This window comes from Pleurodeles waltl, chromosome 6 (genome assembly GCF_031143425.1).
Source record: "Pleurodeles waltl isolate 20211129_DDA chromosome 6, aPleWal1.hap1.20221129, whole genome shotgun sequence".
NCBI lineage: Eukaryota > Metazoa > Chordata > Amphibia > Caudata > Salamandridae > Pleurodeles > Pleurodeles waltl.
Window position 1 is genome coordinate 623554436 of NC_090445.1, and position 72089 is coordinate 623626524.

Below are 72089 nucleotides of genomic sequence, written 5' to 3' on the forward strand. Positions count from 1 at the left end.
TTATGGTATGTTATGTTGTGTAATTTTATACTACTTTGTGTTATGTTGTGTTATGTTATGCTCTGCGGAGTTATATCATGCTATGTTGTGTTATATTGTGTTATGTTATGCTATGTTCTGTTATGTTGTGGTATATTATGCTAAGCTATGTTGTATGTTATGTTATGTTATTGTATGCTATGTTGTGTTATGCTATGCTATGCTATGTTGTTGTGTGGTATTCGTTATGTTTTACTATGCTGTGTTATACTGAGTTATTTTAGGCTATGTTTTGTCATATTGTGTTAGTTATGTTACACCATGCTATGTTGTGTTATATTAGGCTATGCTATGTTGTGATATATTGTATGTTCTGCTATGTTATGTTGTGTTGTGTTATGCAATGTGTTATTTTGTGCTATGTAATGCTATGTTGTGTTATGTTATGCTATGCTAAGATGTGTTACGCTATGCTTTGTTATGTTATGCTATACTATGTTGTGCTATGTTGTACTATGCTATGTTGTGTTTTATTGTGTTATGTTATGCTATGCTATGTTGTGTTATGTTATGTTATGCTATGTTATGCTATGCTGTGTTATGCTATGTTGTGGTATTTTATGCTATGTTGTGTTATATTATGCTATGTTATGTTATCTTATGCTAGGCTATGTTGTGGTATACTGTGTTATATTGCGTTATGCTATGCTATCTTGTGTCCTGTTATATGTTGTGTTATGTTATGCTATATTATGTTGTGTTATGTTAGGTTGTGTTGTGCATTGCTATGCTATGTTGTGTTATGTTATGCTATATTGTGTTATGTTATGTTATGCTATGCTATGTTGTGTTATGTTACAGTGTGTTATGTTAAGTAATGCTATGTTGTATTATGTTATGCTATGCTTTGTAGTGTTATGTTATGGTGTTATGTTATGCTATCCTATATTGTGTTATGTTATGATATGTTGCGTTACGTTGTGTTATATTATGCTATCCTATGTTCTATTATGTTGTGTTATGCTATATTGTGTTATGTTGTGTTATGTTATGCTATGTTATGCTATGCTATGTTGTGTTATATTGTGTTATGTTATGCTTTGTAATGTTATGTTGTGTTATGTTACACTATGCTATGTTGTGTTATATTGTGCTCTGTTATTGTTGGAAATGGTCTTTTGCAAGGTCACCCCCAAACCTTTTTGACTTCCTCCTTATCTGTTTCTGACCTAATTTTTGCTGGCTTTAGTACCCTGCACATTTTACCACTGCAAAACAGTGCTAAAGTGCATATGCTCTCTTCCTAAATCATGGTGACATTGGCTCATACCCAATTGGCATATTTAATTTACTTTGTAAGTCCTTAGCAAAGTGCACTACATGTGCCTAGGGCATGTAAATTAAATACTACTAGTGGGCCTGCAGCACTGGTGGTGCCACCCACCTAAGTAGCTCTTAACCATGTCTCAGGCCTGCCACTGCAAGACCTGTGTGTGCAGTTTCACTGCCACTTCGGCTTGGCGTTTAAAAGTAGTTGCCAAGCCTTAAACCCCACTTTTTCTACATGTAAGCCACCCCCAAGGTAGTCCCTAGGTAACCCATTGGGTGGGGTGTTATGTTGTTATAAGGCAGGACATGTACCTGTGTAGTTTATATGTCCTGAGAGTGTAAAACTCATAAATTTGTTTTTCACTACTGTGAGGCCTCCTCCTTTGATAGGATAGCATTAGGCCTACCCTCAATAGACTGAGTGGTAGATTCTGATCTGAAAGGGGTAACCAGGTCATATTTATTATGGCCAGAATGGTAATAGAAAATCCTGCTTATTGGTGAAGTTGGATTTAATATTGCTATTCTAGAAATGCCACTTTTAGAAAGTGAGCATTTCTCTACACTCAAATCCTTCTGTGCCTTGCAGCCTGTCTCCAATCCACGTCTGGGTAGGTTAGTTGACAGCTCCCTTGTGCATTTCACTCAGACAACCCCAAACACAGGATGCTCAGTCAAACCTGCACACATCTGTATACTGAATAGGTCTTCCTGGGCTGGGACAGTGGAGGGCCTGACACTTACTTGTCAAAGGACAGTGGCCTTCCCTCACACAATGGACTGTCAAACCCCCTAATGGGACCCTGGCAGACCGGGTGGAATTGAAAAGGGACCTTGTGCACTTCTAAGCCACTCTTTGACGTCTCCTCCACTTCAAAGGTACATTTGGGTATATAAACTGGGTCCCTGACCCTACCAACTCAGACACTTCTTGACAAGATACATACTGGGAAAGGAACCTTGAACCAGAACCGCAACCTGCTAAGAGAAGCTGCCAGGCTGTCCAAAGGACACACCTGACTGCTTTGCTGTAAAGGACTGCTGCCTTGCTGTTGCCCTGCTGCCTTGTTGCCCTCTGGCTCTGCTGAGAAGTGCTCTCCAAGGGCTTGGATTGAGCTTGCCACCCATTTCCTGAAGTCTCAGAATCAAAAAGACTTAGGGCCTGATTACAACTTTGGAGGAGGTATTAATCCGCCCCAAAAGTGACGGTAAAGTGACGGATATACCACCAGCCGTATTACAAGTCCATTATATCCTATGGAACTCGTAATACGGCTGGTGGTATATCCGTCACATTTGGGATGGATTAACACCTCCTCCAAAGTTGTAATCAGGCCCTTAATCTTTGCAAAGAACTCCTTGTGTGGCAAAAATCGACACACAGCATGCCAGAATCGACGCAAGGCCTGCCCTGCGATAAGAAAATCACTGCATCGCTGAACCGGAACAATGCAGCCCAGCATGTGGAGATCGACGCAGTGCCAGCATTGCGACCGGAAATTCGACGCACGGGCCACCGAATCAACGCATCACCGAGCCACAATGACGCAACCCAACTTTCTGCAAGAAGAATTGACCCAGCACCTGCTGTGCGGCAGAAATTTCACCGCATCACCCACCGGATCTACACAGCTCCTGTGACTTCATCCTGCTTGCCCAGGATTTCTCCCAATCATCCTCGGGGCATCCAAATACCACACTACATGAAGAGGATTAAAGCCTGCGTGCTGGAAATCGACGCAAAGCCCTTGCTGCGTGGAAAAGCACTGACGCATCATCTGTGTGCCCTGAGAAACCAATGCACAGCTCTCCATTTTCCACGCATCTCCTCCTCTACGGTCCCGTGTGGATAATTTAGACGCAAACCAGGTACTTTGTGCTTGCAAGAGACACTTAGGGGGTGATTCTGACCCCGGCGGTTCCTTACCGCCGGGGCCAGGGTCGGCGGGAGCACCGCCAACAGGCTGGCGGTGCCCCGCAGGGCATTCTGACCGCGGCGGTTTTGCCGCGGTCAGAAGTGGAAAACCGGCGGTCTCCCGCCGGTTTTCCGCTGCCCTGGGAATCGCCATGGGGGATTCTGACAGCCCATACCGCCATCCTGTTCCTGGCGGTTCTCCCGCCAGGAACAGGATGGCGGTATGGGTAGTCATGGGGCCCCCGTAAGAGGGCCCCACTTTGTATTTCAGTGTCTGCATTGCAGACACTGAAATACGCGACGGGTGCCACTGCACCCGTCGCACCTTCCCACTCCGCCGGCTCAATTCTGAGCCGGCGTCCTAGTGGGAAGGGTTTTTGCACTGGGCTGGCGGGCGGCCTTTTGGCGGTCGCCCGCCAGCCCAGTGCAAAAGCCAAAATACCCTCAGCGGTCTTGCGACCGCGGAGCGGTATTTTGGAGGGGGGATGTCTGGCGGGCGGCCTCCGCCGCCCGCCAGACTTAGAATGACCCCCTTATTGTTTTTTGAGAACTAAAGACTATTTATCATTACCAAAGTGATATTCCAACTTGTATTTATTAAATCTTGATTGTTTTGACCTTATTCTATTCAGATAAATATTCTATATTTTTCTAAACCTGTGTGGTATATTTTTGTGGTGTTCATAATGTGTTATTGCATGATTTATTGCACAAGTACTTTACACATTGCCTTCTACGTTAAGCCTGACTGCTCAGTGCCAATCTACCAGAGGGTGGGCACAGGATAATTTGGAATGTGTGTGACTTACCCTGATTAGAGTGAGGGTCCTTGCTTAGACAGGGGGTAGCATGACTGCTAACCAAAGACTCCATTTACAACATTGGTGATCAGTGGTGAGAATAGGACTTGTATTTGTGTAATGACATACAATAGCTACATGTACACTACCTACCCACAGTTGAAGGTCAAGTTGATTTTTTAAATAATTTTCTGCAATTTCGTTTTCTGCCTGACATTTTAACTGAATCCTCATTCAACCTGTTTCTTGCCGGGTCTCAAAAGGAGCTGAAGAGTTTGACATAGCCAAGCTGGAGACATACACAGTTAACCAGCTGAAGGGGTTCTACAAGGGGATGGGAGTACCTACCAGTGGTGCCGCCAAAAATGAGGAATACCAAAAGGCGCTGAAGACCTGGACAGAAGCTCGTACACAGGAGAATGTTGAGGAGGAGGAGGCAGAGGATGGCCCCTTAGAGGATTTGTCAACAGCAGTGGGGGATGTCACCCTTGGAATTATGCCCCCTGCTAAACCAGGGAGCAGTGTCTCTAGCCATGGTCTGACCGCAGAGGAAAGGAGGGAGGAGTGAGAATTCAAATTGCAAATGGCAAGGTTAAACATGGAGGCAGAGGAAAGGAAAGCTCAAAGAGAGGCAGAGGGAGGAGAGCTGCTGCTGAGACAGCAGCCAAGCAAGCTGAGGCTGAAATGGCCTTGGCTGAAAATAAACTTCTTCTGGCTCATGAACTGAGTCTAAAGGAGATGGATCTGAAGTCTAGGCAGTCTGAGTCCAGCAGTGATGGTGGCAGCATACATGCAGGACCTGCTGGGGAAAAGAAGGTTTGGAAACCCAAAAATGTGGTGCCATGTTATGTGGTGGGAGATGACATTAATAAGTGGTTGGCTGCTTATGAAGTTGAGCCACGGGCTAATGGGGTTTTTGAAGAGCAATGGGGAGTAGCCGTGTGGTGGTATGTACCAGTAGTGGGGAGGGACACACTCCTTGCATTGGATCCAAGGGATCAAAACACATATGCACCTGTGAAAACTACTTTACTTGCCAAGTTTGGGCTGACCCCTGAGAAGTACCATCAGAGGTTCAGGGACAGCACCAAACCTTCCATACAAAACTGGGTAGGCTTTTTTAATTTCTCCAGTAAGGCACTTAATTGATGGGTGTGAAGCAGCAAAGTAAATGACTGCTTGGGGTTATAAAATGTGATCCTAAAAGGGCATATGTTCAGTGTTTGCCTTACAGAGTTGCGCCAGCACATAGTTGACAGTAAGCTGACTGCTCCTAGGAAACTTGCTGAGGAGGCGGACCTCTAGGTTATCACCATAGTGTCCAAGAAGTACCTGGGAGTGACTCCAAGAAGGGTGGTTCTGGTTCCCCCCAGCAGAGTGAGGGGGAGGATAAAGATGACCCCTGACAATTCCCAGAGTAATGGGAGAGGAAAGGAATCCCATGCCCCATCTGAGAAACAGGGTGGTGGCTCTGGTGGGCAGTGGCCCAAAGCATCCCATTCTTAACCCCACTGCTAAGAGCGCTCCCAGCTAGGGCACAGGAAGGGGGACTTTGTCTGTCCAAAGAAATCACCCACTGGTGGGACCTCTACAGGAGTGGCCAATGTGGCTTTAGGGGAAAGTAGTCCCCAGGGGCAGGTCGTAGTCCTTGCCTTCATCTCCTTCAGTTGTAGTCCCCGTTGTCAACATTTTCTATACACTGATCTTCACACATATGATTAATTCTCTTTTTATGTGTGTGCGATGTAATGTGTTAAAACACCCTATGCTGGTTAGAGAGGAGCTATAAAACAAGTGAAATACATGTGAGAGAGGGGCTATGGAGAGAAGAGAGACCTGATAGGTGCCATCTTAAAGAGAGTGTTCTCCATTTTTTCACTTATTTTGTGATTTATTTAGTGTTTCTCATCATGTGTTTTAATGAATATTTGCTTTACCAGTAGCACATGAGTGGAGCTTGTGTTACCTGCAGGGGCTGCCAGACCCGAGTTCTGTGCACGTTGTATTTGCCCATCTGTTTTAACCCTTGCGCCTCTCAAGACTGGAAAGCAGCCATGCCCCCCCTAGGGAGGATCATCTGAATGGACGAATGGGGCATTGAAGCAGCTCCACCTGAGCACACCAGTACAGCCTGCATTTCTCTCCTTGTAGTGCACCTTCATCTAACTGCACCCATTTGGATTTCTCATCTCATCTCTTACCAGCATCCATGTGCTTTAACTGGTTTAACTGCGGTTCCCATTTCTCTAACCCCAACAGCTTCCAACCTCCTAATGCGCAACATAACCCCTCGTCCTTCTATCCAATTCGCGCCATTCAGAAAAACTCCCAAAATATGTTGCGCCCTCATTTTGCGCGCTCCTTCCCTAAGCACGAGATAGAAATTGGCAACCTTATCAACAACCACTATTTATTACCAAAACATGGGCAGACTTAGCATCATGCCCAGACTTTGTCACTGTAGTGCCGGAAGGCTTCTTAGTACACAGACAAGACCGGACAACCAAAAAAGGAGGAGGCCTAGCTGTGATTTTTTGCAATAAGTTAATGGCCAGTTTTGAACCTATACCATCACAGTACTGCCAAGCATTCTTTTCAATTTTAAACTCAATAATCAACAATCCTTTCATGCTATCCTACTCTATCTCCCACCAGACCCAAGGCCTAAATATATAATTCGCCTGGGCTCAATTCTCAAATCCACAGCATTCGTGCAAAACATTTCACAGTACTCAGAGATTTTAAGTTCTATTTGGAATCCTCTTCTGACAGGGACTCCACAGCTGTTATCGAACTCATAATAACTTAGATCTGATTCAATGGATTGATAAACAGACCCACTCAGCAGGTCACACTTTAGATGGATTGTTTACAAACAATCCGGGCATTACTATCAGAAAAGTTCTTCCCTTAGTTTGGAATGACAATTTGGTAGTTCTATTCAATCTTGCTATCTTACAAAAACTTCGTTCTGACTCTCACTAAATGGCCTTCTACTGACCGGGCTTGGAGTGACACCAACCCAGATCTTTTAAATGCCCAATTGCTTCAGTCACAACCCAACTACCAATCTGGCATGGAGTTGGCCTCACTGAACTATACTAACTGACTCAACACATTCTTTAACACATTGGTTCCTCCTAAAATGTCCTTGAGACCCAGAAAAAAAACGTCAGCTCCTTCCTTTACTGAAAGTGTCAGACTCGGAAAACAAAATTGGTGAAGACTGGAAAGGTGCTGGCGTGCACACTATGATGAGGCAAATAAAATGGCATGTGAACAAGCACTGGCCATCTATAAAACACTTTTATACAAAGAGAAAAGCATCTAGTTCTCTCTGCAAATTTAATCTGCTAAAAACTCCACAAAGGAGCTTTTCCAAGTGTTTTCCAAGCTTACTACTTTACTTAGCCAAGAAAGTAACCACAGCCAATCCTTCTGTGATGATCTGGCCCAGGGCTTTAGAGAAAAGGTCAACTAAATCTATTTCAAATTTGAGACATCTAACAATACTGTAACAAGCAATTTATCTTTTCAAACTAACCCAGATCAAACCTTTCTGGAATTTCAGCCGGTTTTGTTAGATATAGGCCCTGATTTATACTTTTTGACTCAAACCCATGTTAGCGTAGGTTTGCGTCAAAAAGTATACCTCCGGTGATAACGCGTCCAGCCCTTATAAATTACCTGTACCTGGACAATTTGGAGGTCGGTGAATCTTTTAACCGAGTCGGGCTCTCCTCATCCTAAAATAGTCGAGTCACTCAGATCAATAATCAATAAGTATTGTAATCAGTAATCAATACTCAATTAATACATCAATATAGCAAATCAGAAATCAATAACAGTTGGTATTTCGGCGCACCATGACCTTTCAGTCATGAATAACCACACCGGTTTATTAAAAGTTAGTGAATTTATTTCCCTATATTAACAAAGCTAGCACGATATATATATGTCTCAAAACCAATTGATATATGTATATGAACATTACTAGCTGTCCATGACGGCGAAAGAAACGCAATCTACGTAAAATCTGAATAATGATACACTCTGTTATCGCAATACAAATCACCAATGTGACTAACTGTATTTGACTAATTGCATACATTCGGTCAGCATAACAAGATTTCAATTCGGCATGGTACATTGGATGTATACCTCGACTAACCTCTAATTAGTATCGGCATGTGGGACTTCGTGCAAAACGAATTTAGTCAACACAAATTTGGAAAACTTCTAGCTAAGGCCCTGTCAAAATAGCAGTTGGTACCTAAAAGGAAAAACACAATGCATAATACATTTATCCTTTCATATTTACCAAATACAATCAGCATTCAAGAAAAGTCTTCGTCCTCCAGGTACCGGTTGATCAGCATGGGGCAAGTTTCACAGGGGCAAAGTTAAGGGCAAGCTTCCTTGCAGCGGCAAGGAGAATGGGGCAAAGTTACTGCATGGGCAAGACGGGGCAAATCAAAGTTAAAGTCTCTTTCTCTCAGATAGAGAAAAGGGCATCAGGGTGTCGTCCAAAATGGAGTCTGGCATCAGGCTTCAAACTGGCATCGAAGAAAATGGCTGACTTCTCTTTGTCCGGTGAGTTTAAGTAAGAAACATTCCAAATTCTGCAGGGTCTTCCATTGGAGGGTTCATAGGTTGGCTTCCAATTGTCCAATCAAAAATTGTCTTTTACTAGCGCTCATTTATGCATAAACTGTCCTTGGAGCCTTGGAACACAAATTGTATCATGGTTTGCCAATTATTTTACTATCTGTACCTTCATTGTCCGCACCTGCAGAGACTGGCCTTGTATCAAAGGGGATGAAACCGGCCTAGCACGAAACCTTGAAGATAAGTGTACCAGTCAGCTCTACTGGAAAAATACAACTTCAAGCAAGAATATATGTTTCATTAGTTTAAAAAAAAAAAAAAAAACAAGCAGTTAGAATTTGAAACCAGGCAACTAGGCCAAAGCCTGTACTAAATTTAAGCTAAGCAAAACAGTTTTCAAACAAGAAATCATAGCATACATTTGCGATTATGACGGATTACTACATTTTCAATACTTCATGATTAATAAAGCTTGTTTACAATGATGGCGAACTACCCCGAGGGCACAATTTCCCTCGTACATATTTTTCTTTACTAAAATCACTCTTTATTATATGTATTGATTGCATGGTATGTATGAAAATATGTCAGACCTTCTTTTTCTGCGTCATCAATCTCTCCTCTGATGACTATTTATGTCATCACATCGAATCTACCCACAAATTTTATTCCATTAAAATTCTGTATAGTAATTTGGCACTTCAGTCAATTCCCTTTTTCTTTTAGTCCCTTTTGACTTTTCTCTATATATTTCCACCATTTTGTTCTCTATTTTCTCTTCTCTCTTCCTTTTGTTCGTTGCTTTTAATATTTTAATAGCTTTCCATATTCCCCAAGGGCCTAATAAACAAATTAATACTATTAATGTTCCCTTTACTATTTTTAATAACAATCCGTTCCAAACGTTGCTGAGCCAATTTCCCACAGAAGCAAATCCTTTTCCAACTTTCTCCCAAACTCCAGGTTCCTTCAATTCCTTTAAATCTACACTTTCTTTAGTTAAATTTGTAAGCATCGTTCTAATCTTTCCACTGCTGTCTGGTATATATGTACAACAGTGACGTGTACCAAGCATTTTGCAAGTAAGCCGATTTTGAAGAGTCATAGCTCTTTCTGCGGCAAGTTCAGCATCCATCAGGATTATAGCCCCTGAAAACTTTGTCAACATGTTATCCACAATAGTTGACTCCTACTGAAGGAATCAGTGCTCCAAATATATCTCCTACCACACCAGAAGCTGTCTCTCTTTTCAGACAGCTTTGGAAATTTCTTTAAGTCGTCTAGTTGGTAAACCTTTGGGAACACTATTCCCAAATAACACCTCCCATACCATCCTTTAGGAAGACGATAATAGGCGTTGAGTCCACAAATATAATATGCTCCAGGAATAACTGGGTCTTGTCCATTCAGCATGAACGTCCACTTTGATTGAAATGCATACGTATGTTTGCATTCACTCGTTCCCACAAAAACTGTGTCATAATATGATTGAAATCTATGTATACAAAATCTTCCCACATGCAATGTATCTAAAGCTATTTTCCCTTGTGTCTTTATTGCAGCAAAAGCATAATTATCTACAGACGTTCTTTCGTGTAATTCCCTCTCTAATTTCTCCTTCATTTCATTCTTTCTATCATCAGTGCGGTCTAAAAATTCTATTTCTACTGGTGAAAGCAAGCATGTAAGGTTCTCTCTACGTGCGTGAGCTGTGTGAAAAGGTGACATCGGTTCGAAGAATTCCCTCATTAATTTGGCATAATAATCTCGAGCTATCTTACTTAGGTGCCCTATTATGGGGACATATGCAAAAGTAACATCGTAATTAGTATAGAAATAATGAATGTCCTTTTGAGCATAAAATCTGGAAGCTATAATACTACATGTAATTCCATATGTAAGAGGCATGCTGTGATATGTTACCCCTTCCACTACTGAGGTAGGTATTTGTGTACACACATAACAATCTTTCGCATCCATGGTCTCAACATACTCACTCAACAAGCGATAGAAAACATTAGATGAAAGTTCCTTCTTATCATGCAAGTGTCTCTCATCCTGCTCGAGTCTCTTCAGAGCTGTTAGTTCAGTAACAATAATAGGTTTAGGAGTAGTAGCATCATTCGTCTCTTTCTCATTCTTCCCATGCATTCCAAGAACTATTACTACGATGATTAGTACGCATGCGGTTAATAAACCTATAACCATGTATTTACAACACTTCATTTTACGCCCCTGTGTGGTGAAACTAGTCATGATCTGTATAGAATCAGAGAGTTGAGGACACCTTATCAAAGCGGTTTTGCAGGTATTTACAAAGCTGAACGAGTTCGATGTTCACACAGTTTTCTGTGCAGCAAAAAAACGATGGATTTAGGCCCAGATCACTGTACTGGGGGTGAATGTTTGACAATGTTCAGCATTCCGTCCATCACTTGTTGTTTTTGCTTTGTCGCCCTAAGTGGGAAGGGTATGCCCAGACGTGGGTCCCGTGCTTCCCATGCCACTGGATTCAAGCTAGCCTAGCTGATGAGGGGTGAAACCCCGAAACCGGTCCCAGGATACTTGTTTCCAGTCCAGGGAAGACCTGGCCTAGCAGTTCGGGCTGGACTGTTCCCATGGGGAACAGGGTCAAGACTGATTTGCATATGGCTGGGTCCAAACTGGAATGGCATGGGCAGCAAAAAAACGATGGATTTAGGCCCAGATCACTGTACTGGGGGTGAATGTTTGACAATGTTCAGCATTCCGTCCATCACTTGTTGTTTTTGCTTTGTCGCCCTAAGTGGGAAGGGTATGCCCAGACGTGGGTCCCGTGCCTCCCATGCCACTGGATTCAAGCTAGCCTGGCTGATGAGGGGTGAAACCCCGAAACCGGTCCCAGGATACTTGTTTCCAGTCCAGGGAAGACCTGGCCTAGCAGTTCGGGCTGGACTGTTCCCATGGGGAACAGGGTCAAGACTGATTTGCATATGGCTGGGTCCAAACTGGAATGGCATGGGCAGCAAAAAAACGATGGATTTAGGCCCAGATCACTGTACTGGGGGTGAATGTTTGACAATGTTCAGCATTCCGTCCATCACTTGTTGTTTTTGCTTTGTCGCCCTAAGTGGGAAGGGTATGCCCAGACGTGGGTCCCGTGCTTCCCATGCCACTGGATTCAAGCTAGCCTGGCTGATGAGGGGTGAAACCCCTAAACCGGTCCCAGGATACTTGTTTCCAGTCCAGGGAAGACCTGGCCTAGCAGTTCGGGCTGGACTGTTCCCATGGGGAACAGGGTCAAGACTGATTTGCATATGGCTGGGTCCAAACTGGAATGGCATGGGCAGCAAAAAAACGATGGATTTAGGCCCAGATCACTGTACTGGGGGTGAATGTTTGACAATGTTCAGCATTCCGTCCATCACTTGTTGTTTTTGCTTTGTCGCCCTAAGTGGGAAGGGTATGCCCAGACGTGGGTCCCGTGCTTCCCATGCCACTGGATTCAAGCTAGCCTGGCTGATGAGGGGTGAAACCCCGAAACCGGTCCCAGGATACTTGTTTCCAGTCCAGGGAAGACCTGGCCTAGCAGTTCGGGCTGGACTGTTCCCATGGGGAACAGGGTCAAGACTGATTTGCATATGGCTGGGTCCAAACTGGAATGGCATGGGCAGCAAAAAAACGATGGATTTAGGCCCAGATCACTGTACTGGGGGTGAATGTTTGACAATGTTCAGCATTACGTCCATCACTTGTTGTTTTTGCTTTGTCACACAGTTTTCTTTAGCAGCTTAGTCTCTTTTCGGTTAGCAGCGTTGTCTGAAGATCGGTTTCAAAGTCAATCAAGTTAGCAATGTCTTAGCCGTTTGAAAGTCAATCAGGTGGTCAAAATCTTCAATCAACAGAGTCCATAAAACTTTTGTTTCCGAAGTGAAGTTCTGCTTCTTCGTTCTCGAGACTGAGGGATACGAATTCGTCTGACCAATCGTTATTGGCCACGTATGCCCACTCCGGACCGGAATACCTCCTGCTCGGTATCCTTTTTCTTTTCAATTTTGCATCTATCTTTGATTCTTTCTCACTGGTGCTTTCCTCTTTGGCCAAGTCCTTTTCTTCACTTGGCGTTGGTACTACAACAGACACTTACTTTCTCTTCTCTTTCACTCTTAGCCCTTCGCTGTCGTTCAATGTTTCTCTAGTTCTTAGTTTCACTGGTGATATGCTTTGTCTACGTTTTGCGCTGGGTCCACTTGACGGACCTGCAACTTCTTCCGAAGGAGTTTGAACAGTTTCACTCTGTATTGTTTCGTCTTCTCCCTCTGGAAAGTCAATCAGGTTTTCCTGTTCCTTTCCTGTATCGTCTGCTTCTGGGAAAGCCCTCCTCTGATCAGGCTCTCCTGCTTTTTCACCCGTTTCGAGCCCTTTGTCGCCGTTACTTTCTTCAGGCTCTTTGTCACTTTCAGCTGCTTCGGGCTCTTTGTTACCTTCAGCTGCTTCGTCGCTTTCTGAGGCTCCCCCTTGGTCTTCCCCAAGTGAGTCAGTTGCTTCGTCCTCAGAGAATATTTCTCCCTCTTCTATTTCTGCCTGTTCGCTTCTAGTTCTTTTTCGTTCTGTCTCAACGCTTGGCACTTTGTTATCAGGTACTGGTAACTTCAGTGCTTCAACTTCCTCGTCTGTGGGACACAATACCCTCTTTGTGTGACTGGCGTGAATCCAGTTGGGAACTCCCGCACACTTCACAGCGGTGGTAGTCGTTAGAATCACTTGAAAAGGTCCTTTCCAACGGGGTTCCAAACACGATTTCCTCACGTGTTTCTTTATCACGACCCAGTCACCTGCTTTCAGGGCGTGTCCTGGACCTTGGATCGGTGGCAAGATGGTTGCCTCCACCTGGTGAGAGAAAGAGCGAACAACATCAGCTAGACCTTTGCAGTAGTCTAACACCATATCATCTGTAATATTCAAAAGAGCATTTGCAGGAACTGCTGGAAGTCTCATAGCTCTGCCCATGAGGATCTCATGTGGGGACAGTCCAGTCTTTCTGTCAGGGGTGTTTCTCATTGACATTAGCACCAAAGGCAACGCGTCAGGCCACTTCAAATTTGTTGATGCGCATATTTTCGCCATTCTTGATTTCAATGTGCCATTCATTTGCTCTACCAGACCTGATGCTTCAGGGCGGTAGCTACAATGCAGCTTTTGCTCAATGTTCAGTGCTGCACAAGGCAATTTTATTACTTCATTATTGAAGTGACTTCCCCTATCTGATTCTAAAGAGATCGGGAATCCGAAACGTGGTATTAGCTCTCTCAAGAGTAGTTTTGCAACCGTGAGACTGTCATTTCTGCGTGTAGGGTATGCTTCAATCCAGTGACTAAAAATGCACACAATCACCAACACATACTTCAAGCCTCCATGCACAGGCATCTCATTGAAGTCCATTTGCATCCTGCTGAATGGACCCCCTGCTCTTTCAATGTGGCTCAAATTTACTACGGTTCCCTTCCCTGCGTTCATCTGTTGGCAAATGACGCAACGGTGGTAAACTGCTTCAGCAACTTGACGGAATTTGGGGTTAAACCAATCTGTTTTAAACAACCTAATCATGGCATCCCTCCCAAGATGAGCTTGTCCATGGTAAAATCTGGCTATCTGTGTCAAAAGACTGTTTGGAAGGACAAATTTCCGTTCACTTGAAACCCACAAATCATCCAGCCTCTTGACACATTGAGATTTGGTCCATGAGAGTTTCTCATCCTCACTGACATCATTCTGTAAGCATTTCAATTCGTCCATCGTGTCTATAACCTTTAGAGCAAATATTTTGCTTTGTTCAAGTTCTGGTTCACTTATCAAATTCCATTCATCCCTGAGCAATATACAGTTCAATGCGCAAAACCTTGCGACTTGATCCGCATATCCATTTCCCATGGAAACATAGGGGGTCATTCTGACCTTGGCGGTCTTTTCGCAAGACCGCCGAGTTACCGCCGCGGTGAAGACCGCCGACCGCGGCGGTATGCCGCTGTGCGTTCCGCCGGAAAACCGCCAGCAGCCACACTGGCGGTCGGCGGGAAAGTGGAGACTGGTCAACCTCCACCGCCACGCCAGCAGAACACCGCCCACAGAATTACGACCCACATTTCTGTGTGGCGGTCTTCTGTTGGCGGTCTTCTGTTGGCGGTCACCTCCCCATGGCTCCTGTCACCTCCCGGAGGACCAACGCACAAGGTAAGTTGATCGTCCGTGAGGGGAGGGGGTGGGGGGGTGTTGTGTGATGTGTGCGTGCATGGGGGTGTGCGTGTGAGTGTGTAGAGGGGGTGTGTGAGTGCGTGCATGCGGGCGGGGAGTGCTGCTGTGCCTATGGGCAATGTGTGTAGTTCGGCGGGTGCGCATGTCGGCATGTATGTGTGCGGGTATGTGTCCCCGTTGTGTATGTGTGTGTGTAGGGGGTGTGTATATGTGCATGTTGGGGGTGTGTGCATGTCGGGGGGCGTGTATGTGCATGTCGGGGTGGGGGTGGGGAGGGGGTTCGTACCACCTCTGGGGGGTGGCAGGGGTGTGGAGGGTGTGGGGGGAGGACTCGGGGGGGCAGTGGGGGGTGGGGGAGACCACTATCAGTGCCAGGGAAGGAATTCCCTGGCCCCGATAGTGCCTACCGCCATGGTTCGCATGGCGGTTCCCGAACACCAGAAACCGCGGCGGTGAGCAGGGTCATGATACCGTTGGCGGTCTTGGGTCGACCGCCGGACCGGAGTGCGCAGACTCCAGCCCGTCGGTCATGACCGTCGTGGCTGTCGGAGTGGGGAAGTGGCGGTCGGTCGCGGCGGTGACCGCCGCGGTCAGAATGCCATTTTTAATACCGCCGGTCTGTTCGCGGTCCGACCGCCGCCTCTCCGCCGACCGCCAAGGTCAGAATGAGGGCCATAGTCTTGTCCCCTCGAGTGTGCACTGCATTTTACCACTGCTACTTCCCCAGGCAATTGAATGGCATTTAACAATTCTCTTATCCTTTTACCATTTTTCACTGGTGATCCTGAAGAGGTTATGAAGCCTCTCTGTGACCACAATTGTCCAAAATCATGTACTATTCCAAATCCGTACTGGCTGTCAGTGTAAATGGTAACTTTCATTAATGCAGAAAGTTGGCAAGCTCTAGTAAGGGCTACCAATTCTGCTACTTGTGCAGAGTAAACTCCTTGAAGCCAAGAGGCTTCTAGAACACCTGTTACAGTACATACAGCATACCCTGCTTTCAATATCCCCTGTGCATCTCTTAAACATGAACCATCAACAAAAATAATTTGATCATTCTCTTCTAATCGGGTGTCTTTGATATCAGGTCTTGGTTTGGTGCAAAATTCAGTCACCTGAAGACAGTCGTGCTCGATGTCTTCAGCGTTCTCAATTTCGGCATTTTCACTGGGAAACAAGGTTGCTGGGTTCAACTTAGTGCACCTTTTCAGCTGCACATTAGGTGATCCCAGAATTATTGTTTCCTAGCTTGTGAGTCTAGCACCAGTCATGTGCTGTGTTCGGGAACGTGTCAAAAGTATCTCGACTGAGTGAGGGACCATGACTGTTAAAGGGTGTCCCATCACTATTCCTTCACTCTGAGTGAGGCTGATACCAACTGCTGCTACGGCACGCAAGCACCCTGGCACTGCTGCTGCAACCGGATCCAAAGTAGCTGAAAAATATGCTACTGGTCTGTTTACGCCGCCATGGGCTTGGGTCAAGACAGACAAGGAACATGCATCACGTTCATGACAAAACAATGTGAAAGGTTTTGTGTAGTCAGGCATACCTAAAGCTGGAGCCCTGCACATGCATTCCTTTAATTCAATAAAAGCATCCATCTCATCTCCTTTCAGCTCAATTTCATCCAACGCATCTTTCTGGGTTAATTTCAGCAAAGGTTTTGCTAGAGTTGAGAAGTTGGGAATCCATTGGCGACAGTAGCTCACCATTCCCAAAAACTTCCTCACCTCCCTCCTCGTCTTTGGGGGACTCAATTGGAGTACACTTGTTATTCTTTCTTTCATTATCCTACGTGACCCTTTCTCTATTTGGTGACCCAAATATTTCACTTTCTTTTGACAGAATTGTAACTTTGAAGGAGACACCTTGGCCCTCATTCTAAGTCTGGCGGGCGGCGGAGGCCGGCCGCCAGACTTCCCCCCTCCAAAATACCGCTCCGCGGTCCAGAGACCGCGGAGGGTATTCTAAGTTTTCCCCTGGGCTGGCGGGCGGCCACCAAAAGGCCGCCCGCCAGCCCAGGGGAAAACAACCTTCCCACGATGAAGCCGGCTCGTAATCGAGCCGGCGGAGTGGGAAGGTGCGACGGGTGCTACTGCACCCGTCGCGTATTTCACTGTCTGCTATGCAGACAGTGAAATACTAGCGGGGCCCTCTTACGGGGCCCCCTGCAGTGCCCATGCCGTTGGCATGGGCACTGCAGGGGCGCCCAGGGGCCCCGCGACACCCCCTACCGCCATCCTGTTCCTGGTGGGCGAACCGCCAGGAACAGGAAGGCGGTAGGGGGTGTCAGAATCCCCAAGGTGGCGCAGCATGCTGCGCCGCCTTGGAGGATTCATTTGGGCAGCGGGAAACTGGCGGGAGACCGCCAGTTGTCCCGGTCCGACCGCGGCGTTACCGCCGCGGTCGGAATGCCCAAGGGGGCACCGCCGGCCTGTCGGCGGTGCTCCCGCCCCCGTTGACCCTGGCGGTTCTGTACCGCCAGGGTCATAATGAGGCCCCTTGTGTCCATTTCTTCCCAAATGGTTCAATAGGGCTATGGTGTCGGCTGTGCAGTCACTCTCTGTCTTAGATGCAATCAGTAAGTCGTCAATGTACTGTACTAGGGTTGAGTCGAATGGCAACTCTAACGCTTCTAAATCCTTCTTTAGAATCTGATTGAATATTGACGGTGACTCCGAAAACCCTTGAGGAATTCGACACCAACTGTAAACTCTGTCTAGGAATTTGAAACAAAAGAGAAATTGGCTGTCCTCATGAAGAGGCACAGAAAAGAATGCTTGCGATAAGTCGATAACTGAGAACCATTCAGCATCACAGGGAATTTGAAACATTATCACAGCTGGATTCGGTACTACTGGGCAACATTTTATTATTATGTCATTTATTTTCCTCAAATCCTGAACAATTCGAACCTTTCCACTGGGTTTTATTAGTCCCATTACTGGTGAATTACATGGACTGCTTAACACTTCTTTCAGTACTCCCTGTTTTACAAACTCATCAATGAGTTGTGCAACTTTCATGAGGGTGTCCTGTGCCATGTGGTACTGTGGGGTCTGGGGAAAGGTTACATTGGGTTTTACAGTCACCTTCACTGGTTCCACTCCTTTCACCAGTCCCACCTCTTTCCCTGTCATGTCCCACACTTCTTTTCCGACTGTTTCTTGTAACTCAGCAGGAATGTCTGCCTCAGTGACCATTGGATAAAGGGTAATCAAGGGATACTCTTCATCAACAGTTTCTACTTCATCTCCTCCTACGCTTTCCTCTTCTTCCCCATCGCTACTCGTCTGAATTTTAATCCCATCATTTGAACACATAATTGAACATCCCAATTTGCACAATAGGTCTCTCCCTAACAGTGATATCGGGCTTGAGTCACACACCACAAATTTATGTGACCCTCGGTAGTTGCCAATTCTGACTTGTACTGGGTCTGTGATTGGGTTCGTCAAGTACCTATTTGCCACTCCCACTACCTGTACTGTTCTTCCTGAAAGTGGCAAGTTTGGTACTTCAATGCTCCTAACAGTGGAACGTGTAGCTCCTGTATCAACCAAGAATGAGACGCGACGACCCATAACTGTTCCCTCCACATACGGACCCTTCTGATCAACTTCCAAAGATGCTGCAAGCACACAATTTCCCTCCTCATCTGAACTTTCACTCTCCCATACATCGTTTATTCCTTTCTCGCTGTGTAATGGGAACTGATGTACTGTGTCATTTTGACTCATTCCCTGACCCGCAACCTGTTGAGGAAGCATTGCTTGCTGCTGATTCATTGGTGCTAAGGGTATTTGCATCTGCTGATTAGGTACTATGGGAAACTGCTGTTGTATTGGCTGCAATTGCGTCATTTGCAAACGGGGCATTTGCACCTGTTGCGGTTGCATGGGTTGTAAACCCTGCAGCTGGTTTATATTGTTTTGGAAATTTGGATTTGGACCTCTCTGTTTTGGTCCTCTCATAGTCTGAAATGCATTAACATCATTGTTTTGCTGACCTACACCTTCCAGCACCATCATTGGGCACTCCCGTTTCCAATGCCCAACGATTCCGCACGTGTGACATGGCATCACCTTCTTCATTGCCTGTATACCATTTGGAATCATAATGGTATTCAAATCAGGATCATTATTCACGAAACCTCCCCAGCCTCTGCCTCTCATCTGCGGCTGAAACATAGCATTTCCCTGCTGCTGCTGCTGCTGCGGCATTTGTTGCTAAAAACCTTGCAAACCTGTCTGAGCTGCTCTGAGCTGCATCACCATCACCTTTTCTTTTAATCTTTTCTGTTTGGTCTCAATCTCGTCACTGCAGTATTTTGCATAATTCAACACTTCATCAATCGACTTTGACTGCCAACAAATCAAATGTGACTTAATCATCTGGCTAATTTCGGGTCTCAGCCCTTCCACAAACCTGAACACAAAATGGAGCATGTCTGTAAGGAAATGCCTCCTTGGCATGGTTGCCCCCTGACTTTTTGCCTTTGCTGATGCTATGTTTACAATTGAAAGTGTGCTGAGGCCTGCTAACCAGGCCCCAGCACCAGTGTTCTTTCCCTAACCTGTACTTTTGTACCCACAATTGGCAGACCCTGGCATCCAGATAAGTCCCTTGTAACTGGTACTTCTAGTACCAAGGGCCCTGATGCCAAGGAAGGTCCCTAAGGGCTGCAGCATGTCTTATGCCACCCTGGAGACCTCTCACTCAGCACAGACACACTGCTTGCCAGCTTGTGTGTGCTAGTGAGAACAAAACGAGTAAGTCGACATGGCACTCCCCTCAGGGTGCCATGCCAGCCTCTCACTGCCTATGCAAGTATAGGTCAGTCACCCCTCTAGCAGGCCTTACAGCCCTAAGGCAGGGTGCACTATCCCATAGGTGAGGGTACCAGTGCATGAGCATGGTACCCCTACAGTGTCTAAACAAAACCTTAGACATTGTAAGTGCAGGGTAGCCATAAGAGTATATGGTCTGGGAGTTTGTCAAACACGAACTCCACAGCACCATAATGGCTACACTGAAAACTGGGAAGTTTGGTATCAAACTTCTCAGCACAATAAATGCACACTGATGCCAGTGTACATTTTATTGCAAAATACACCCCAGAGGGCACCTTAGAGGTGCCCCCTGAAACTTAACCGACTGTCTATGTAGGCTGACTAGTTCCAGCAGCCTGCCACACTAGAGACATGTTGCTGGCCCCATGGGGAGAGTGCCTTTGTCACTCTGAGGCCAGTAACAAAGCCTGCACTGGGTGGAGATGCTAACACCTCCCCCAGGCAGGAGCTGTAACACCTGGCGGTGAGCCTCAAAGGCTCACCCCTTTGTCACAGCCCAGCAGGGCACTCCAGCTTAGTGGAGTTTCCCGCCCCCTCCGGCCACGGCCCCCACTTTTGGCGGCAAGGCTGGAGGGAACAAAGAAAGCAACAAGGAGGAGTCACTGGCCAGTCAGGACAGCCCCTAAGGTGTCCTGAGCTGAGGTGACTCTAACTTTTAGAAATCCTCCATCTTGCAGATGGAGGATTCCCCCAATAGGGTTAGGATTGTGACCCCCTCCCCTTGGGAGGAGGCACAAAGAGGGTGTACCCACCCTCAGGGCTAGTAGCCATTGGCTACTAACCCCCCAGACCTAAACACGCCCTTAAATTTAGTATTTAAGGGCTACCCTGAACCCTAGAAAATTAGATTCCTGCAACTACAAGAAGAAGGACTGCCTAGCTGAAAACCCCTGCAGAGGAAGACCAGAAGACAACCACTGCCTTGGCTCCAGAAACTCACCGGCCTGTCTCCTGCCTTCCAAAGAACTCTGCTCCAGCGACGCCTTCCAAAGGGACCAGCGACCTCTGAATCCTCTGAGGACTGCCCTGCTTCGACGACAACAAGAAACTCCCGAGGACAGCGGACCTGCTCCAAAAAGACTGCAACTTTATCCAAAGGAGCAACTTTACAGTAAAGACCCTGCAATCTCCCCGCAAGAAGCGTGAGACTTGCAACACTGCACCCGGCGACCCCGACTCGGCTGGTGGAGAACCAACACCTCAGGGAGGACCCCCGGACTACTCTACGACTGTGAGTACCAAAACCTGTCCCCCCTGAGCCCCCACAGCGCCGCCTGCAGAGGGAATCCCGAGGCTTCCCCTGACCGCGACTCTCTGAAACCTAAGTCCCGACGCCTGGAAAAGACCCTGCACCCGCAGCCCCCAGGACCTGAAGGACCGGACTTTCACTGCAGAAGTGACCCCCAGGAGTCCCTCTCCCTTGCCCAAGTGGAGGTTTCCCCGAGGAAGCCCCCCCTTGCCTGCCTGCAGCGCTGAAGAGATCCCTTGATCTCTCATTGACTTTCATTGCAAACCCGACGCTTGTTCTAACACTGCACCCGGCCGCCCCCGCGCCGCTGAGGGTGAAATTTCTGTGTGGGCTTGTGTCCCCCCCGGTGCCCTACAAAACCCCCCTGGTCTGCCCTCCGAAGACACGGGTACTTACCTGCAAGCAGACCGGAACCGGGGCACCCCCTTCTCTCCATTGAAGCCTATGCGTTTTGGGCACCACTTTGAACTCTGCACCTGACCGGTCCTGAGCTGCTGGTGTGGTAACTTTGGGGTTGCTCTGAACCCCCAACGGTGGGCTACCTTGGACCAAGAACTGAACCCTGTAAGTGTCTTACTTACCTGGTAAAACTAACAAAAACTTACCTCCCCCAGAAACTGTGAAAATTGCACTGTGTCCACTTTTAAAATAGCTATTTGTGAATAACTTGAAAAGTATACATGCAATTGAAATGATTCAAAGTTCCTAATGTACTTACCTGCAATACCTTTCAAACAAGATATTACATGTTAAATTTGAACCTGTGGTTCTTAAAATAAAGTAAGAAAATATATTTTTCTATACAAAACCTATTGGCTGGATTTGTCTCTGAGTGTGTGTACCTCATTTATTGTCTATGTGTATGTACAACAAGTGCTTAACACTACTCCTTGGATAAGCCTACTGCTCGACCACACTACCACAAAATAGAGCATTAGTATTATCTCTTTTTACCACTATTTTACCTCTAAGGGGAACCCTTGGACTCTGTGCATGCTATTCCTTACTTTGAAATAGCACATACAGAGCCAACTTCCTACAATGTCCTTTGGCTCAATCGTTTCCGTGCCACTGTAATTTTTAAACGCTTTCAACAACCTCTCATAATACGCGTGTATAGATTCTTTAACCTCTTGAGCGGTTCTGTCAATCCTTTGCCAATCCACATTTTTCGACGCAACCTTGGTTTTCAAGTGCTCGATCACCTTGTGGTACAAACTCATTACCGTAGGTGATGGCGCACCTGTGTCCCTATCTCTCTCTGGTTCACTCGTCGGCCAACCTACAGCCCTTTTACAATCTTCCCATAAGTCCGCCGGAACCACAATTTCAAACAAAGTATTCAAGTCTTCCCAGAGACATTTCGCGAGTTTCACAAATCTATCCGTTTGTTGATACCACTCAATCGGTTTCTCTCTCAATTTGGGAAAGTCATCCGTAAAGGATTGAATATCGCACCTATGGCACGGTACATGTACAAGTTTTCCCCTGCTGTCTCTCTCATTGGTAACATAGTTATCAGATCGTCATTCTGTTGCCTTTTCTCATTCCGCTCTAGAGTATTTTCCTTCTTTTTATCCTTTTTCTTAACCCATCTGCTTTCCCATTTGTCTAAGCATCTCCATACCTGTGCGCTCTGCAGTATCTCTTTAAGGTGAGTTTTCATTCCTGCGGATCTCATGTGTTCAAAATCTTTTGTGTCGAAATCTAACCTGTAACTTCTACTCAGGTGTTTAGTCTTACTTATATCAATCTCATGTCTGTCTGCAATTTCTTGTAATTTCTTATGTATGCTGCTTACTTCTCTTGTAATCCTAGGGCACATGTATCTTAGTTCTTCCTCTGTGTATGATTCTAATCTGTTCAATCCCATTGTTCCCTCAACTAGCTCATCTGCCTCCATACCCAACCTTATTTTATTCAGGTATTCTTCTCCCTTCCCGCTGGATGCACTCTGTGGGGAGTTCAGGCTGTTGAACCATTGCGTTAACTGTTGCGCGTTCAGCCCCATCAGTGTAGCAGTTACGTCAACCGCCACTGACGGTTTCTGCAATGTTTTAGTCTGTGAGGTTAACGGTACTAATAGTGGTGGATGTGACCTTACCACGGTTGACGGAACACAAATTGGAATTGGACTAAATTCCGACAAGGACCCAGATCCATTTGGCAGTGTTGCTATCGGAGTTGTCTCTGGAGTGGTTTCTATGCACCTTCTTCCTGTCCCATTCTGTATCATTAACCCTTGGTCGCTTGTGCTTGAATTTGCCTGTATGTACAGTGGTACTGGTGGACCTACAGTGATAGGTAGAGATATTGCGTCCGGATTCTGTCCATTCCCGAATTCTGTGGCATGTTAATCCCCACATTGTGGTTCATCAATGCTGGCATACCTAACTGGCTTTCTACTACTCGCACTTCTTGTGTCTGCTTTTGAGGCATCGAGAACTGTGTTGATTCAGCTTGAATCAATGTCGGTCTCTGATAGTTTTGTCCTCCCTGTGCCATTGAATCGGAAGTCATTCCCATATTATGCTCATCGCAACAGTGCCTTTGAACCTGTGGCTGATAGTTATCAGCAGGTTTCAATGTAGGCACGTCTGGGTACATTCTCTGAACCCGCGGTATTCGTGGTGAAAAAGGCCTGTCGGAGCCGCTCGGCCTCTGAGATATTCTCAAATTTGGTGTTACATTATCCTGTATTGGTTCTGGAGGGGCAGTACTAATGCTTGAGCCTTTTTCGCTTTCCACGTATGGTGGTGGGCGATCATTCAGCAATTGTATAATGAACTCCTCATCATCTGACTCGTCTCCCCTTTTTGAGTTTCTATTGCTCCCTCTCTCTCTGGACTGACTCCTGTTTGTCATATAGGTAGCTTTCCTTCCTTCCGTCTCTGCTTCATCAGTAATCGCTGGAAACAGTTTAATCCCCTGCAATACGTCTGATCTCCAAACCTTTTGTGTGCTGTCCCATCTAGCATCCGCTAGTGTCTTTTCTACTTTTCTTATTCTTGTCTCAAATTTCTTTTGTTGTTGGTTTCTAGCTATTAGCTCCCAAATTGCTAGTGCCTCAAACTGTGCTGGTCTTGGAGGTACTTTCATATCGTATAGCGCAAATCTCAGATTTTCTAAAACTCTTAGATTAAACGACCCGTGGATAGGGAACGCTACACTTCCATGTTTCTCTGTTAATTTGCACCATTGTTTTAACCAAAGACATGGCGCTACACCCTTTTCTTCAATAACAATGTAAGCTGGTGTACCCTCAGGCGGTGTTTCTTTCCTACGTTTGCTTTAATATAAACATCTCCCCTCATGGCACTCTTAAATGCTTTGAAAAATGTCATCTTTCCGTCTTTTGTTTTTCTAAAATATGTAATCAATAAGTGACTTTAATTCCCGGAATACTCTTCGCTTGCCTTTCCCCTTCTAATCGCGCTTCACGGACTGCGTTCAATCCGTGCGCGACCCTTCTTCACCAACCGACCTATCCCAGCGCGGCTCCTAGTGACGTCACACTCACACACTGTGGCTGACAAAGTCCCGCGGCTTGTCCTCTTTTCATTCGGCTTCACTCATAAACTAATTTCTGCAGTATAACGCAAGCACTTAACCAAAAGAATAAACAGATCTGTCAGTTTACTACAGGAGAGGTAATACAATCGCTTCAGAAACCTTAGGGATTTTTCACTAGCCTCGGCAGTTATTCCATCTTTCTAGGTTTCCCGCTTTCGCAAGCAAAATTTGACCCGCAAACTTTACTCTCAACCGATCAATGAACTATTCTAGTGCACTTTAGAATTCGTCAAATCTCAAAGTCGAAGTTTTCTTTCACTCTGCAACATTCATACCGACTTGTTGACCACGCCCGATCAACCTATTAAACCTGACCAGATCACAACATCAAACAAGTGTCACATACACTTTTCAACATACTCCGGAGTCTCTTGACCTCGCAGGGCCCGTCTCAACATCAACAACCACGTGGACAATTTTTCTGCTCAAAAGCGCTACACACACGTGAAGTTCGACGACTTCCCTACTCTCACACCTTTGGAGTAACACTCCTCTAATATCTTTTAACCCCCCTAAAGTCCACACAAACTTCTCAATTAATCTGCGGCGATAAGCTCTGCAAGCGCAAAACCCTAACTTCACTCATACCGTCACTCGAAACGCCGAAACCATTCTCACACCTCCATGTCCTCCATTCGCAAGCTCCGAGATCCCGGGAAAGTCATTGGGGACTTAGGGCATCATCATCCCTCCAACTTATTTTATCAAAGAAAATTCTAACTTGACTCTGTCTATTGTTTGGATGGGGTCCCAAAGGGCTAAACCATCCTCTGCTACGATCTACTGATAACGCGTCCAGCCCTTATAAATTACCTGTACCTGGACACGTTGGAGGTCGGTGAATCTTTTAACTGAGTCGGGCTCTCCTCATCCTAAAATAGTCGAGTCACTCAGATCAATAATCAATAACTATTGTAATCGGTAATCAATACTCAATTAATACATCAATGTAGCAAATCAGAAATCAATAACAGTTGGTATTTCGGCGCACCATGACCTTTCAGTCATGAATAACCACACTGGTTTATTAAAAGTTAGTGAATTTATTTCCCTATATTAACAAAGCTAGCACGATATATATATGTCTCAAAACCAATTGATATATGTATATGAACATTACTAGCTGTCCATGACGGTCAAAGAAACGCAATCTACGTAAAATCTGAATAATGATACACTCTGTTATCGCAATACAAATCACCAATGTGACTAACTGTATTTGACTAATTGCATACATTCGGTCAGCATAACAAGATTTCAATTCGGCATGGTACATTGGATGTATACCTCGACTAACCTCTAATTAGCATCGGCATGTGGGACTTCGTGCAAAACGAATTTAGTCAACACAAATTTGGAAAACTTCTAGCTAAGGCCCTGTCAAAATAGCAGTTGGTACCTAAAAGGAAAAACACAATGCATAATACATTTATCCTTTCATATTTACCAAATACAATCAGCATTCAAGAAAAGTCTTCGTCCTCCAGGTACCGGTTGATCAGCATGGGGCAAGTTTCAAAGGGGCAAAGTTAAGGGCAAGCTTCCTTGCAGCGGCAAGGAGAATGGGGCAAAGTTACTGCATGGGCAAGACGGGGCAAATCAAAGTTAAAGTCTCTTTCTCTCAGATAGAGAAAAGGGCATCAGGGTGTCGTCCAAAATGGAGTCTGGCATCAGGCTTCAAACTGGCCTTGAAGAAAATGGCTGACTTCTCTTTGTCCGGTGAGTCTAAGTAAGAAACATTCCAAATTCTGCAGGGTCTTCCATTGGAGGGTTCATAGGTTGGCTTCAAATTGTCCAATCAAAAATTTTCTTTTACTAGTGCTCATTTATGCATACACTGTCCTTGGAGCCTTGGAACACAAATTGTATCATGGTTTGCCAAATATTTTACTATCTGTACCTTCATTGTCCGCACCTGCAGAGACTGGCCTTGTATCAAAGGGGATGAAAGCGGCCTAGCACGAAACCTTGAAGATAAGTGTACCAGTCAGCTCTACTGGAAAAATACAACTTCAAGCAAGAATATATGTTTCATTAGTTCAAGAAAAAAAAAAAAACCCACGCAGTTAGAATTTGAAACCAGGCAACTAGGCCAAAGCCTGTACTAAATTTAAGCTAAGCAAAACAGTTTTCAAACAAGAAATCATGGCATACATTTGCGATTATGACGGATTACTACATTTTCAATACTTCATGATTAATAAAGCTCGTTTACAATGATGGCGAACTACCCCGAGGGCACAATTTCCCTCGTACATATTTTTCTTTACTAAAATCACTCTTTATTATATGTATTGATTACACGGTATGTATGAATATATGTCAGACCTTCTTTTTCTGCGTCATCACCGGCTAGCACCATTCCTGGATGCCAGCTGGGCATCATATTTAAGCTATGACGCTAGCTGGCTATAAGTCCCAGTTAGCGTAAAAATTTTGGACGCTAACCGGGTGGGGGAGGCGTAGGGGAAACTGGAGGTTGTGTGTGAAAGAATGGTGCTAGTCAGGTTAGAGTAAAAAAAATGACTTGTAGTCACACACTGCTGAAGAAATAAAGCACTTAGAAAATGCTAGTTGTGTGCTCACATCCACCGCTTTCTACAACTGTGTCTTGCCTTTTGAAGTAAACCCAACCGGGAGTGTATCCTATTAGGAACATTTTAGAGAAAGTCCCTGTGTGAAACGTCTTGCAGTCTATGTGTGTAAAATCCATAATAAAGTAACCTAAAACTCTCCCTTGGCAGGGCGGAGGACTGCTACGCATACTTCTCCCATATATTCCTGTATAAATATAAATACTGATAATGATGTGCAAGGTACTCATACTACGTACATTCAGGCTCAGATAATTGGGTGAAATGAACTCCACTGACAGGATAGAGGACATTGGTAAATGTAGATCATCGCAGTACGTATGCAGTTGTTATTGCTGATGACTGACAGCATGCTGAAGGGAAAACAATAGCAAACCGTATTGTAAAGAACGAGGTCTCCATTATCTGGTTATTCTGGTCCCGTGAGCCCCACCAGGAGGGGGGCTTTGTGGAAAGGTCTTGACAGCTATTTGAATAGACTCAATAATAATATAACCCAAAAAACACTGTTTAGCCAGGGTAGAGGACTGTTACAAATTATACCCCGTGTTCTCCTGCAGGGATATCAAATACTTATAATAATGTGCAAAGTTTCTTGTAATAAGTATGTCAAGGCTCAAATGATTAGATAAATGTAATCTCCCTGGGCTGGACAGAGGCCACCGGTGCATGCTGCTCATTGCGACCCGTCTCATTGCTGGTGAATGATAACCTGCTACGGGACAACGACAGTGTGCCATGTTGTAAAAATTAGATCTCCATAGATAAAGGAGCTGATGTTGGAATGGTCCCTTTCTCCCCCACCCATTGGGACTTATTTCATCACAGGGTGCATCATGTATAAGCACTTATTTGCTCCTCCTCCCAGCCGCTTGCCTCCAAGTGAGGAGAAAGATGTAATCTTATACGGGGGAATCATCGGTATGCTGCTATTTGTAGAGGCTCATGCGAAATGTAGTCCCATGTTAGTCAATAGTTCTTCAGTTAGCGCCAGGGACAGTAGGCTCATTATTAGTTACTACCTATGAAGCAATTTAGCCTGCAGAGAAATATTGTTAAACGTTATGTTAATTGTTACTGCAGTAAAAGTATATTTATATATTGAACCAGATGCGGTAAAAAAATGCGGTTGTGATTACTGGTTAAAGCATATCAGTGTATCCGTGCTGTCACTGGTGCTCCACTTATGAATTCAGTTAGGGTCTTATTGGACACAATTAGGTATAGTAGAATCATTCTCTCTGAATTAGGTGAGGTAATCAAAGAGGCTGATATTGTCCCTAAAATGATAGTTGATCAAATAGGGATCAGACAGCCTCTCATACTATATTATGTTACCATCTGTCCTCAATAGTAAGAAAGGCTTTCCTGAGGACGCAGTGTGTGACCTACTTTTGAAACAAGAACCATTGTTTCTCATCATTTAGATTATGTGCGTGTGTCTGCATGAGCCAAACCCATCGCTCTGCATACAGCGGGGGGAGCTGGCTCATATCTGCTCTTGTTTGTCTTAATCTATCAATGACATACCACTCCATGTCATCTGTGCTATGATTTTTCAAGATAAAGTGGCTAGTAAGTTTTGTCAAATCTCTTCTGCAACGTATGGTTCCCTATGTTCACAAATGCGGGTTCTTTTTTTTTTTTTTTAAAGATGTTTTTTATTGAGTCAAATACAAGAACATTAACTTAACATTGCCAGGACAGAGATATGCAGTTGTGAATATATATGCAAAAGGAATATTGTACTTATAAATGCATATTAAACATGTACATGAATTAGGCATATACAGCAATATAGTATCAAAGACTCCAAGTTTGAATAAAGAAAGAAGAAAGAGAGAGGGAGAGGGAGAAGAGCTATAGGGATAGAAAAGGGAATCAAGTGATAGCCATGTGGAGAGAGAGGTAATAGACATTAGTTACAGCGGATGTAAGATGAAATAAGTATATATAAGAAGAAAAACAGGAAATATATTGACATTTTTTAAAAAGGAGGAGAAAAATCCATTTCCTTTGCAGTGCGTGAGAGATAGTTACTTAATGGCAACCATAGCTGATGACGTTTGAAGAAAGTTCCTGTTGAATCAAGCTTGTAGCGAACAAGTCTATGATGATAATATACAGAATTCCACCACTGTCTGAGAGTAATGTTCTCTGAAGATTTCCAGTTAGAAGTAATAATAGAGATTGCAATAGAAAGCAAAAGGTCCACCAATTTTCCAAGAGGCCTGAAGGAACTCCAGATATCGTGTATGCCACCCAAAAACAGTAATTCATATGACATTGGTAAGGAGATCTGAGCTATTGCTGAAATGCGAGACCATATTGAGGACCAAAAAGTAGATAGGGATGGACAGGAAAAAAACATGTGAAAGTTAGTACCCTGCTGAGTGTGGCAGCACCAACAATTGTCATTTTGTGCAAGTTTGAGTTTGTAAAGGCGTACAGGAGTGTAGAAAAGTCTATTATAAAAAAATATAGGGTCTGTGTGAGGCTTGCAGTGCGTGCAGTGGAATGTATCTTATACCATATTCTATCCCATAAAGAGGTTGGCCAAACAACACCCAGATCTGATTCCCACAATAGCTCAATAGGTGATTTGAGTCTAGGTGAAACAGACGTTCTTAAACGTTTATAAATTCCTACTGCCCTAGGATAATTAGAAGTTACAATCGGGTGTGGAGATGATACAAGAGAAGAATGATTATGATGTATAAGTTTATTAAGGGCCTCTTGGACTAGAGTAGAAAGAATTATATATTGGTATTTCATGCAAATAGGGAGATTATAAATTGCTGAGAGAGTAGTAAAAGGGATGATAGAGTCTTTATGATATAATTGGGAAATGAGAAGAATACCTTTAGTCATCCAAGCCTTCCAACACAAGGTTTTACCTTGTTTCCTATGCAAACTATTGTGCCAAATAGGACTGTTAAAGAATTGATTAATGGGGGTCAGATGTGAAATAAAAAAAGGTTTCAGTAAGTTGACTGAATGGAAGATAGTGCTGGGCAACCAGAATTTTGGGGGGTTAGACATAAATATAATGTGTTTATGGGAAAAGGGAGAAATAAATGTTTCTTCCAAAGAGAAACATAGCTTTTTAGGGTCATCATTGAGTGTAGATAAATAGGGATGTATTTGCTTAATGCCAAAAGATTTGTGATAAGTTATAAAGTCAGGGAAATTAACTCCACCTTGTACTTTAGGAAGTCTTAATTTCGAGAGAGGGATTCAGGATTGTTTACCGTTCCACAGGAACTTGGATCTAATTTTATCAATTGAACTAAAAAATAGTTTAGGTATCTTAATAGGAAGCATCATAAGGAAGAAGTTAATGATAGGGAGAAACATCATCTTAATGGTGTCCAAGCGGCCCCACCACATGAGATATAATGGAGACCATTTCTGTGTGAGATCTACAAGCTTTGCAGATAAGATTTCTAAATTAGTCCTTAATGTATCCTTAAGAGTAGTGCAGTACCATACCCCCAGGCATTTAATCTTAGAAGAATTCCAAGATAATCCTGCATCAAGGAATACAGAGCCAGTGCAATGAGCATTAAGTGGTAAGACCACTGTTTTGTCTATATTAAGTTTATAGCCAGATACATCAGAATATAAGTTGAGCTCATGCAGGAGTGCAGGAAGAGAAGTGTCAGGGTGAGACATGAACAAAAGATTATCATTAGCATATGCCATCAATTTGATGTGTGCAGTATTAATTTGAAACTCCGTAAATTGTTCAGACGTTTTTAATTGGTATAGAAAAGGTTTGAGAGACAAAATAAATAGTAAAGGAGATAATGGGCATCCCTGAAGAGTACCCCTTTTAAGAGGGAAAAAAGGAGATCGGATACCGTTTTTTATAACCGAGGAACATGGTGAGAAATAAAGAATGGATATAAAATGTCGGAATTTAGTACCTAGTCCATGCCATTCCAAAGCTTTCGACAAGAAACCCCAGTAGACCCTATCAAAGGCCTTTTCCGCATCCAATGATAAAGCTGCCAGAGGAATCTTAAGTTTAGATGCCTTGTTAATAATATTTAAAAAAGTACGGGAATTATCTGCTACATTTCTATTTGGGATAAAACCAGATTGATGAGAATCAATAAGGTCAGGTATATATGGGAGTAAAGGGAGAGCTAAAACTTTGGCATAGAGTTTACAATCAGTATTAATTAAAGATATGGGTCTATACTTTTTACAGTCAGTCGCATCCCGATCTTTTTTGGGAATAAGGCAAATCATGGCCTCTGTAAATGAGCCAGATGCAGAACCTGACATTATAAAATGATTAAGTAATTGAAAGAGTTTGGGGAAAAGAGACTTAGCAAACTGAATAAAGAATTCTACTGTGAAGCCATCTGGGCCTGGAACTTTACCCTTGGGGAGAGATTGTAAAGCTGTATATAGTTCGGTAAGATGTAGGGGTTGGTCTAAAGATGAGAGGTCAATCTGCAATGGGTCTCTTGGTTTGAGATTAGAGAAATACTGGTTGAGAGATTCAACTGTTGGTATGTGTTCTGGAGTGTGCAGGTCCTTATGGTAAGAAGCGAAACACGATGCTATATCTTTATCTCTAAAGTGTTTAACACCATTGTTATCTGTGATAGATTTAATAGTTGTTTTTTCTTTTCTTTGTTTCAAATATTGAGCTAGAAGAGAACCAGCTTTATTGTTACCACCATAATATCTGGCATTTATTTTCAGGAGGGTGCTGCATGCTTGTTTAGTGGTATATTTGTTAAACTCCATTTTAGCTGAGACTAGTGCTTCAAGATGTGATTTACTAGTTTTGTGAGTATAGTATTCATGTTCTAGGGACTTTATATTTTCAAGGATGGAAGTCGATTTTTGTTGAGCAGACTTTTTTTTTGAGGGAGCGTAACTTATGATGATACCCCTAGAAGCTGCTTTGAATGCATCCCACACAAAATGAAATGATAGTTGATCACTATTGTTGATGTGAAAGTAGTCTTCTATAAACTTACTGTAGGAAGCGATAAAAGTAGCATCTGAAATTAGAGAGTTATTAAACCTCCATGAAGATGTTTTAGAACCATGAAGAAAAAGATCAAGGTCAGTAATCAGAGGTGCATGATCTGAAATCAAAATAGCACTGATTTCAGAGTTGAGCATATGTTGCAATAAACCTTTACTCAGAAAGATATAATCAAGCCTGGAATGGGAATGGTGGGTAGGAGAATAAAAAGAGTATTCCAAGAGGTTGGGATTGCATACTCTTCAGGAATCAGAGAGAGAATGCTGTAAAATAAAGTTTTTAAAAGCTTTGAGGGAGGCATGTGGAATGAAACGTGACGTGGAACGTCTGTCCAAAAATGGATCGAGAATTTGGTTGCAGTCACCACCTATGAGTAAATTGTTTGAGGAATGTTCAGAGACAATATGTGAAAGATTCTTCCAAAAATTTGGATCTGGATGTGTGGGGCCGTATATATTTAGGATAGTAAGAGAAATATTGTCAATTGTAAATGTAACAAGTACCCAGCGACCTTCTGTATCTTGATGCTTTGAAATTATGGTAGGTTTGACAGATTTATGACTGAGTGTAATTACCCCATTTTTGTTTGTGATGGAAGGGGAGTAGAAAATGTCCCCCACCCATTGTTTTTTAAGCTTAATTGCCTCAGAGTCGTTGAGGTGAGTCTCTTGCAACAAAGCAATGTGGCATTTCAAACAAGCTAGGTGGGATAAGACACGCTGATGTTTAATGGGGTGTTTAAGCCCCTTAACATTCCAAGTAACAGTTCTAAGTTGCATAACAAGAAGTATTAATAAACAACTGCTGTAACAAGGAAAAAAACTAGGCATATCAATTTTGCAAAAGCAAAGAAATGGGAAAGAAAGAAGATAGTAAAGAAAATGAAAAGGAGGATGATGAGCTCCAGAAGCTGTTTATACATGGATTTGGCAATACAAGGACTAAAGTCCACGAAAGCTAAAGAAAACAAGATAGAAAGTGAATACCCCGAAAGGTAGAGGGACAGCGGAGAACCTGAAAAGACAGGCAAGAGTGGCTTCAGCACAAGAAAAGTGATATTAGATATTAAAACATATGAAGGCGAGTTTCATGGAAGAAAAAAAAACATACAAACGAAAAATGTACCATTCAGGAGACCAAATAACGTAATAACTACAGTAAAGGACTGTGACATGAAAAAAAATAAAAATCAAAGCTTACCAGTGGAACATATAGGAGAACAGTTTGGAGGGTGAGAAAGATATACGGTTGGGAAAGGAACATGAGGTTTGCACAAAAAACACTATCTAAAAAAAATATATATGTATATAAGAAAATTAGAAGATGCAGAGAAGGAAAACCATATATATAAATATTAAACATAACCATTACTATTAAACTGTCCAGAAAAAAAAAAGAAAGGACATTTAAGACAGTTTAAATTATATCTTCAAGTAATTGCAGATGCTCCTAGTTCCATTACTTCTGTTTTGTGTTGGTTAGTAAACATTTGTAGTGCTGAAGGTTCCTCAAACGAACAAGATTTGTCCTTGAATGTAATTTTGAAAAGGCATGGGTGAAGAAGACAATATCGAATATTCAAGGATTTGAGTTGTGGATGTAAGTCCAAAAACTGTTTGCAAAGTGCAGCTGTAGCAGGAGAGAAGTCTTATGTGATAAACACTTTATGACCTGACCATAGCAAACAGCCCATCTTTTTGGCTTCCAAAAGTATTTGCATCAAGTCAGTAAATTGGAGAAAGAGAATAATAATTCCTCTAGGATGTGCACAAGGGCCAGTTGAAGTCTGTGGACCTAAACGATGTGCCCGTTGGATAGAGAGGGGAGAGGTAGGAGGCAAGCGAAGAATTGAAGGTATTGCTTTTTGAAGGAATACAATCATGTTAGAGCCTTCCGAACCTTCTGGAATCCCAAAAAGGCTTTTAAGTTGAGCTATGTTTTTAGAGATCTGAGGATTAACAGTGTTACAATCTTCAAGGTTACTGACTCTTGGTTCCAGAGTACAAATTTGTTGTTCGTGTTGGGACCATTGCTCCTCAATACGTTTTAAAGAGGCATTAGTGTCCATCATAAAGGGCTTTAGTGCACGCAATTCCTCCATGACATCATCTAGAGTAAGATGTGCAGGTGATTTTGAGGGAGAATCAAGGTCTTTTTTTGGGGCGCTTGACCGAGGAGGTGTTAGATGTTTTTTTCACAATTGGGCCAGCAGCATGAGATGAAGAGGCGCCATCCTTTAAAAAGACTGCAGCACTATCCATTGTGAAAGCTGATGGTAGAGAAGATTTAGTTATATGTGTGCGCACCACTCGAAGAGGATTATTAGACTTGGAGAAAGATGATGACTGGCAACTCTGAGAATTATGTGGTCTCCCCATAAAAGCCAGCAGCAATTTGGTAATAGGAAGCCAGCAATGTGAGGTGTTGGTGAAATTATATTACAAGGAGAAGCTGCTGCCAGCAGTTTCCAACAACAGAGCAAAATATAATAAAAAATACATAAATAGAAAAATCCTAAATTATTCTCTCATAACAGGCATGACAGAATACCATAAGAGCAAAGCACTTTACTGCACATAGTCAAACAATTGGTGACTGGTTTTAAGGGAACCTTCTGAAAAGTAAAGAATTCCCTCCATCAAAGGAAAGCATTTACCATGTTATGAAGAGCAATTTGAAAGAGCTCCTTGACAAGAGCTGCCAGTGAATACTGAAAGCTGAAAACCTCAGCTAAATGTGTTTGAAGAGAGATGTCAAAAGTTCAGCTGGCTGTCAGAAGGTAATAAATATTCCATTGCAGAGGAAACTAGATTTGTAGAATCACATCCAGGCAAGCAGTTAAACGTCAAATAGTTTAGGTTTGTGCTGAGGCTTACGGAGTGAAATGCATTACCTCAGGCCCTCACATGAAGTCTCTGAAATGACTTCAAAACTGATGTCTCTGTAAGATAAAGGCATATTTATGCAGCTGCAGTGCTCCGGTGCTAACAAATGCTGATGAAAATAATCATTTTGATGTGAAAACATCTCCTTCTTTCCAGGAAGTGCTGAAGCCTCACGGAGCTCTAAAGAGCAGAGGCCATCTTGCATGGCCTCCAGCCATGCCCTCCACAAATGCGGGTTCTAACCTTTCTTGTCATCATGCCAATATAAATCAGCTTACAGGGAAAATATATAAAGTAAATCACATTTTTGCTGTTACAGTTAGTTAGTGACCTCAGTTACCAAGGTGTAGGCAATCCTAAGTCTATGTTTGTTGTCTTTTTTGTAAGTTTGCACACACTGCATTTCCAACATGGGGAGTGGCCTGACTGTGGGGGTAAGTTCCACAGAATAGATTGCATGGCTATCAGTGCCTTATCTCGTTGTCCTGTGTGGACTATCATATTTTGGATACTTTTAGCATTTCTGAAGGTCTGTAAAGGCTGTTAAAAGGGGAGCTCCCCTGAAGTCAATATTTTTCATATGTCCCTGATAATCTTTTGCACATAATTAAAGAGAGAATTGAAGGTGTTTAAGCAAATTGGTCTATCCTCTTTTGGTTTATGAAAAGACTCCAACAATTGTTCCCCCTCTTATCCGCCGTCTGTATTAAATGGTCTGAGTAATTCTTTGCTGCTAACTTATTAGACAGTCTTTTTTGTGTTCAGTGTAACCTGCTAGCGTGGAGCAGTTCCGTCCTAGTCACAAGAACTGCCCTATGGGGAGATTCTCTTTTAGGGCTTCTGGGTGAAAGCTCTCCAATTGAAGTAGGGTGTTGCTATCAGTCGCTTTATAATACACCTGTGTTTCTAGAGATCCATCTTTGGCTGGAATCAAGAGATCCAGGTAGGGTAGTTCCATGCCCTCAATTTATATGGTAAACCGTAGGTACGGGTTCAAGGCATTAAGCCATTCAGTGAACTCCAATGCCTCATTTCTCGATCCTGACCATATAAGGAGTACATCATCAATATAGCACTTCCATAACTTTATTTTGTTCAGAAAAGGATCAGAAAAGTGGAAGACACACTCTCTCCCAAACAAATCAACATAGAGCCATGCCAGACTCGGGGCAATTGTACTCCCCATTGATGTCTCGTGTACCTGCAGGAAAAATTGGCCATAAAATTCAAAATAGTTCCTATTCAATGCCAAATGAGCTACGTCCAATATGAACTAGGGAGGAGTAATTGACTCCCTTCAGGAATTCATCTTTGACTCTTAAAGTCACTTCCTGAGGAATATTGGTCTATAGGGAATCTATATTTAAAGTGATGAGTAATTCCATATATTTATCAAAAGGCATCCCTGCAAACGTTTTAGGACATCTTTGGTATCTTTTAAAAAAGTTTGCATCTTTTGAACAAGGGGTTGGAGAAATATGTCACAAACTGTGACAGTGGTTCCAAAACTGATCCTTTACCTGACACAATTGGTCTCCCTGGAGGAGGAATTTTGCTTTTGTGGATTTTCTGGAGTATGTTAAAGTATGGTATTTTGGGATTAGTTTGAGTCAGAAAGTCAGCTTCATGTTTCATGATCCATTCGTTATCCCAGCTTTTAGAGACCAGGAAGTCAGTCGCTTCCTGAATCTCTGAGGTCGGGTCACTTACTAGCTGTGTAATTCTGAAAGTTATTCAACACAACATAGACATTCTGATCTATACATCTCTGATGACATTATGACTGGGACACAGACTTTGTCTGATGGTTTTATGATAATATTTGTATCCGCTGCTAGGTGGTCTAGGGCTTCCATTTCAGTTGTGCTTGTATTGTGAAAAAGTTTTGGTTGTATGTGTTGTAAATTATCAATCTCAAAGCTTATTGATTTTTCAAAAGCTAGTACCTCTGGTTGCATACGACTAGTTGGGGGAAAAGATTAAGATTTGGGGCGCAAACCGGTGTTCTGATATCCGTCACTGTTTACCACAGGGTGTTCCAAAAAGAAAGTTTTCAGTCGAATTTTCCGGAAAAAAATTGGCTACTTCAGTAAGTCAATCTCAGGAGTGGGGACAAAACAAAGTCCTTTGTTTAGCACAGATGCATCAACTTCATCCAACTCCTGGGTACTCAAATTTATAACAATGTTCTGCCTGACCATTACATCTTGCTTGTGCTGAGAGCATTCTCTTTTCCCAGATTGATCTACGTGTTTCCTCTCTGGTTTTTCAACTAACCACTTTCGTCTTTCTTCTGCCTCACCCCCGGCCTCTTTCTAAAAAAACGTTGTTTGCATACGTCCTATGGGCTGCCTGGGGGGTACGTAGGTGTACCATTTTGTGGGTGTGGCCATAATGCATTGCCCAATGCCAAGCCTGGCTGTTCTTTGGGGGAAATGGACCCACCACTAGTGGTTGGTTCCAGCAGGTCCTCTGGAAACCCCTCATTCCCCTTCATTGACGGGGGACCTGGTAGGAGTTGCTGTCAAAATCACATGTCAAACTTTTACCTGATGACATGTAGTTTATCTCATTTCCTCCACACCTTTTGTGTATATTGGCTTGACATTGGGAGGACATGTGGAGGGTTTACCTCTCAGCTCTCTCTTTAGAGTAAGGTGGACTATATAACATCAACATAAACAAGCCACAAAGCTGGAGCTTCCTCAGAGCTTTAGCTAGCACCTGGGATTCTCTGGTAATAGAAAGTTAGCTAGGTTAGGGCGAGAACCAGGTCCAGTTCACAGAGTTTTCTTTTTTTCTTGGAGTAATTGTGAATTGGAGGAACTGATGACAGCATCCCATGTTATGTTAACAGCACTGCACACGTCAGTGTCTCTTAACGTGTCTGGTCTTGATATTTCTTCTCTCGGAACTCACAAAGTTGCACCTTTTAATGTTGCATGCCACATTGATTTTTTTACAAGAAAGAAGACATATTGGCCCTCATTCTGACCCTGGCGGTCTTTGACCGCCAGGGCGGAGGACCGCGGGAGCACCGCCGACAAGCCGGCGGTGCTTCAATGGGGATTCCGACCGCGGCGGTAAAGCCGCGGTCGGACCGGCACCACTGGCGGGGTCCCGCCAGTGTACCGCGGCCCCATTGAATCCTCCGCGGCGGCGCAGCTTGCTGCACCGCCGCGGGGATTCTGACCCCCCCTACCGCCATCCAGATCCCGGCGGTCGGACCGCCGAGATCCGGATGGCGGTAGGGGGGGTCGCGGGGCCCCTGGGGGCCCCTGCAGTGCCCATGCCACTGGCATGGGCATTGCAGGGGCCCCCGTAAGAGGGCCCCTAAATGTATTTCACTGTCTGCTGTGCAGACAGTGAAATACGCGACGGGTGCAACTGCACCCGTCGCACAGCTTCCACTCCGCCGGCTCGATTCCGAGCCGGCTTCATCGTGGAAGCCTCTTTCCCGCTGGGCTGGCTGGCGGTCTGAAGGAGACCGCCCGCCAGCCCAGCGGGAAAGTCAGAATTACCGCCGCGGTCTTTCGACCGCGGAACGGTAACCTGACGGCGGGACTTTGGCAGGCGGCCTCCGCCGCCCGCCAAGGTCAGAATGAGGGCCATTATCTCTTTTCTTATTCATAGCTTATTCCCAGCTCTTTAATGAGCTGTATTTACCATAATGCATTTTTTGTTTTCTGGTCCTTTTGAAAAAAAGTAAATTCAGGCTAATCATAAATTTGAAGACTTTAAACCAGTTTGTAATATAGAGACACTTCAAAATGGAAACAATAATGCTCTGAGAGATTTTCTCCTACTGGGGTACTGAATTATGAGATTAGATCTAAAAGATGCTTACCTCATGAATGCCATCTACCCACAACACAATAAGTATCTCCAATTCATATGGGGGTGATCAAGTCTACAGGTTCCAGTCTGTACCTTCTTTTGTCTTTCCTCAGTTCTGTGGTGCTAAAACCAAAGGTACTAAAACAAGTAGCAGCATCCTTAAGGTCAAGGATGATGATCTATCTATACAGCACAATCTTCATGAGTAAAGTGAAACTACCTAATGGTATCACAAGTTCAAGAAGCATTAGATCTGATTCAGGGCTAGGTTTTATCATAAAAGAGGGAAATCAGATTGTGTATATTATGTTAATATTCCTGAAGACAAAATTGAGGATCATCAAGAAAGAGCTGAGGAATATGTTACAGCATTCCCTTATATACCTCAGTCAGCTAGCATGGATAGTGGGCCTGCTGGCCTCTTCAATTCAGGCATTTTTGTTCCATTACAAAGCACCTCAGAAGTTGAAAATAAGGGCCATATTTATACTCCGTTTGCGCCGAAATTGCGTCGTTTTTTTTGACGCAATTTCGACGCAAAACTAACGCCAACTAACGCCATATTTATACTATGGCGTTAGAGGCGAATAGCGCCAAAGTTCCCGGAATGTGCGTCATTTTTTAGCGTGAACCCCTTCCTTGCGTTAATGATATGCAAGGGAGGCGTTCCCGTCTAAAAAATGACTCCCAGGCCTTTACGTGGTATTTATACTCCCGGGCAAAAGCGACGCCCGGGAGTGGGCGTGGCTAAAAACGGCGCATTTGCGCCGCTTTTTAACGCCTGGGTCAGGCATGGCGTTAAGGGACAAGTGGGCTCAAAATGAGCCCAGAGTGCCCTCCCCTGCCCCCAGGGACCCCCCCTGCCACCCTTGCCCACCCCAGGAGGACACCCAAGGCTGGAGGGACCCACCCCAGGGACATTCAGGTAAGTTCAGGTAAGTTTTTTTTTTTTTTTTTTTAATAATATTTTGTGGCATAGGGGGGCCTGATTTGTGCCCCCCTACATGCCACTATGCCCAATGACCATGCCCAGGGGACAGAAGTCCCCTGGGCATGGCCATTGGGCAAGGGGGCATGACTCCTATCTTTACAATGATAGGAGTCATGTTGATGGGGGATGGGCGTCGTTAAAAAATGGCGCAAGTCGGGTTAAGACGATTTTTTCGACGTAACCTGACTTGCCCCATTTTAAGACGCCCATGCGCCATTTTCCCCCTACGCCGGCGCTGTCTGGTCTACGTGGTTTTTTCCCACGCAAACCAGGCAGCGCCGGTCTGATTGCGCCGTCTAACGCCATTCCATAAATACGGCGCCCGCATGGCGCTTCAGAATGGCGTTAGACGGCGCAAAACTTTTTGACGCTAAACTGCGTTAGCGCAGTTTAGCGTCAAAAAGTATAAATATGGGCCTAAATGTCTAAACAAAGGTCTGACCTATTAATAGTTAATACCCCTAGAGAGGAAGCAAGGCAATAAAAAGAATGATGGCTAGACCATATAGAAGCTTAGAATGGTTGCACCATCTTCCCTATTTACTGGGGTGCCCTCTCCCCTCTACAGAGTGACCCCAAACATTTTTTGCCTTCACTCTGTGACTGTGCTCTTTACCACGCTAACCAGTGCTAAAGTGCTCATGCTTTATCCTTCAAGCATGATAACATTAGACTACACCTAATTGCCACATTTCATTTACTTGTGAGCCCCTAGCAAATGGTACTACCTGCACCCAGGGCCTGTAAATCAAATACTACTAGTGCACCTGCAGAGCTCATTGTTTCACCCAGTAAACTGGCCTTTAAAAAAATATCTCAGGCCTGGCACTGCAGCCTGAGGTATAGTTCTAAACTGAAATTTTTATGTGGCAAACTAAACCTTTTACCGGGGCCAAAACCTTCCTTTTAAAAACGTATAAGTCAACCCTAAAGGAGACCCTAAAGATACACAATGCAAGGTACATTGGATTGAAAAAGTAGGACAGGTGCGCTTAAGTACTACATGTCCTAACAGTGAAAAACTCCTAAAGTCCTTTTTCACTATTGTAAAGCCCATTTCTTCCATTGTTTAACACTAGATAACCTTGTTACATTTAATAAGTGATACCTCTGGATTGGGAGCAGATAGGGATATGCTGTTTACAGTCAAATACATTGAAATTTAAGCTTGTCTTTAATGGTACAATCCGTTTTTAGATTATAATTTTGAAAATGTCACTTAGAACTTTTGCATTTTCCTGCTAACATTTCTTTGATTTTCTTGGAGTTTCCAACTGTATAAACCTGTAAATAGGACCTTGTTGTAGCTGGGAGAGGGCCATCATGACTGGATGGTGGAGACAGACCTAGACTCTGCCCCATTTACACTCCACCAGGCTTTGCATGCAGCACACACAAAGGTCCCCAACATTAACCTTTTGTCAACCCAGACTTCTTGGTGCCTTGAGAGGAGAAGAGAAGACCTTTTCAGGACCAGGTGTGGGGGTAGGACCAGGTGTTTCCCCACATGCATAGGTGGGCACCATTGGTCCTCCTGAGCCACTCTTCAGTGCACTCCGAGAGCTATGGACATTTCATAAGAAGGACTGCCCACTAGGAGAGGACTGCCATGCTGCTACCAGAGGACTGCCCTTCTGCTTTAGGACTGTCATGCTCTCTGGGAAGGAAGATTGGATCTGCTTCCTTCATCCCAGGTTAACCTAAGTGACTCCAAGGGTTAGTTGGCTGCCCCCTGTCAGAGCCATAGGGACACAAAAAGCTCCAGAGGCCTCCCTGGAAAAGCCCTCCTGCCCTGCTGCATTAGATCTGCCTGTACCTGCAACTGGGCCTACCTGAGATCTGCTATCCACTGCTGGAGTGGATTCCTAATCCCCAAGAGGTACCTCCTGAGGTCCTAGACCCTAGGCTGGCATTGGTTGAGCTCATCCTAAGAGGAAAGGTGAAATCCTGGAGTTTTGGGTTCTTCAGGACCGCAAAAGGACCCATTGGCACGAATACTCACCACGTGCACCAGCAACAACCTCCAACATGAAGTTTTGATGAACCCGACTCCACACTAAAGCGCCAGACAATGTAAGATAAGCACTTCAAGCTACATAAATGATAACTTGTGGTGTCCTCCAATCCGAAGGTCCAGCAATGGCTGTCCACAACACCGAACGAAAGTCCAGCACCCGGCCTGCTCTTCACGCTAAAGCGACCTTGTAGCTTTCTCCACATTGAACCCAATTTTTTTCCCAAGACTTTGAGAAGGTAACTTTTTTCAGCAAGACTAGCCTTGTCCCTGTATCCAACCTATGTTCCATCATAGTCAGCCTGAAATCGAGACTTCCCCCCGATGTAGCAGAACCAGATGCTTTTAGGCACTATAACTACCTCAAACTTTGAAGTCGCACTGATTTGATTTTGTTTTGGTCTCATTTTATTTATTAAAATTGACTCTAATTTTAGGTCTAGCCTAGACAGCACTTGCTTTGAGACATATTGTATATAGGTTGTGGGCTTACAGCCCGCTCATTGCCTTTTTATTTGTCCCTTCCAGACTTTGAGAAGGTCATTTCAGCAAGACTAACCTTGTCCCTGTATCCAACCTATGGTCCATCATAGTCAGCCTGCAATCCAGACTTTCTCCTGATCTAGCAAAGGCAAATGCTTTTAGCCACTCCTTCTACCTCAAACTTTGAAGTTGTACTGATTTAATTGTGTTTTGGTCTCATTTTTATTTATTAACATTGACTCTATTTTTAGGTCGAGCCTAGATAGCGCTTGTGCTGTCTCTTTGAGCCATGTTGTATATACTTTGTGGGTTTACAGCCCGCTCATTGCCTTTTTATTTGTCCTTTCCATTGTCCTTTAAAAATGCTTACTTGCTGTTGATGAATTCTTCTTTTTTGTCCCTCCTTTTTATGTTTTGTTTCCTCCCACGGACCACTGCCCTAGTACTGGAGTCTTTACGCTTTAGTGTTTATTTGTTCGTTTTGAGGGACAATTTTTTCTTTGTTTCCTGCTCAGGTGACTGTTTGCTGCCTTTGGTGAATGTGTGTTGAGCTTCGGCATCAATTGTTGCTTGCATTTTATTGCACCATTTGGAGTTCTCTTAATCTTCCAGCGCCATCCCCGACCACCATCTCCTGCCCATCCCTGCTTGCATAAGTTTAAATGAACAAGCAGATACTTTTTCATAAAGCACAAACATGACGTACAATGAAATACTATTAACAAAAGAATGAGAGAGAGACATGCTGGCTTTTAATTTGCACAAAGCCACCGTTAAATGTCAAAGTTAAAAAAACAAGCATATACTTTTACTGTTTTCATTCTATGTTGCTTTTGTGCCTTTGTTAAAAGCACTTGCTTGTTTACTTAAATTTTGACATTTATTGGTGCTTTTGTACAAAATTGAAAAGCAGCGCTCTCTCATTTGCTAAGCTTTTACAGTATTTTCATTCTACACCTCATTTGTGCCTTTATAGTACATGCTTGTTCATTTAACCTTTGACATTTATCAGTGCATTGGTGTAAATTGAAAAGATGTGTGTTTCTCTTTTAATTGATTTTTTTGTAAAGGGCGTTAGGGACATCCGAAAGGCAAAGTGTCTTTTTCATGTTTTTAAATTACAAATGGTGTGTAAGTAGGTATACTGTTTAAATAATGTGTTTTATATCAGAAATTTTGCATGCGCAGACAAAAACGAATTAATTTTATAATGTGCTGCCACTCTTCCTTTCAACATAAATTCAACCTTTCTAAAATAAAGAAATACCATGTCAAATAACACTAACACAATCTTTCTGACGTACAACAAATTAATGTTTGCAATTAAAAATTCTAAATAAATAGGAAAACACATGTTTGCTTTCAGATGCCCCTAAAGCACATTATAAATAAACAAAGCAAAGAGATACATGCAGTCTTTTCATCTCGTATACACGCACATAATAAACAATTGAAGCTTACAGTAAACAGATACATGTCTAAAAGGCCTAAACACAAACTAGAAAAATAATACTATAACAGATACACACAGTCTCGGGTGAGATAAAATGCAGTGTGTCTCTATTATATTTATTTATTTGAAATGTGAATTTCTGGCATTTTAATGCAGCATTGGTTGCCTTTTGAATGTAGTAATTGTTAAAATAAAATAAAGCAACCATTTGTTTCTTCTTTTGCTGTTGATAAATTGCATCATGTGTTCCTTTTTTGTCTACTGCATGATAACCTTTCACTTTCAAGTGAAATTAAAATGTATGTAAGAAACATCAGATGTGGCTTTATAGATACACTAAACTGATGTTCAGCTTGTAAACTAGGGTCATGTCTCGGTGGGAAGCTTCCCATCCTGTGATTTAGAGCAATTAATTTAATGTTTACATTTCAAAACAAGGTAATGTGTGCAATACTCCTGTGGATGGACAATCTAATGGTAGAAATATATAACAACTAATGTTTAATTTTGGGGTACAAACCAACCCCTCTAGTGGAGATATCAAAGGTGTTATGTAAGTAAAGTCTTTGGCAGGATATCACTGTAAGAGGAAAATTCCTTCCAGGCTAGGTCATAGTGGTAGCAGAGTGGTATTTGATGAGTTTTCACAACAACTGTGAATGGAAATTAGACATCACAGACACTTATACAGGGGGACTTTCAACTTTTGTCTACAGACTGACAATTCAGTTAGTCAATTTTTTCAGCTGGAGAGAGGATCCAGAAGTTATAGCTACAGATGCCTTCGTTCACAGCTGGGCAAAGGGGGGCTCAATATGCTTTTTTCCCCCTTTGCAATGATCTCCACATGTCTGACTCATATTCACCAGCCGCTTGGGAATGTAGTAGTTATCATGCATCTATGGCAAACTCAACCATGGTATACAATTTTGCTGGAACTATCAGTGGACTATACATTTCTGCTCCCAATTTGTCCTCAAATTACGAGGCATCCCAGAGGGTAAAACCACAGCATGGCCACACAGGACAAATTACAATTGGTGGTGTGGAATCTTTCAGGGCCTGCTCCATATGTCAGGACTTTCTGAAGCAGCTTCAGAGTATATCAGAGCATTATGGACCATGTGTACTCTTAAGGTATACAAACCAGCATTAGTGGTCTGGTGTGGCTGGTAAATGGAGAGGGGTAAGGATACAATTTCAGCAGATATGACTGGTATTCTTAAATTCCTGGCCTCACTAGCAGCCAAATCAAAGGTGGTCTAGGACCATTAATTGCTATCAGTCAGCCATTTCAGTGGGACCTAGAAAATCAGAGGGTAAGGCAGAGGGTGAGTATCCCTTAATACATAGACTGATAAAAGGGGTAAGATACAGGACCTCATCTAAGCCTAGATATGCAACTATGTGGGACATTACTAAGGTATTGAATCAGTTTTAGTTATGGATGGATAATGACAGTTTATTGTTCAATCCTCCATCCGCTAAACTGGTAATGCTGCTATGCCTCAATGCATTTAGGAGAGTGTCCGATGTTAAGGCGTTGGTCATTTCAGGAATGAAGTTTGTTTCAAATGGTGTCCACTTTGATACACTAAGACAAGCAAAATATTCTTCTACCTAAATTTATTATCCAAGTTTCCCTTCACATGCAAAACTATGGGGCATATTGTCAAGGAGTTAGCATTGCTGTTTTTTTTTTTTGTGCAGCTTGTCCCTCCTGCTGCTACAGAACACCTGTACTACAACAGGAAGCACAACCATTCAATAAACGTGCAGGCCATTGTAGACCATTGGGGCCTTCTAATAAATGTCCCAGCAAAATATCCTGGAAGTGTTCATGATGCCTATATTGTCAGGAACTGACTCATCAATCAACATTTCTAGGATGACCAATATAAAAATGTCCGACTCGTAGGTAAGCCATCAGACACTACATAACACAGAAAACACATAAGACACATGGGCCAAACAAAGCACATACCACACTCTGCACACATTGATAGTCACTCATCGATTACTGCTCATCACCACATGTGCCACATGCATCACTCCACACATCCAGTTCGAATCACCCACACTTAGGCCCTGATTTATACTTTTTGGTGCAAAACTGCACTAACGCAGTTTTGCACCAAAAAGATTAGCAGCAGCTTGCACCATTTCTATGCACCAGCTGGGTACCATATTTATGGAATGGTGCAAAGGGTAGGCTAGACGTTAGTCGGTGGTGCTGGTGGTATGGAAGAAGGGGGTATTGCACCAAAAAACGACATTAGGCAGGTTAGAGTAAAAAAAAATTACTCTAATCTCCCTACAGTCATTTTCTGACGCGAAACCATGTGATGTTGGGGGTCGGGGTGGGGAGGGGGGCCCTGCCACCTTTGGGGGGTGGCAGGGGTTGTGGGGGGTGTAGGGGAGGGAGTCGGGGTGGGGGAGACACCTATCAGTGCCAGGGAAGGAATTCCCTGGCACTGATAGTGCTTACCGTCATGGATTTCATGGCGGTTCCTACCGCTGGAAATCCACGGTGGTAAGCCGGGTCAAAATACCGGCGGCAGTATTGTGACGGCCTCCGGGCTGGAGACCCAGGTCTCCAGCCCAGCGGGCCGAACGGAGATGCGGCTGATGACCATGGCGGTAACCACCATGGTCATAATACCAAAAAAAAGACCGCCAGCCTGTTGGCGGTCTTACCGCCGCTTTAACACCGTCCGCCAGGGTTGTAATGACCCCCATAGACAGGAATACCATACAACTCAAACATCGCTGGGCAGACATTGTGGGCAGGGAGCAGGACCTTCTGGACCACATTGGAATTGAGGCTGGAGAAACTGTGGGTAAGTACACAATCTTTGTGGTTGACTCTTGTTTTACAAATGCTTGTACATGTCTGTTGGCCATAGGGTCCCCTCTACAAAGTTAGGGCAAAAGGCGGGGTTGTAAGTATTGTGTTGGTGCAAAACAACAGCCATGAAAATGACAACACTGTACCATTAAGGAGGAAAAATGCTTAGTCCTAACCTTGTCCACTGGGTTTTGCCTCAAAAGTCAGATGTACAACATTGTAGTCATCACCAATTACTTAACAATGTATCCATGACATTTCTGTTAGGTTTCAGCACAATCTGGTACATGCCTGCCTGCCATACCAATGTATGTCACTGAGACATGTATGGTGCCATTATTGAGTGTAGATCAACATAGGTATGAAAGGGCTATTGGCTAATTATGTCTGATGTGCAAAGGTTATCCATAGTGCATCATTCACAATGCCATGTCTCATGTTCCCTCTTGCAGGTGGACCCCAACCATAAAGTGTCTAAGAGGTGGCAAGCTTCGATGACCCCGATAAAACCAGTGAGCAACAAGCTGTTTGTGTAACGTGTTGTGCTAGAGTTGTGTGTACAGTTGTATGTTGTGTGCAGTGCCATGTACCAAGTGCATATATGCTACCACAAACATAGTAGGCTAAACAAGGATATGTAATGTATGGTTGTAGTTGTGTGTAGGATATGCATCCCATGAAATGACTTCACTGGTGGCAATGTGTGTAGCAAAGGCCATGGAAATGTTGGACATGGTACATGGGTCACATAACAGTGATGACAGTATGGCTAGGTGGCCAAAGTCAAGGGTCCAACACATTTGTGCAATGCTGCAAAATGTTGTTAAATATACATGTAACTGATCTGTGTGCCACACATAGCAATGAGTACCTCAGCTCATGGTGTGATGCATTACCGTGTCCGTAGTCATCTAATATTAGCAGGTCAGTGGTCAACATACCACACTTGATATGCCCAAATGTCTATCACCATTATCGGAGTCATAATTTGCAACATTTCTTACCTTTGTCATCCTCACATATCTTGCCATATATGGTTGGCCAGAGGGATATCCCTACCACATTGACATATGATGTGCCATTAACCACAGCATCATCTACTTGTGGTGATCGGAATGTTGTCCAGGATGTGATTTATATGCAAATAACACACAATGTAAAGCATTAACCCTTGCTGTTCGAAGATCCCTGTGCAGATGTGGTGTAGGACATGCATACACCCACATATGAGGTGATGGTGCTGAGTGGTGTTATGCAACACACTGAGCATAGTTTGGGACAGATATGCCAGCATAGTGTGAGGAAACAAACTAATCTGGGACTATGCATCAATTAACGGCACAGCTCACCAGTTACTGACCTATGTCAATATGAGAGTAGTGCCATCATTTTCTGTGTGATATGAGTGACTTCACCACCCTATAATTTTCACATATGAAGCCTGTCACACTCAGTTCAATATTTAGCAATGCGTCCCAACATCTCTACTTGCCATATGTGGTTCAGTTGTGAGACCACATATTACTTGCAGTCTTTTCTCAGATGTGTTTGTTAAATGCCAATGGATCTGAGGTCACTTGTGCAAGCATGAGGGGCATTGACGAGCAAACCACCATGATGAGGATGACGTTGCTTGGTCACATGACTGATGTGTATGACAATTTTAGTAAATGTTGACATGGTCCTTAAATGACTGGGCATGGGCAATGTGGAGTTGACGGTTGGTGTGGAGATTTGTGTCCCCTCTGCCCTTCAGGATGTTATGGTGATTTGTGCTGGGCAGTGTGTTACACCTGCAGATGGTGTATTCATAGAATGAGTGCTGTTCATTTGCAGAAATATACAATTGGCTGACATGTCCAAATCATTTTTCAGCCTTAAGCATGAGTGCATCCCAGAGGCAACAATTTGCAAAGAGGGAAGAGAGGTACCGCCACATCAGACAAGTTGCCAAGGGGTACCGGAGGATGCAGATGAGATACTACTGGGATTATGCATGAGGGGCCTGGAAGGCCTTCCCTCAAGGGGGGGCAGCAGTGGGAACATCCATCACCACAACCGCAGCAGCAAGGCCTGTGGCCACAGGCTGTGCCACTTCTTCTGGGGCAGGACCTTCGACCTCAGCTCCATCCTCTAGTACTGTGACGGCTATAATTTCAGTACCAACCAACGTAGAGCCCCCCTAAGTGTAGGAGTTTGAATCAGAGTTGGCAGATCAGAAGTACCGTATTGCTCGGTTGGAGCATCAGCATGGGCAGATATTGTGACTGCTACACTAACTGAAAGCACGTATAATGAAGCACTGAGGGGGCACTTGTACACAGACTTAGCACGTCCCTTCCATATGGAAATGTACATGTAAATAATAGTGGTAATTAGTTAGTTAGGGTTTGGCAAGTTAGCAGAGTGTAGTTTAGATTGTAGTACTTAGTGATAGTTTTTTGGGGGTTTAGGGTAGTTCTTTTATTTACTTGGAGAGCAGGGAGGTGATGTTTAGGGTATGTGTCCTAAAAATTAAAACAATATAAAAAAAACTACAAAAAATATATAATTGCTTATGCCATATGTTTAGTTAGTCAATGCTTAGCATTAGTTACTATTGTCCTTGCTGTTAGATGTATGTTAATGGGGGTGGGAGGTTGATGTTCATCATGTGGCATCATATTATTAGGATTAGTTGAGATAAGTTAAGTTAGTTTTAAGAATAAGGTAGGCTAAGGTAGTGTAGTATAGGTTAGTATAGCAAGTTTAGTTAGCTTAGGATTTTTAGGCTTAGTTTTGTAGTTGAATAAAACATTTTACTATTCCCAATATATGGTCTCCATTCTGGTTTACTACATTGATGGAAGCATGTATGCACAGGTCATCTTAGGCACATGCCTTTGCAAGTTGTAGTTAGTTTACATTGTGATTACGTGTATCCCCTATGGTCAAATTCCTGCCAGGTTGGTATTTGTGTCACGTCTGCAACTCCAGACATTTTTCAGCAAGGTACGTGACACTCTGGATGTGCATGGATACACATCCAAAACTGGTATTCATACAGCATTTCCCTGTATTGTGAAGTAATGTGACTTGCATTGTCATTATGGTGTTGTAACTGCACTCCCTTTAAATAGAGATTTTGTCAGTGAGACACTCATGACTGTCCCCCAAACTCTTACACATGCATCATTCATCTGTGACATCAATGGTTTTCCTGTAACTACCATCCTTGCTAGGCCCAGCCACTTGTGTAGTGATTGCTGTCAGATATCACAATACATGCATGTTAACTGTCAAATGCAGTGCTTGGAATACTTGAGTTCAACTTGCTTCTTCACATAGCTATCAGTCACCTCAATCATGTTGCAGTCAGTGTGTGTGACATTGTGTATGTCACAAATGCAAAAGAAACAGATGATGGACGAAACGCTGAATAGTGCAAACATCTGGGTTTAATCCATAGTTTTTTTGCTCACCACACCACCCCAGTTTGGACCCACCCATACACAAATCAGTCTTGACCCTGTTCCTCATGGGAACAGTCCATCTTGAACTGCCAAGCCAAGTCCTTCCTGGACCAGAAACAAGAATCCTACGACCAGTTTCAGGGTATCACCCTTCATCGGCTAGGCTAGCTTGAATCCAGTGGCGCAGTGAGCACGGAACTCACATCTGGGCATATCCTGTGCACTTGGGGTGACAAATGCAAAAAGAAGAGATGATGGACAGAATGCTGAACAATGCAAATATTCATCCCCAGTCACAAAGATCTGGGTTTAATCCATAGTTTTTTGCTCACCACACAACCCCAGTTTGGACAGAGTCATATGCAAATCAGTCTTGACCCTGTTCCTCATGGGAACAGTCCAGCCTGAACTGCCAGGCCAGGTCCTCCCTGGACCGGAAACATGCATCCTAGGACCGGTTTCACGGTATCAACCTTCATCAGCTAGGCTAGCTTGAATCCAGTGGCGCAGGGAGAATGGGACCCACATCTGGGCATACCCTGCGCACTTGGGGTGACAAATGCAAAAAGAAGAGGTGATGGACGGAATTCTGAACAATGTAAACATTCATCCCCAGTCACAATGATCTGGGTTTAATCCAGCATTTTGTATGTCACAAATGCATACATATCCCTTGCACACGTAGTCAGGGGCACAATGACAAGCCTGTAGCACCACTAGAATGTCTTTTTTTGTGATACTCCAGAAGCAATGTGCCTTTTCACATATTTTCAAGGTAGCAGAAAGCCACTTTGGGTGGCTTAACACTGCTTTTTGTACATGGCTCCCCCCAACGCAAATATTTGTGGCAGGGGGACGTGTAATGGGTGTTGCTGTGGGCTTAGCCATGCAATTTGTCACTGCTCAAAATGTACAATGGAATGTAGACCAGAGGCAGTCCAAACACAATGATTTAGCCCAGGGATGTGGTTTGCATGTCACAACAGGGAGACAGACTAATCGTTTTCCTGATTTTAGCTTATTTTTTGTGTTCTGCATTTTACCACTTACCGGGTAGGGGCAAAGAGCTTTCACTGTTTGCATATGTGCAGGGCAGGAAGGAAGACTTGCATACAGTACTTACATGCATTTTAGTTATGATGCAGCTATGCACAGCTCCATTGCTTGTGGCTCCGTGCTGCCCAATTTGTTTTGCTATATAGGCCTATCAGTGTATCGGCTTCAACATATCCATGCATCAGACAAGGATTCAAGACAATTGGGGCCTGATTCTGACTATGGCGGACGGCGGAGGCCGTCCGCCATAGTCCCGCCGCCAAATGACCGCACCGCGGTCAAAAGACCGCGGCGGCCATTCACACATTTCCTCTGGGCCGGCGGGCGCTCTCCAAAAGAGCGCCCGCCGGCCCAGAGGAAATGCCCCTGCAACGAGGACGCCGACTCAGAATTGAGCCGGCGTAGTTGCAGGGGTGCGACGGGTGCAGTTGCACCCGTCGCGTATTTCAGTGTCTGCAAAGCAGACACTGAAATACTTTGCGGGGCCCTCTTACGGGAGCCCCTGCAGTGCCCATGCCATTGGCATGGGCACTGCAGGGGCCCCCAGGGGCCCCGCGGCACCCCCTACCGCCATCCTGTTCATGGCGGGTTTCCCGCCATGAACAGGATGGCGGTAGGGGGTATCTGAATCCTCATGGCGGCGGAGCGCGCTCTGCCGCCATGGAGGATTCCCCCGAGCAGCGGAAAGTCGGCGGGAGACCGCCGACTTTCCGCTTCTGACCGCGGCTGAACCGCCGCGGTCAGAATGCTCGTGGGAGCACCGCCAGCCTGTTGGCGGTGCTCCCGTGGTCGGTGGCCCTGGCGGCCACCGCCCGCCAGGGTCAGAATGACCCCCTTGATGTCTAGGGTAGATTTCTTAGCATGTGAAATTATGTTATTGGTGTTATACCGCGCCCGGTTCTCCGCATCTTCCTCTCGTTCGTGGAGTACAGCCACCAAAGATGTCAGTTTCAAGACCTGTTTTTTAAGGGTGTCCAGTTTGTTCTCCATTATAGAAATACGCATCTCAGCTTTGGTGACCCCCCGTCATTCCCCGCAGGTGTTGCCAGATCAGTGAGAGGTCTGTTTGGAATTCGTCAACCTTGTGCTCTACCTCCTTCCTTGAGTCCTAGATTGCCTTAAGGATGGCATTGAGGTCCGCCTGTGGCGAGGAGGGCCCCGGGGAAGAACCAGACACTCGAGTAGTGTAATCTGCAGCAGGGTGGGAATCGTGTATTGATCCATCTTCGTCTGGGCCTGTGTGGGTGGCGATGGACTGGCTCGACCCATGGTCAGGTGACTTTGTCTCCCTAGGCCACGGGGACGAAGGATAACGGACCCAGACAGCATCAGTCAAACGCCAGCAGCAACCAGCATCCATGCAGAGTCAGCCCAAGGAACTACCACCAGCCATCCGATCCTCAACTCAGGTGCACACCCAGCGTCATGCACCAACACCACAGCACCTGGCTGGGGGGGATGGCCACCAGGATGCACACCCTGATGTTCTCCAGGCCCAGGCCTTCTGGCACGATTTGATCCCTTGAGGCCAGACAAAAGTTAACATCCCAAGCAGCAGGCCCCAAAGGGGTAGAGGGCCCAGCTGGCTGTCCCCCAACAGGCACCTCAAATACGAGGTGAGGGGTGGACATGACTCCAGAGTGAACCCTCCAGTCGGGCCTCAGTCTGTCCCCTAAGTCCACATCAGAACCAACAGCTGATACAGGGGGTCTCCTACATGCCGCTCTGGGGCTAGCCTCCCAGTCGCCTCCTCCAGCCGACCACGCCTTGCTGACCGACCCTCCATTGGGGGGGCTAGTCCATGGGTGGCCTAGATGAACTACTCCACCAGCCCCATCAAACACAGGGCTCCGTCAGGCTTCATGCACCCATGAGGAGGGGGGAAACAGGGGCTAGCTGACAAACCCTACTGGGGGTGCGTGAGGATGCCACTGCAGCTTTGCCCCCGCTGTGCCATAGGCCCAGTCCAGCTGCTCCTTTCCCCTCACCTTCGCTCCACTGCCGCTATGTCTTCTTTCATAGCTACCGGCAGGCCCCAGGGCTACCGGAACAGATCCTGGGCCTCTGCAGGATGCCCTGGCTCCAAGGAAGCTGTGGGCCCAGGCCTGTTTCACGCAGTGCCTGTCACCTTGTTTTTATATGCTCCCTAAAATACATAAAATCAAACTCAATCCTCCTGGCAGACCTATCATTTTGGCAATGGCAGCCTTCTAGAGCCCACCTCTATTTATTTGGATTTTTATCTATTACCATTTGTGTTGAAATTACCCCCATATTGCTGGGTCAGCGCAGATTTCATCACCAAAATTGATGAAATACCCTGGCTGGCCCCATATCTTTTAGTCACTATTGATGTGATCTCGTTGTATACTTGCATTAATCACAACCTAGGTATTGGAGCTTGTAAACATTTCTTTCGAGATAAAGCCATCTATCTATATGATCACACCATGATGCTACTGGATATGTTAAAGTTCTGTCTTGAAAACAACTTCTTTCTTTTCAATGATACATGGTACAGGCAAATTACCACTACAGCAATGAAAGTTGCATTGCCCATGTTTTACATGTATTTGTATGGGCTAGGGGGAGCAGCAACACATTTGGACAGAGGGCAATGAAAGGCGGACCAAACACATAGCACTCTGGGCAAGATACATTGAGGATCTCTTCACCATAAGGGACGGTCCCAGAAGCCTCTTACAGGATTTTCTAGTGCACATCTCACACAATGTTCTGAATGTATCTTTAACACCTCAGGTGCATGATAGCTTAATGGATTTTCTGGATGTGCATGTTGAGATTAAGGAGGGTAGGGTTCATACCTCCCTCCATTGTAAAGAGACAGCAGGTAATAGCGTATTACATGCTTATAGTCATCATCCGGCTAAGCTAAAGTGGAGTATTCCCTTTGGGCAACTCCTCAGGGATAAACCAAATTGCAGTAGCATGGAAGCTTACGAAAAAGAAGAGAATACTGTGTTATGTAGATTCAAAGCAAGAGGGTATCTTCGTAAGGTGCTGTTGGCAGCCAAAGAAAGAGTGGCCACCCTTGCGAGAAAAAATATTTTTGTCCAAAAAGGTAGGTCACTAGTGATGATGGAAATGTAAGCCTATTTACCACCTTCAATGCAAAGTAAGTTGAAATCAAAAGAATGATCCCAAAATACTGGCATTTGATCAAATCTGATCCTGGTATTGGACATAAAGTCTCACCATATCCATTGATTATTTACAGTAAATCGTAATATCAATACCCACTTAAAGCTTGAGGGATGGTTATTAGAGCAAAGTGGCTTCTTTAAGCGTGGTAGCTGAAAAGCATGCAGAGGGAGCAAGAACATTACGACCTATTTATTACCAAATGGCAAATGGGGGAAAATCAAAAACATGTAGCAGTGACTTTTGTGTCTATGTTCTGACTGCCCGTCTGACCAACATTATGTAGGACACACAATTTTTCCTGTTAAGAAACAGATTCTTGAACATTTGAGGGCACTCAAAAACTGTGATCCAAGTTACCCAATAGCGAGGCATTGGAAGGAAGTGCATTCCCAAAATCCTGACATATTCTCTTTCTTTGGTATTGACAGGGTGGTGTTGACAGCAAGAGGAGGAGACAGAGAAAATAAACTTTGGATCATGGAGTACATTGTTCGTCACAATTGTAAGGCCCCAATGGGTGTCAATTTCAATGAAGAACTTTCTGTTCATGTAGGTAGAGGCTCTCTTCCTAGTCAAGAGCAGTTAGTAATATTAGTTCTCACTGTTTTGCCTTATATATGTTTGTATTAAGGGTTTTTTACTTTCTTTGAGGCATAATGTAACTTTCCACATTTGTGTGTTGTGTTCTGTTTTGCTACATATGATTGCGCACTGTTTTTAAACACCATGGGTTATTGGGTGCCTTTTGTTTGAACAATTGTTTTCCCACAATATGGGACTTAAGGCCAATAGGCCTGGACTCTGTGAAGAAGTCATGTATCATACACTATGGAAATCAGTATTTCATGTATATGTGACTGAGATGGATTATTACAAATAATGATGAATGCTTTATTCAAGCTCATTTTTGTTTCAAACGTGATAACTAATTTTGAATGTCTGCATTTAACTTATTACTGAATAAGTGACCATATTGTATCATTATTTTTTATTTAATGCATCATTTTGATTGGGCTTCGATTTGCTTACGATGGTGAATCTTTCTTTCAAGAATTTGTGGTGTGAGGTGTCACTTGTTTTTAAATGTGTTGGTGCACTTTGTTTTGGTACAGGCTATGAGGAAGAGCTTTGTAAAATCGAAACGTGTTGCCATTAAATTTCTTTTCGCATCTGTTCGAGCTTTAGAGTGCAAGTTTTTTTAGTGCTTACAATTTAACGATTCAAAGCACCTTTCTGTGTCCATATTAGCGGTTGCCGGCGTCTGAGACTCGCACCGACCCCAGGATAGTGGATGTGGCCGGGAGAATTTATGTTTTAGAATAAGTAAATATATATATATATAGTTATATGTATTTATACATATACTAATGTGAACACGGGTTGTGCTGAAACTCGTTGTTGGTTCCTCAACACAATAAAAGTTTTTTACTGAACTACCGCTGGAGTGGTGAGTGTAGATCTCTTAATGATGCAATAAAGGTTTTGTGGATTGGATATTTCATGATGTGGATGGACGCGTAGCGCAAGCACCACTGACGTTAGGGAGCACGTTTACACTATGGCTGCACTTGGAATATTACGTTATGGCAATCTCCATAGGTAGTTATACTTAGGACCTAATTTCCTTAGAAAAAAGTTTTTTTGACATGCCTATATCTTTGGCACTGTATGACACATTTTCATAACATTTTCCAAAAAGGGGCAATCTAGAGACTTCTTATACATGGAAAGTGTCAGGGTGATCCGTCAAGCGGTGACCAAGAAAAAGAGCGGGTCAAAAAAAGTGTGTTTCCCATGGTAATTCCCAGAGTTTTTAGACAAGCCTGCAACCCAAACCGCTGGACATAATTACACTAAATTTGGCAGAAAGCTAGCTTTTGATATACATCTCACGCTTTTTGTTATTTGGTGTAAATCCCTTCAGTAGATTTTTAGATATTAAAGGAAATTCAAATTTGTACATCTGGGCAGAGCCTAAGCACAGATCGAGTGGTGAGATCTGATTGTCTGCCAGAACTTCAACCAGGTCGTGCCGGCAGCCATCTTGGGACCAATATACATTATAGCACCCCATTGAAATGCATTGTAGTGAATGGCAGGTTTTGAGGGTCTCAACAAGGAGAACATATAAAGGATGATAACACATTTTAGTTACAGCATAAATCATTTGTTGATGGTACCATAATTTTTGGAATTGTGGTTTGTTCTAAGGTGATTTTACCCTGTGAAAAAGTCTTCAGCTGTGATTTCATTAATCATGTTTTCTCATGAGTTTCCCATAGAGGTGATGGAGGTTCTCCACAAGCTAAAATGAGAGCACATTTTCTATAAATTCACACTAGCTTTCTCAGCCATATGAACATATAGTCTGACTTTCTCAGTAAAACATGTACTTCCAACAGGGTTTGCCTGTCATTTGATTCTTGTGTGTTCTATTACTGCAGCCTCACAGAGTGTTCTAAAGAACAGCTAGAATGCTAACAGTCTTACCTATGACAAAAGTGTGGTACATCTGAAGCCATCTTCATTGAATCAAACTACTAACACTTAAACATTTAACTTAATCAATCAATCAATCAATCATGGTATTTATAAAGCGCGCTATGTACCCGTCAGGGTTTCGAGGCGCTGAGGGGGGGGGGGGGAGCGCTGCTGGATTAGCGGTCGAAGAGCCAGGTCTTGAGGAGCCTTCTGAATGTGAGGAGGTCCTGGGTCTGGCGAAGAGATGTGGGGAGAGAGTTCCAGGTCTTGGCGGCGAGGAAGGAGAAGGATCTGCCGCCGGATGTCTTGCGCTGGATTCGGGGTACGATGGCGAGGGCGAGGTTGGCGGATCGGAGTTGACGTGTTGGAGTGTAGAAGTTGAGTCTGGTGTTGAGGTAGGAGGGTCTGGTGTTGTGAAGTGCCTTGTGAGCGTGGGTCAGGAGTTTGAAGGTTATCCTCTTGTCTACCGGGAGCCAGTGGAGTTCCTTTAGGTGAGGGGAGATGTGACTTCGGCGAGGTATGTTGAGGATCAGTCGGGCGGAGGCATTTTGGATACGTTGGAGGCGTTTGATGTCTTTGGTTGGTATGCCTGTGTAGAGTGTGTTGCCGTAGTCAAGTCTGCTGCTGACGAGGGCCTGGGTCACCGTCTTTCTGGTTTCTGTTGGAATCCACTTGAAGATTCTGCGGAGCATTCGAAGGGTGTCGAAACAGGAGGAGGAGACGGCGCTGAACTGTTTGGACATGGTGAGGGCGGAGTCCAGGATGAAGCCGAGGTTTCTTGCGTGGCTGGCAGGGGTGGGTGGGAGTCCGAGGACGGAGGGCCACCATGAGTCGTTCCAGGCCGAGGGGGTGCGTCCGAGGATGAGGACTTCCGTCTTGTCAGAGTTGAGTTTCAGGCGACTGTTGTTCATCCAATCGGCGATGGATTTTAGTCCCTCGTGGAGGTTTGTTTTGGCGGTGAGCGGGTCTTTGGTCAGGGAGAGGACGAGCTGGGTATCGTCGGCGTAGGAGATGATGCTGAGGTGGTGTTGGCGGGCCAGTTGAGCGAGGGGGGCCATGTAGACGTTGAACAACGTGGGACTGAGGGAGGATCCTTGGGGGACGCCGCAGATGAGGTTGGTGGCTTTGGAGCGGAAAGGGGAGAGACGGACTCTCTGCGTTCTGTCGGAGAGGAAGGATGAGATCCAGTGGAGGGCTTTATCTTGGATGCCGGCATCTTGGAGGCGGGTCAGTAGGGTGCGGTGGCAGACGGTGTCAAAAGCGGCTGATAGGTCGAGGAGGATGAGGGCTGAGGTTTCGCCGTTGTCCATTTGATGTCTGATGTCATCTGTGGCGGCGAGGAGGGCAGTCTCAGTGCTGTGGTTTCGTCTGAATCCGGATTGTGAGGGGTCCAGGACGGAATTGTCTTCGAGGAAGTGGGTGAGCTGAGTGTTGACGATCTTCTCGATGACTTTCGCTGGAAAAGGGAGGAGAGAGATCGGACGGAAGTTTTTGAGGTCGTTGGGGTCAGCCTTGGGTTTTTTGAGGAGGGGTTGGATTTCTGCGTGTTTCCAGCTGTCCGGGAAGGTGGCAGAAGTGAAGGATAGGTTGATGATCTTGCGGAGTTCGGGGGCGATGGTGGCGTTGGCTGAGTTGAAAACATGGTGGGGGCAGGGGTCCGTGGGGGAGCCTGAGTGGATGGTATTCATGGTTGCTATGGTTTCTGCCTCGTCCACGTGGGTCCAGGCGGTGAGGCGGCAGTCGCGGGAGGAGACGTCAGGGGTGAGGTCTGGCGGTGAACCGGTGATGAAGCTGTCGTGGATGGTGGTGATTTTCTGGTGGAAGAAGGTGGAGAGATCGTCGCAGAGTTTCTGGGAGGGCGGGATGTCGTTGGAGTTGGCTTTCGGATTGGAGAGTTCCTTCACGATGCCGAAGAGTTCTTTGCAGTCGTGGGCGTTGTTGTTGATGCGTTCGGTGAAGTGGGCGCGCTTGGCGGTGCGGATCCGTTGGTGGTGTTCGCGGTTGGCGTTTTTGAGGGCGGCGAGGTTGTCGGGTGTGCGTTCTTGGATCCATTTCTTTTTGAGCTTCTGGCAGTTGCTTTTGGAGGTGGTGAGATCGTCTGTGAACCAGGCTGGTTTTTTCTTTCCTTGGATGGTGGTGGGTTTCTTGAGAGGGGCAAGGGTGTTGGCGCAGTCGAGGATCCATTGATGGAGGTTGATGGCGGCTGTGCTCGGGTCGATTGCGTCGGGTGGAGGGTTGTTGCTGAGGGTGCTGGTCAGTTGTTCTTGGGTGACTTTGCCCCAGCGGCGGTGGGGAGGTAGCTGGATGCGGTGTTGCTCTGTGGTTTTCTTATAGGTGAAATGGACACAGTGATGGTCGGTCCAGTGGAGTTCGGAGGTGTGGTTGAAGGAAATGTGGTTGCTAGAGGTGAAGAGGGGGTCAAGGGTGTGACCGGCGATGTGGGTAGGCGTGTTGACTAGCTGTCGGAGACCGAGGTTGAGGAGGTTGGAGGTCAGTGACGCGGTGTTGACGTCGTTGGCATTTTCCAGATGGTAGTTCAGATCTCCCAGGAGGATGTAATCCGGGGAAGCGAGGGCGTGGGTGCTTGCAAGGTCGGCGATGGTGTCGTTGAAGGGGGCTCTTGGTCCTGGTGGGCGGTAAATGAGGGTTCCTCTGAGGGTCGTGTTGGGGTCCGTGTGGATCTGGAAGTGGAGGTGTTCTGCTGTCCTGAGGGTGTCGTCCGAGTGGGTGTGGATTTTGAGGGTAGCTTTGTGAGCGATGGCTATTCCGCCGCCGATTCCGTTGGTTCGATCTCTTCTGGTGATTTTGTAGCCGTCCGGTATGGCGATGGCGATGTCCGGAGACGAGGAGTCGTTCCACCAGGTTTCGGTCAGGAAAGCCACGTCAGGAGCAGTGGTGTCGAGCAAATCCCAGAGCTCGATGGCGTGTTTTCGTGCGGAGCAGGTGTTGATGAGGATGCAGTTCAGGTGGTTGGGGTTGGATGTTTTCGTAGTTGGAATGGTCGTTCTGGTGCAGGAGAAGTTGCAGGTACGGCAGGAAAAAGGTCCTTTCGTGTGCTTCGGGGATGCCCGGTAGCATTCAGTGGAGGGGCCGGGGTTGAAGGCGCGGAGTTCGTTGAACGAGTAGCGGATGCGGGGGGCGCGAGGGCCAGGGAGTGTGGCGCTGGGCGTGGTCCAGGCGCGGACGGGCGCAGACGGGCTTGCCTCTGGCGCGCCTCCGGCGCGCCAGCGGCGCGCCCGCTGCGCGGACACGCAGCGCCAGCCATTAAGAAGGGAGGGGGGAGGGAGGAGCAGCTGGGAGGCGGGAGGTGGGAGGGAGCGGCAAATGGGGGCGCGAGGGGGGCGGGGCCGCAGGGAGGCAGCGGCAGGGAACGAGGAGCGCACAAGGGGCAGAAACACTGAAAAACGAGCAAAATACGAGCAGATACAATAAGAAAAATCACACAATCAGAAAAACAGTATGGCACAATTTACGATCGGGGAGACAGCAATCAGGGGGGTACAAAGGGGGCAGAAGCACCGGCGGCGAGGCGCTGAAAAAGCGAGAAAAATGAAAAAACACTTACGGGACGGCGGAAGCGGCACACAGGTCAAGCGAAGCTAGTCAGAGCCCACTAGACCCCAGGGATGAGGCGCAGGAGGATGCCTGCGGGTGGAGGAGGGCCTCGAACACGCAAACAGCAGCGTGGTCAGGGGACAGAGGCAGGAGGCAGCAGGTTGGTGCTGCGGTTGTGGGGGGCGAGCTCAGGACCTGAAACAGGTCAGAGGTCGCTCACTCGCGACGCGCAGCGCCAGCCATTAAGAAGGGAGGGGGGAGGGAGGAGCAGCTGGGAGGCGGGAGGCGGGAGGGAGCGGCAAATGGGGGCGCGAGGGGGGCGGGGCCGCAGGGGGCAGCGGCAGGGAACGAGGAGCGCACAAGGGGCAGAAACACTGAAAAACGAGCAAAATACGAGCAGATACAATAAGAAAAATCACACAATCAGAAAAACAGTATGGCACAATTTACGATCGGGGAGACAGCAATCAGGGGGGCACAAAGGGGGCAGAAGCGCCGGCGGCGAGGCGCTGAAAAAGCGAGAAAAATGAAAAAACACTTACGGGACGGCGGAAGCGGCACACGGGTCAAGCGAAGCTAGTCAGAGCCCACTAGACCCCAGGGATGAGGCGCAGGAGGATGCCTGCGGGTGGAGGAGGGCCTCGAACACGCAAACAGCAGCGTGGTCAGGGGACAGAGGCAGGAGGCAGCAGGTTGGTGCTGCGGTCGTGGGGGGCGAGCTCAGGACCTGAAACAGGTCAGAGGTCGCTCACTCGCGACGCGCAGCGCCAGCCATTAAGAAGGGAGGGGGGAGGGAGGAGCAGCTGGGAGGCGGGAGGCGGGAGGGAGCGGCAAATGGGGGCGCGAGGGGGGCGGGGCCGCAGGGAGGCAGCGGCAGGGAACGAGGAGCGCACAAGGGGCAGAAACACTGAAAAACGAGCAAAATACGTGCAGATACAATAAGAAAAATCACACAATCAGAAAAACAGTATGGCACAATTTACGATCGGGGAGACAGCAATCAGGGGGGCACAAAGGGGGCAGAAGCGCCGGCGGCGAGGCGCTGAAAAAGCGAGAAAAATGAAAAAACACTTACGGGACGGTGGAAGCGGCACACGGGTCAAGCGAAGCTAGTCAGAGCCCACTAGACCCCAGGGATGAGGCGCAGGAGGATGCCTGCGGGTGGAGGAGGGCCTCGAACACGCAAACAGCAGCGTGGTCAGGGGACAGAGGCAGGAGGCAGCAGGTTGGTGCTGCGGTCGTGGGGGGCGAGCTCAGGACCTGAAACAGGGGAGAACACAATGAGAGAGTTCATTTTGTCAGAAATTATGGTTAGTGCTGAAGAAAGAAAAATGAAGACATGTTTTAAGTGAGTCCTCAAACATCTTTCTTTAATTTTATTAAAATATTCTGACATGTGGACTGAAACATGCACTTTCAACACCAGAAAAAGACTGCCAGTTAACTCCCGGGTGAACAGCAGCTTACAGCTTTCTAATGAGCAACTGGAGTGCTAGCATTCTAAATTAATGCCAAAAATGTGGCACATCTGAATGCCATCTTGATGTAAGTGAAGTGGAAAAGTGAAAGCATTTTCTACTGAGGATATTGCAGTAAATAAGGAAGTTAGGGAGCTTCATAACAAATAAGTCTACCATGATGGCCACAAAAGAAAAAGCCCAAGTATAGCCCAATGACAGAAGTGTGCAAAACACTTACATTTTTTGTTTTCTTGCACTTTTTTATAGTTCAAATGTGACCTGAAGGTATTGGAGTGCTTTACATGTCAAAAGAACATATTAATTTTGGTACATAAAGACAGAAAATAATTTAAAAGTGCTTTTTCACTATTTGGGAACTCAGATAGTATGTCCTCATTTTAGTTTTTTAGAGGACTAACCATACTTCATATGAGAATAAGACCCTCTCATCTTTTTAATTTCTAAAGAAAATGCTCTAGGTATTACAGTTTTGATTACATCAAGATGATGTCAGGTGTGCCACACTTTTGTAATAAATATAGAATGTTAGCAATCTAGTTGTTCATTAGAGTACTGTGGGGAGGCAAAGGGCAGGGGCACAGACTAGGATAACTGAGGGTAGGGAGGAGGGTGCAGAGGCAACGAGCTGACCATGCTAGGAAGGTGGGAGAGGCATTGACAGAAAAACCAAGCATGGAGGGCAGGTGAAAGGGGGACAGGGGCAACAAACAAATCATGCAGGACAGGCAAGAGAGGCTGTGGAAATATAACAGACCGTTGAGGGTAGAAGGAAGAGGCAGTGGCAGTATAACCATACATGCCAACAGACTTGATTCAGGCAGGAGGTGCCCAATGTCTTTAAGCCCAAATGAGCTTTATTTTATCTGTCTCCTGCCTAAATCCTCCTCTTTGTTAATCTAAGTTAGTGGGAAAATCAATTCCTCAGCTTTTTTTTCAAAATCTCTCTCTTATGAAGTTCGAAATGTTGGCAAGTATGGTAAATTGGATCACGGAGGGCAGGAGGAATGGAGTAGGGACCCGGTCTTGGATAAAAGAGGGCAGGATTGAGATGGACAGCGGCATCAAACTGACATTACAGGGCAAGCATTAAAGGCTACAGCAGCACAATACACCACACAAGGCAAGCGGGACAGCAGTGCAACACAACTGACCATGGAAAGCAATAGGTGTAGGAGTCCGGCCGGGTTTGTAGCAGGTGCCTAAGGTAATTACACCTTATACCATGTCCAGTTATCCCTTATTAGTGAAATGTAGGCAGTGTCTAGCAGCTTAGGCTGTCTAGGGGTAGCTGTAGCAGTGCAGTGGAAGCTGAACTAGGAGACATGCAAAGCTCCTGCAATACAACTATAGTTACACAGTACTTATACACTATAAAAGACAATAATTAGTGTTACCAAAAATAAAGGTACTTTATTTTAGTGACAAAAGGTCAAAAATATCTTAGAGGCAATACTCCTTCTAAAAGTAAGTATTATACACAATATATACACTAGTAACCAAAATCAGATAAGTAAACAGTCATATAATAGTGCAAACAGTAGAAAATACAATAGATTGCAATGGGTCTAGGGGCAACACAAACCATATACTAAAATAGTGTAATACGAATGTCAAATTCCCCCCTAGGCATGTGTAGTGCGTAGAGAGGTGCTGGGAGTGTAAAAATCACCAAAGGTAAGTAAAGTACCCCACCCCAAAGCCAAGGAAAGCAGGCGTAACATACAGCAAGTTTCCTCAGAAAACACTACAAGTCGTGATAAAGAATTATGCAACAACCAAGCAGTACTGCAAGCAACGAACAATGGATTCCTGGACCTGAAGACCAGTGGAGGGAGAAGACTAAGTCCAAAAGTCGAAAAAGAGTCCAGGAAGAACAGGAGCCCCTGCCAACCCGGAAGAAGGTGCAAAACTGAGTTCTCCAGTTAGAAGAAAAGTACAGGAATGCACTGAAGAAGATAGCTGCGGGTTCCTGCTTAGTGCAAGAGATGTCCCACGTCGAGTTGTTGGATGCAGGCTGTTTGTGTCGCTGGATTCTGCCAACAAGCCTTGGTTCAAGCAAGTACGCGGTTTGCGTCAAAGAGGAGCTACCCGGACCCAGGAGGGGCCTTGGGGTCTCAACTCAGACTGAGGAGACAGAGGTGGCTCCCAGCACTTCAGAAAGCCCTCAGAAGACCACGCAGTGCCCACGGGAGTCCCAGAGCACAGGGTGAAAAAAGATTCAAACTGCGGTCGTCTCAGCACTACACTGGAGGATCCCGTGCAGCCGGAGAACAACTCAGAGAGCTGTGAGTTGCCAGATGTAGTGCTGGGGACCTGGGCTACGCTGCGAACAAATAACTTTTGGGAGAAGTGCACAGAAGCCCAATGAGCTGTAGAAGACGCTGTGCACATGGGTACTGTTGCAACACGGGAAGGCCAGCTCTTATCTCCACCAAATTTGAACAGCTGGACTTTTGGACAGTCTGGGTCACTTCAGTCCACCACCTGTGTTCCAGGGGTCATGCTCATCGACAGGAGAGGAGTCCCAGAGTACCGGTTGTCATCGCAGAGAGGTGCCTGCTGAAGCAGGGAAGTGACTGTCACTCAACGGGAGATTCCTTCGGTTCTTCTGGTGCAGGGTGAAGACAGGCAGTCCTCAGAGCATGTACACCTTGGAAACTGTTTCAATTGCTGGCTGGAGCTGATGTTGCAGGTCACAGAGTCTTCCTGGATACCTTGTTGCAGTTACAGCGGTTCCTGGAGCAGTCTGCGGTTGATCTGATGGTTAAAAGCTAAAGCAGAGGATGAAGAGGAGTCCTGGAGGAATCTTGCAAACCGAATCTGAGGAAACACCCAGAGGAGAGACCCTAAATAGCCCTGAGAGGGGGATTGGCTACCTACCCAGGTTTGTACCTAGAAGGAGGGGTCTCTGACGTCACCTGCTGGCACTGGCCACTCAACGGTCTCCAGAGGGTCCCCACACCTTGCAATCCAAGAAGAATAACGCTAGGGACATTCTGGAGGAGCCCTGGGGACCACCCCTGGGTGGTGATGGACAGGGGAGTTTTCACTCCCCTTTCCTTTGTCCAGTTTCATGCCAGAGCAGGGACAGGGGGTCCCTGAACCAGTGTAGGCTGGAGTGTGCAAGGAGGGCACTGTTTGTGCCCTTCAAAGCATTTCCAGCGGCTAGGGGAGGATACCCCTCCATGCCTGTAACACCTATTTCCAAAGGGGCAGGATGTAACACCCCTCTCCTAAAGGAAATGTATTGTTCTGCCTTCCTGGGATTGAACTGCTCAATCCCCAGGAGGGCAGAAACCTGTCTGTGAGGTGGCAACTATCTGAGTGGAAACCTCAGAGAGCTGGTATGGTAGCACTGGGGGTCCATGGTGGAGCCCGCAGGGTGCATGGGATTAGCTCCCCAATAGCAGATTTGGATTGAGGGGTACATTCCATGATTTTAGACACTTCACATGGCCATATTCGGTGTTACCATTGTGAAGTTACATATAGGTATTGACATATATGTAGTGCACGCTTATAATGGTGTGCCCGCACACACGAAGTCCGGGGAATGGACTCTGGACAAAATAGGGACACCTTTGCTATTGCAAGGGTGCCCTCACACACAGTAGATTTGCACCTAGCCTTCAGTAAATGAAGGTTAGACATATAGGTGACTCATAAGTTACCTGGTGCAGTGGAAATGGCTTTGAAATAGTCTGTGCACTATTTCACTCAGGCTGTAGTGGCAGTCCTGAGGAAAGGTTTGTATGAGCTCCTTATGGGTGGCAAAGAAAATGCTGCACCCATAAGGATCTTCTGAAACCCCAATGCCCTGGGTACCCAGGTACCATATACTAGGGAATTGTAAGGGGGGGTCCAGTATGTCAGTCATAATTGGAATATGGAGTTACTAAACTATAGTGAAAAAATTGGTAAGTAGAGAGAGCATAAGCACTGGAGGTCTGGTTAGCAGAACTTCAGTAACAGAGTCAAGCATACTGCCAACACATAAAGGCCACAAACTATGAGCACTGGGGTCCTGGCTAGCAGGATCGTGGTGAGACAGGCAAAACACACTGATAAATAGGCAGAAATTGGGGGTAACATGCCAAGAAAGATGGTACTTTCCTACAATAGGGAGGTGACAGGGCCATGCGCTCGGACAACTGAGAGGAAAGCGGCAAGGGCAGCAAACTTAACATATCAGATAGACAGAAGAGACAGTTGCAGCATAATGGACCATGAAGGGCAGGGGGAAGGGGACAGTGGCAGCACATCAGACCATGCAGGGTTGGAGAGAGGAGGCTGATGCATTGACTCCGACAACAGAAGGTAGGGAGGAGGTGGGTGGGGAAACAAGCTAATTGTTCAGGGCAGTGACAGAACAACAGCCACACCGGACTGCAATGAGGGAGCAGGGGCATAGACCTGGACAATGGATGGCAAGGAGGAGGTTGGCAGGAGCAGCAAGCTTGGGTGGAGCAGCACAAAAGGGAATGCAGACCAGCCCCTGCGTCCATCCCCCACACACCGTGCATTTTGAAGGGCATCTTACTTAAAGATAAAAAAATCAACTAGAAATTCACTGAAAAAACAAAGGTTACAGTGATGTTATAGGTAGGAAATAGAATTAGAAAATCCTTAAAACTACCAAAGGTCACAGGGCCATTATAGTTAGGTTTAGATTTTACATGCACAAAACTATAGCAATTCAGCTGCATAGTTAGAGTTATTTCAAGCAACTATAACTTGTGCCCTAAGGTAACTATACCACACTCCCTCGCCTTACACATTTCATAATCGTAGCAATTTAAGTGGACAACCATGAGTTGTAGGGCCCTAGGGATCCCATCCCCCAGGGCCCACCACTATTCAATAGGGGTGGAAGGTTGCATGGCCACCATCCCTGAGCCGATGTCAGCCCCAGTGACCCCATCCCTGGAGCCCAGCCATCTGTCCTGGGTGCTCCCAGGGCATGCAGTGTGCAATGGGACCGTGGGGGGAGCCTCAAGACCCCTGCGGTTCCAGCAAGGCCCCACCTCCTGCGGGAGCCAGTATTGCTTTTGCACACAGGGAGCTGCTAAACATGCAGCTTCCTGTCCGAAAAAGCAACCGGTTCATCTCTTTCCTTGCCTGCAGAGATAAAACCTCTGCTGCATGTGGGCCAGAGCACTTTGACAGCTGTCGCATTCTGGAAGCAGAGTGTTTGATCTGACTTTGCAGAAGCTGTCAAAGATCCCACCAACTTAAAGCAAACAGCTATGTCCTGGGGGTGGGCACCCTGGGATGTAGCAGGAGCCAGTCCTGTTGGGTGGAGGTCCCCAGTTCCATGTATGGCTCCATGAGGGTGGCCGCGTGATCCTCCTTCAACATTTTTACTTAGCCCTGGGGAGGCGGTGGCCCCTGGGCCTGCAGGAGGGTTGTATAGCCCCCTTAATATGAATGAATGAATGAATTGCAATGGGTTAGTGGTGGTCCCCGGGGACGCAGGGGGGGCACACAGGCCCCCCTACATTATTTTCTTGTTTTGCCCCTGGGAAGTGGTGGTCCACGGGGCCACCCCACATTATTTCATTATTCGCCTCTGGTAGGTGGTGGTCCCCAGGACACAGTTGGGCCCACCCACCTATTTACATGTAACTGCCCTGTGGCGGTGGCAGTCTTTGGGGCTGCAGAGGGCCCTCATGGGACCCCCACCTTAACTTCTTTATTTGCCCTGGGGGAGATGTTGGTCCCTGGGGAACAGGCGGGTCCAGCGGGCCTGCCCTCATACTTATAATTGAGTCCCCCAGGGAGGTGGCGGTGTCCGAAGCCAGAGTGTCCGCATGGTCCCCCATTATAATCTACATTAGCCCCAGGAATGTAGTGGTCCCTTGGTCATAAAAATGTCCTAAGAGTGGGACCACATGTGCCCCCTCCTTTATATTTATAATATATTTACATACCCTTAGGTCCTGCCCTACCCGGGTGCTTTAGTATGAGTACAGTATAAACAAGTCTCAAATTTGTGGCAACTTTTTTTTCAAAAAGTGCTTTTTGCCCTGGGGGGGGTCTCTCTGGGACCCCAAGACCATGGCCTTGGGGCCAGGGCATTCCCACCATGTCCCTTTTTAAAAAAAAAACTTTTTTCGTGAGACTTGGCCCCCTCTTGACTCTCCCCGAAGCTTTTCATGGCGTCAAATATATAGGCAAGTCAAAAAATGCTTTTTCTATGGAAACATGGTCCTAACCACCAGTTAGTAATATATTTGTATAAGTATGTATATATATATATATATATATATATATATACATATATATATATATATATATATAAATGCTTTTTTCCTACTTGCAACATATTTTCATTTTTGTTCTGAAGGCATTTGTGTTAAAAGCATAGGTGTGGTAAACTTTTGCATGGTAAAGGTTTATGCGTTGTAGTGGACGTGTTGTAAAGACATGCATGGTCATGTAATGCGTTTTTCCAACATACAACTGTGATAGTTTCTATTTGGCACACCCTCACACTCCTATCTCCAGGTCTCCCAGAAGGTGCCAGTGCAACACATTTGTGGGAATTAACAAGAGTGTGGTGGTGATTGTTCAAGATGGGATGTCTGGCTTTAAAATCTTGCAGAGATGCCCAGTTAGCAGACTACTGCATTTTACCACATTCTGTGTGACTTTTTTTGTTATGGTTCCCCTAAATGTTTAAATATTTCTTACACTAGAGGTACCAAACAAGGATGGTAGTGACATAGTAACAGCTGCAAAACAAAGAGTTCACACCCTTGTGTGTGTTTTTTATGCATATGGTGGTTGGGGGATGGGCGTGTGCGAGTAAAGAGGGTATTTGGGTGCCTTAAGGAATTTCCTATATATTTTTGAGATAATTACCCACAAACATAAATTGCTACCCTTTTATCACCTTGCTACACCCATATAACCTAACACACCTTGAGTGACTGAAAACATTCATCAGCTAACTGTTGTCACACATCTACTGACTGCATCTAACAAGAAGACAAGGGCACAAAGTCCAGAAACACCAAGACATACCAACAGAAATGCAGTCAATAAATGTCAATAAATGTCTCTTTGTGAACCATTCTTCTGGGTAGTGTAGTACCATGGTGTTTGTGTACAGCAAAGCCACACTCCAAACTTGTTTAGCATTTCACGCAATTCCAGCTTACAAAACAATGTTTGGAAAGATTATGCACATTAATCCTCCTCCTTGAGAGCTAATGTAATCACTGTTAATTGCTTCCTTTGATGGGTGAGGCCTTTGTTCCTTCAGCTGCAGAGAAAAGTAATTAACGCAGCCCAGCAGGATCTCAAAAGGTCTTCTGGACTTTAAAGAATTGTGCTTTTCACACAGGTTACAGTGACATTGGTGCGATTCTGGAGCCTGTATACCAAGGGGAGCCAGAGCTGCACCATAAGCGAGCCTTTCCCATATGTGTCTGATGGAGTTTCACTACATTCAAGACAGTAAAGCATTATGACCTTCACTACATGTTTACACCCCCATTGTAAAGTCTATTCCAGGTCACTGCTTATTCCCTTCTGCACCAGGCTACCTGTACGCAGTTCCTGGGCTGCCACAACAGGAGTCTCCTACACTTAGCCCTCACACATGTCCATGTGTAACCAGACAAGTGCCTCTTACCCTTGCTGCATTGCAGCAGCCTTATCTTAAAAGGCGGACACTAGTGGTAAACATGCACAGTTCATTTTAACATGAGTTTACTGTGGGTGAGTCACAGGTTATGAGGCTCTCCCCATGGTAAAAGTTCGGAAAAGCAGGTGATCCAAAAGACAAAATCCTGGGTGAACTAGATATTCAGAACCACCTTATTCCAATATAGCTATATGTTCATAAAGTCAATGCATATGACTCACCTTTTTGTAAGGTGTAGATCCCTATTTGATAAAGTGTGGAAGCCTAAAGACAGTAGAAAAGTTAATCTGTGGAATAGATAGCAGAAAATTATGGTTCAACACTGCCCCAACACAATAAGAGCGACATGAATCCAAAAATCCATTTCCACTGTGTTCAAAGTATTTAGCGTGATACCGTAGAGTGTGAACATCATATAGCAGTCCCCCAGATGCAGTGCAGGCCCACGTCTGTTGTCTGGTTGTGCTAGGGTAATCAGAATACAATGCCAACAGTAAGCAAGGAAACCAGGCATACACTATTGTTTTTAGTGATTACTTTAAAATTAAGGTATCATTGAATTAGCTGTACTTTGAAGCTGGGTTGTAAGGGGAGAGGAGGTTTCCTGTACCCCTCCATAAAATCAAGTCTGCATCTGGTTGCAGAAGGCTTATTGTCAGTTTACCAGATTTTACAATGGACTTAAAGCTGCACATTGCTTACCATTGGCATTATTGTCACTCTAATGTTCTTGCTTTTTATTCAAAGGTTGGCCTTGTCCATCTGGCATCAGTTCCCCCTCCCCCTCCAGAATGTAGCATCTTTATTTGTGTCCTTCTACTGCTCACTTTTACCAAATTACTTTTTTCTATTTGCTTTAACACTCTATTGGGCTTTCCTCCATGCCCCCTACATTACTCTCCTTCCCCAGATGCTAACCCCCACATTCTATGTTTCTTCCATGCCTGTGTAGCTGCCCCACCTGAGCTCACCTGGGCCCTTTTTTATGTGAAATTGATCAATCAACCTCACATGCACCATTACCTGTTTTACTCAGTCCTGCTGCTTTAATTTTACAGTGACTCAATTGATGCCTTCCGTGATATTTACCACTATGTCTTGTTTGCTTTCATATGTTTTTTTGCACAAAAACTTTCTTTTCTGCAATCCTCATCTTGCACTAGGTCTGTGGAAGCCTTCTTTTTTCATTATGCACTCTTAATACCAAAAACAGAATTTCGATGGAAATAAATAATGAAGACAGAATAAAAAGAGTATCTTTATATTGAAGTATTATGGTTGGTGAGTATATTCTTTTCCTATTTTATACATTATAACGAAGATTTAAAAACCTAAAACTTAAATACCGTTATATAATATTATCATTTTTTGTACCGGTTTTACACTATTTATATGTAAATGTTATAATTTATCTTTGAATACTAAATGCTTATATATATTTCAAATATGTATATTATAGTGTGTGTGTGGGTGTATACATTTTTTTTTATTTAACGTGGATAGTGTTCATATAGAATTAGACATTTTTCTTTTTTTTTAAAATATGAACTTTTGTTGTATTAACTATTAGAAATGAAATGAAAATTCTTCATTGTTTGATACATTTCAATCATTACAATATACATTATTAAACTTATCAAAATGAACAAACAGTAAAAGAGATGAAAACCCTTTTTGGCTCATGGCTAACACACGACCTCCAATTGTGGGTCCAGATTTCACTCAAGCTACTGAATACAGAAGATAGTGGTCCTGTTAGAAAAATAAGGTGCTGGTGCATGAAAATGACTACGATGTCTAGAGACATAGGGCCCTAGTTCAAGTTTGGAGGATGGCAAAGCCCTTCTGCCATACTCCCGACAGGGTGACCACCGCCTATTCGCCGACCTCTCCGCTGAAGTTATCAAGATTTCCTGCTAGGTGGGTGGATGGGCAGAAATCTTTCCACCCAATGGCCTGGCAGGAAACAGGCTACAGCAGTGTCTTTGGCTCGTAATTGAGCTGGCAGCAATGTTGTAGCCTGCAGGGTGCACCAGCACCCTCACAATGTTCACTGTCTGCAAAGCGATGGTGCTGATCAGGGGGGCCCCTGCACTGCCCATGCCATGCTACCACCATGAAACTGCTGGCTGAGAAGGGGGTTGTAATCCTCAGGGCAGCACTGCCCTGGCAGATTAGGACTGCGACTATCCTGATGGAGCTGCAGTTCCCTGGCATGTCCGACTGCCAGGGTTGTAATGTGGCGGTTGGACCTCTGCATTGGCAACAGTACAGACCACCACACTCATAATCAGGCCCATGATCTTCCTGTGTTTTGACTAAAGAGTTTCCAGTTGGTGCTCATGAGCAAATTTATTTTAGGCAATTTAGTTACCTGATAGCAAAAATGTAAACTGACTTATGGAGAGCTTGTTAGAACTGGGTTTTCTGGTTGCCAGAGTATGCACACTGTACAAGAAAGAACTACCACTATAGTCAGGGTAAGCTAGATACACACTTAGAGATAACCTGTGCTCTCCCTCTCATAGCTTGGCACAGAGCAGTCAGTCTAAAGAGGCAACGTGTAAGGCATTTGTGCAACACAAACAC